The following is a 69,798-nucleotide window of genomic DNA, read 5'->3' on the forward strand; positions in this document are numbered from 1 at the left end:
CAGCGCCGACGCCTTCCCCGGAGCAAGCCCCTGATCTCTTCTGCCACACAGCAGAGCCTTCACCTTGAAGGCCATGTGCTCCACGGCATGAGTTACCTCCTCGGCAGATGGACCCCTGATGAGGGGAATCTCCCAAGTGCTCATCCGTTTGTCCCCGTACTGCCTCCATCAACAGGGGCATTGGGGAATTTCTCCAGTTCCCCCCTCCTCTTCATGCTGCCTTTCTTCCCACCTAAGGTGGGAGCTCTGGGCAATGCTGCTTGCAGGGCTCAGTGAGCCAACTCACTGTTCCGGACAGGTGATCTTGAGGACATTTGGTTAGTTCCCTGGGCCATCCTGCTGTGCTGCAGGCTGTCTTCCAGAAGGGCACAGCCTTCCCGTTCCGTCTGTGTGTTACGTAGCAGCCCCTCAGTACTAAGGCCATGGAAATGCTGCTGGCAGGGTGTATGCAAGCACCTGTGATGAGCCCCCTGCGTCCCTGGCTGGGAGGGGAGGGCTGAGCTGAGACAATGTGAGGAGTTTGGAGATGGGCACTTGGGAACTGCATTCACCCCATTGTCCATTTTCTTCTCAGGGGGGTCTGGGTGCAATCGCCCTCCAGCTCAAGGAGGTGACAGCCTAGGGTAACTGAGACCGGGTCTGACGGACAGACTGTCAGTCTGCACAAAGGGACAGTCCCTTTGCCACACAGGACCCACAAGGTTTCTCTCAGCGACAAGCAGAAGTGCCACTTGGGGGATCCTCAGCCAGCTCCCACCCGAATTCACTAAATGGACCAGCAAAAGGTCTTTCTGAAAGGAAAAAGGTGATTTGGGGGGTTTCCATGAGAACTGGAAGAAATACTTCTCTGAGATGTCTACCCTAACTTGTCACTACTTCTTCCTCCTTTGACAGGTCCCAATGCGCAGAGACAGCAAATGTCCAATGACAGCTCCATCACTGAGTTCCTCCTCCTGGCATTCGCAGACACACGGGAGCTGCAGCTCTTGCACTTCGGGCTCTTCCTGGGCATCTACCTGGCTGCCCTCCTGGGAAACGGCCTCATCATCACTGCCATAGCCTGTGACCACCACCTCCACACCCCCATGTACTTCTTCCTCCTCAACCTCTCCCTCCTCGACCTGGGATCCATCTCCACCACTCTCCCCAAAGCCATGGCCAATTCCCTCTGGGACACCAGGGTCATTTCCTACCGAGGATGTGCTGCACAGGTCTTCCTGTTTGCCTTCTTGCTTGGAGCAGAGTATTCTCTTCTCACTGTCATGGCCTATGACCGCTACGTTGCCATCTGCAAACCCCTGCACTACGGGACCCTCCTGGGCAGCAGAGCTTGTGCCCACATGGCAGCAGCTGCCTGGGGCAGTGGGTTTCTCACTGCTCTGCTGCACACGGCCAATACATTTTCCCTACCCCTCTGCCACGGCAATGCTGTGGACCAGTTCTTCTGTGAAATCCCCCAGATCCTCAAGCTCTCCTGCTCAGATGCCTACCTCAGGGAAGTTGGCCTTCTTGTGGTTAGTGTCTGTTTAGGATTTGGGTGTTTTGTTTTCATTGTGGTGTCCTATGTGCAGATCTTCAGGGCCGTGCTGAGGATCCCCTCTGAGCAGGGACGGCACAAAGCCTTTTCCACATGCCTCCCTCACCTGGCCGTTATCTCAATGTTTCTCAGCACTGCCACGTTTGCTGACCTGAAGCCCCCCTCCATCTGCTCTCCATCCCTGGATCTGGTAATGGCAGTTCTTTACTCAGTGGTGCCTCCAGCCATGAACCCCCTCATCTACAGCATGAGGAACCAGGAGCTCAAGGATGCAGTGTGGCAACTAATGACTGGATGATTTTCAGAAGCAATAAACTCTTCATCATCCTCTGCATATCTCATAGAATCATAGAATCATAGCATGGTTTGGGTTGGAATGGACCTTAAAGATCATCTAGTTCCAACCCCCCTGCTACGGGCAGGGACACCCTCCACTAGACCACGCTGCCCAAAGCCCCATCCAACCTGGTCTTAAACACTTCCAGGGATGGGGCCTCCACAGCCTCTCTGGGCAACCTGTTCCAGTGCCTCACCACTCTACCGGTAAAGAATTTCTTTCTAACATCTAATCTAAATCAACCCTCCTTCAGCTTAAACCCATTACCCCTTGTCCTGTCACTACACTCCCTGATAAACAGTCCCTCACCATCTTTCCTGTCGGCTCCCTTCAGAAACTGGTAAGCTGCAATTAGATCTTTGGAGCCACCTTTTCTCCAGGCTGAACAACCCCAACTCTGTCAGCCTGTCCTCATAGGAGAGGTGCTCCATCCCTCTGATCAGCTTCGTGGCCCTCCTCTGGACTCACTCCAACAGCTCGATGTCTCTCCTGTACTGGGGACCCCAGAGCTGGATGCAGTACTCCAGGTGGGGTCTCACAAGAGCGGAGTAGAGGGGCAGGATCACCTCCCTCGACCTGCTGGTCATCTCTCATAATGTAACTCCTTACAGCCCCAACCTGTCTTCTGAAGTTTTTGTTGCTGTTGTTTTGGGGGGGTTTCATTTTTTCTTCTGTTTTACTGGTGATAATGTGGTCCACAAAGCAATGTCATTATTCATCCCACTTCTTCTGCATCAGGATCTACCTTTCCTGTGTGATCCAGAGAGTGTGTTAATGAGAAGCAAGACTGTCTGTACATTTAAAGAAATCAAAGGACCCTGCAGTGACTGGTTTGTTTGAGATCCTTCCTGAGAGACCTTTCTGGAGCTGCAGGGCAGTGCCTGTGTGCACAGGTGGAGGGGAAAAGAGTCCCAGCACAGGAGCACTGCCAAGCAGCACCAGCGCTTGGTCTTTCCTGAGCTGCTCTCTTTTCACTTCCACACTCTCTTTCTGAGCTCTTGTTTTGGTGCAAGGCCTGAGAGCACTGGCAGCTTGGTCAGAGTCCTGCTGCGTGGCAGTCCTGTGATCATAGGCAGGGACAGGCAATGGGCACTACTATGACAGAGATTGCCCCCATAACAGTGTTTCCGTCAGACAAGGGGACCTCCTGAGGCAGTGCCTGAAGGCGTAGGTCTTCCTTCAAAGTGGCTGTCAAGAACAAGCTCAAGAAAGTGCCCTGGTGAGGAAAACACCAGCGAACAGACCAAGTGTTTGAATGTGCGGGGTGAGGGAACGCAGCAGTGTCCTCGCACAGCCAGTCCTCCTGGGATAGCCTTGAAGGACCAGCAGAGCAGGGTCTGGCCTGTGCCCGTGGTCACTGGACACCCCAAGGAAAGTGCCCCAGGGCAATCATCACAGGCCAGCCCCTTGCAACCACCATTCCCAACACTGGCTTCTCACTCCAGCTCAGAGAGGTGGTTTGTCCCACGTCTGCATTTTACAGACGAGATAGAAGCATGCACATCATGTGCATGTGGGGAGATGAACCTGAGTGAGCATGAATGCCATCAGCTGTTCCTCAGAGGTGCCATGAAGGCTCGAGGGACAGACAGTGTCTTGAGGTCACTTCACTGGGAGAGTAACTTCCCCTGGGAAACCACCTGAATGCAGCACTGGGATGGGCTTCCTTGGACCTAAGTCCCGGTGTCCATTCCTCATGCCGTGGGGCATCTCAGATGAGTGCAGGGCAGGGCGACACACTGCAGGGCTGAGGTGCCTCCCAGCCTCCTCCCGGAGTGGCAACAAGAGGCCAGAGAGACACTGTGACTGCTGCGATGCACTGCCTCTGTGTCTGCAAGGGAAGGACTCGTGGCTCTGAACACCCCTGTGTATATGAGGAGTCAACGAGGCCAACTCAGGTGCGGACATCTCACAGGGCCTTGACGTTTCTATTTGTGACTGCGGGAACAACCCCCAACTTCCCCTTGAGATTCCTCTCAGCCGCCTTGGACAGGCTCATTGCAAATACTCCTGTCTGCTCGCGTCACCCTTTCTGGATTGTGCCCTCAAACGTGTCAGAGCAATCAGAGAGGTTCTGGGATCCTCAGAAAAGGCAGACATCAAACATTTCTTCAAGAAGGGCAAGGAGGAGGACTGGGAGAATTACAGGCTGGTCAACCTCACCTTAGTCCCTGAGAAGGTGATGGGCCAAATACACCTGCAGGGATTCACAGGCACTTGAAAGAGAATGAAGGGACTGCTGAACCCACATGGGTAGGGACAAGAAGGGCATGTTTCGTACCTGGACCTTAGCAAGGGCTTTGACATGGTCTCCATAGTCTCCCTATAGTCGGATTGGGCCAACCCTGTTGAATGTCTTTATTAACTCCCTGTATAATGTGACAGAGGGCATTTTCAGCTCCTTTGTGGATGATGCCAAACTGGGCAGAGCCTCTGAGCGACCTCATCAGGTTAACCCTGCCTTGAGCAGGATAGCCGGACAAGATGAACTTCAGGGCTCTCTTCCAACCTGAGTTATTTGATGATTCCATGAGTCTCTCCCTTGGAGAGCTTTTGGAGACAGAATCGACAGAGGAAGAAGACAAAACAAAGAGGCCGAAGTAGAGATAGAAAATGCAGCAGTAGAAATACAGCAGTTCCTCTGAGGAACATTTCTCCACTCAAATTGTTGGTAGGAAATCTACTGGATAAATTTGATGAAAGCAGCTTACTTTTACCTGCTCAGGTACTGGGCCACAAAGAGGGTGATGGTTGGGTATGGTATGATGTGGTCAATTGTGTATAAGTACCTCATAATCCAGTAGGAAGCAAATGGGGAGGTGAGGTCAGTTCTGCCTCTGGAGGTGATAGGCCAGCAGCAGGAACGTGGCTGAGAAAGGGACTCTGAGGTCACTTCATTCTGAAATAGCTGACAGGCCAGACCTTGGCCCATGGCTGGGATATGTGCTTTAAAGCTCACATCTGCCAGCATCTCTGACAGGCCAGCAGAAGGCACCTGGTTGGCACATTGTCTGTGAGATCCCATCTGCTGAAGGACCTAGGCTTAGTCCAGGAAGGGGGCTTATATCTTGGTTGGCACATTGTCTGTTCTGCCTGAGAACATGATGGGACAGCAGCAGGCACACAGCTTGGTCGTGTCTCTGAGAACCTGAAAGGCTAGCAGCCTTGGGAGATCATGGTGAGGTTACTTCTGTCTGCTCAGCTGAAAGGCCTCAAGAAGACTGGTGGGTTGGGATGCCTGCCTGAAGGGTTGTTTCTCAGATGGTGGAGCTTTCCTTGGAGGTAGGAAACAACAGGAGAGAGAAATGCTGCCACACAGTGCAGCGTGGAAGGTGGAGACTGGACATGAGGAGGAAGAACTGTCACTGCAAGGGTAGTGCTGTGGTACAAGAAGTCATCCCGAAGGAGTATAAGATCAGTCCATCTCTCTGTGTTTCAAGGAACAGAGCGTGAGGGTGGACAGATGTCCATGAATGTATGGAAATGCCAGGGTGAGAGCAAGGTGAGGAAGTGAGATGGGTGTCTACGGTGTGCAGGGAAAAGAAGCAGCTGTGGGACAGCATAGGACAACGTGTGGTGGAGATGGCAAAGGGCGCTGGCAAGGCTGGAAGTCACCAAGAGAACCCAAGTCCGTGTCCCCTTGGCAATCGTCTCTGCCACCAAGGCCTGTGAGGAGACATGTTGTCCTAAGGCACTGGGGGGGCCTCGTTGCCTCCTTGCACACCCCCAGTAAGGCTGGGAACTGCCATCCCGTTGTCCTTCACTCAGCATGACACCCCCCACATCCCACTGCCCCAGGAAGAGCCCTGAGCAAGGCGTGAAGGACAGGATCTGCCTTCCCAGGGGCTGGGGGTCAGGCCTTGGCCCTTCTGCTTCATCAGACAAAAGCAGGGCTTCCTCTGCATCTCAGCTGCCTGCACATTACCTCTGCCTACCTGCAATCATGGCCTCCAATTATCCCTTCTAACGAGTCCTCAGGGAGCCTTTGCTGGTCATGGTGCTCAGTGGGACTCAATGCTTCAAGGTACTCTGGGTTTTTTCCTTTTACACTGAGTCTTTGAGAGGTTTGTGCAATCTCCTCTCAGTACCTGAGGTTCGTTACCTAGCACCAAATACACCATGGGACTCATTAAAATAAAGCAAGTCTTAACGAGCCATCTCTCCCCCTGTGATTTTCTTCAAGTCTTCAAGAGTTGTACACATAATTGGAGCTGTTTCCTAGTGTAGTTGTGGAGAAAGATTTCAAAGAACTTCTAACAAAGAGGAGGTTTTATTTCCAAGAGTGTATTTTACTACTTTTCAGTTTAGAGAAGAGGTGATGGCAGCATTCCCCAGTAGATCTTGGTCCAGGGTCTCTCCTAAGGACGCCTGGACAGGAGGAAAAGCAGTCCCTTGAGGTCTGACACAGCATGGACAGCCTCCACCTCAGCTCCCCAGCCCCACCATTTCTCTCATTGGCCACCGGGGACTTTCCCTTACATCAGACTTCTCCACTGAATTCTGCAGCTGGATGTTACAGCTCCTTTGTACCAACCCGCACTTGCTTTCCTTAGAGAAATGGCTGCACATATTATTTTTTTTGCCTATTTGCAAGCAAAGAAAAGTCAAGCACGATAAAGTTTCATCGACAATAAAACACACTCTGCACCATATGCTTACTACAAGCTGCCTCTAATGATGTTGCATTTCTACAAGGGATAATCATATGAGGAATGTTTTAGACAGGTAGGTGCCAAAAGCTAGCTATAAACACAGCTAAAGAGTTGGCTAAAGAGCAAATTGGACTAGTGTCGTGATTTAATCTGGTCGGCACCTAAAGCAACCCCACAGCTGTTCTCTAACTCCCCTTCCTGGGATGGGGGAGAGGACTGAAAATGGAAAAAAAGTAAATCTCTATGGGTTGAGGTAAAGACACTTTGATAGGACAGAAAGGGATGATGACGATGTTAATAATAACAACAATAATAATAGACTATACAAAACAAGTGATGAACAGCACAATTTCTCACCACCTGAAGTCGATGCTCAGCAAGATCCCAACCTGCCCCGTCTCCTGGCAAGCCCCCAGTTCTATATGGAGAATGATGTCATAAGGTATGGAATATCCCTTTGGTCAGTTTGGGTCAGCTGTCCTGGCTGTCTCCCCTCCCAGCTTCTTGGTGCCCCCCAACTTCTCGTTGGCAGGCCATATGAGTAGATGAAAAGTCCTTGACTGCTTGGCAACAACTAAAACCATCAGTGTGTTATCAACAATACTCTCCAAAACACAGCACTATCCCAACTGCTAGGAAGAAAATTAACTCTATCCCTGCTGAAACCAGGACAGCTACTTAATCACAGGGCAAGCATTTAACTCCCTGATGTCAAAACAGCAGCTTGGGGTGGGTGACAGGAATGTGAAGGAACAAAGAGTAAGGGGAGGCGAAAACTGGAGCATAATGGAAAAGGCCTTTGTCTAGACAGTCTGCTGGAAAGATGACTTTAGAAATGGTTGTTGTTATCAGGAGAGGTGACAATATAGGAAAGATCAGGGAAATTAAAAACTCCATATAATGGGCAGAGTAGTGATGATGAAGGTACAGGGGAAGATCAATATTTCTTTTGAATATGCCTTTTCAAAGTTCACAGGCTTGGTAGAGGTCTCTTGTGAGTGAGGATGTGCAAAAACTGCACCCGTCTTGGAAAGTGGCCAACATTGCAACCCAGGGAACCCCAGGCTGCACCAGCTCACTTTGGTGAGGAGTGTGCCATCAGGTAGAGTCTTCTCAGGTGACATATCTGGGCACCCAGATGAGAAGAACGTGTCCACGAGCCGTCAGCATGGACTTCCCAAGGGTATATCATGCCTCACCAACCTGGTTGCCTTCATGACAAACTAACTGCAGTTATGCATGAGGCGAGAAGAGGGGCCATCGTTTACGTCAGCTTCAGCAAGACACATGGCATGATCTCCCTCACTATTCTTGCTCCCACGTTAGGCCATTACAGTCTGGAGGGGTAGACAAACAGATGGGTAAAACACCAGCTGGATGATCAGGCTGAGAGCGCAGTGGTGAAGGGGTCATACCCTACGTGGAGGCCAGTGAGACATCCTGGGGCATCGTGGGGCAGCACAGGGGATGCTCCTGGGCCCTGTGCAATTTATCACCTGCATCCATGACCTGGAGGAGGCAACTCTCACCACGTGTGTCAATGACACTAAATGGGGGGGGGGGATCGTTCCTGTGCAAAGCCGTTCAGGGGAAACGTGCCAGGCAGAAGGACTGTCCTGTCAGGAACTTCATGACAGAGAAGACAGACAAAGGCCAGGTCCTGCACCTGGGACAGACTGACACCAGCAGTGGCCGGGGCTGAGGAATGCCTGGCTGGGGATCAGCCCTGCCTCAAAGGCCCTGGTGGTGCTGGGGGACAAACGACAACGATCGATCCCACCGTGCGACCTGCTAGCAGGTAGTAGTGGAGTGTGTGAACTGGAGTGTCAGCAGGAGAGTGAGGGAAGCGACTGTGTCCCCCTGCTTATCGCTGGATAAAGCCTTGAGCAACGCTGTCTGACTCCATACCTGATTCTGTTGTGAGCAGGACGCCAGAGCAGAGACCTCCTGAAATCCCAGGTGGTTTCCAGGGCAATGACGGAGAGAAAAAGAGGTCACCGCTGCCTCCTGCAGCATCAGGGACTGAGGAGTGTGCTCCTGCCTCTTGGCTCCTGACAACGGTAAGTGCCTTTTGGCCTGCCCTGAAATGCGGAGATAGTGTGGCAGCACAGACACCGCCAGCAGCAGCTGCAGGCATCTGTCCAGCTTGGCCGGGCTCACTGGAACGGGCTTCCTTCAGCTCTGAGAAATGCCGCCTGTGAGACAGTCACCGTATGAGAAGTTCTCTGGCAGTTTCCCGTCAGCAAAGCTGGCCGGAACTCTGCTCTACCTGTGATCTTGCGAAGCGCTGAGACATCGGAGAGTTACAAAGAATTGGCTGTATGTCTGAGGGCATTTTGAAATGACCAGGAAATGCTGGCATGTGGATAACCTGCATACAAATGGGTGCTTTGAGTTAAAGCCTTAATTTAACATACATGTGGGTATCTCACAGTTTTTTCAGAAAACAAAGGTATTTCTTTTTTTCGGTACACTTACATGAATCAGTAGGTAGATTAGAAAACAATCATGGTGACTTTTCCCTCACACCAACCCCAATGTTGTCTTGGAAACAAAGGTAACAAAGGAACAAACCTCTGTGAGATACATAAAACTCACAGGAAAAAGGCAGGAATGCCTTGGAAAAAGAATCAAACTACTAGGACCACATGTTTTTGTGAATCCAGATTTTTCTCTTGACAAAACCCTTCTGTATTTTTCATTTGGCTAATCTGAATGCTTTAATTACATGTTTTATGACCTGCTGTTCTCCTCAGTAATGCATCAGAGTTTAAGAAGACTTTGCAAAGGGAGTTAGCGATGGCTGGGGAGACACCGCCAGCATCCTCAGTCCTCTGCCTGGAAGAGCATATTCCTTCCCCATGTCAAACTGAGCTTCTTAAACATCTTTCAGCTGAGTCTCTTCTTCATAGGAAGACACCTGCTACTGCAGTGCTGCTTGCTTGGAGCTCACATCCTGCAAGTGCGCCCCGCAAGAAGTCTTGATGCTCTGGGAAGGTGGGAAATGCAAAGGGAAGGCTCAGTTCCCCAGGCAGCAAGAGCATTGCTCTGCTTCTGCGAGGGCTTGCAGGGGAGAGGGAAGCATTGCAGGGCTGGGATCAGAGCGAATGGGCCCTCGGCTGGATTTGTAAGCTGTCAGAAATCCAAGTGACAGAGCAGGAAACTTAGGAAAGCTGAATAATTCAGGACTCATGGAGAAGTTACAAGTGTCTGACCTGTTCAGAAAAAGTGGGTATCGTCAGGACATGACCCAATTTTAATCACCTTCTTCTCTGTATGACTGAAAACTGCATGAAGCCGTTTGATTGCTTGCATAAACGTGTCTTTTAGCACCCTGAAAACTTGTGGTTGATGCAGAGACTGCTGCTCATCTGTCTTGTTAAGAAGTCCCATGGATGCATCAGTATTACTCGATTCCTTGACGGACAGAAGCCTGTTTTAATTTTGATGGGATTCACCCTTCGTCATGTAAAAATGAATGATTCGGATCTAAATATATTCTCCCAGATCTTTTGTGTGGACACAGTATCAAGAGATGAGCTCTTACACATGAGGAAAGCTGGGATTAATGTCTCTCACTAAGGTCTAAGAATCAAGCCATGCCTTGCCTTGCTTTGTTTTGATTGCCTCTCCGTGCCCAGCCCAGCCTTGCTTTCTCTTCCCCTTTTTCATCCCTCTCCTCCTTTTCACCCTATGTCTTCTTAATGTTCTTACATTCAGTGCAGCTCTTACAAGGTCTGGACAAGGAACGTAAGCAAGACTGTTCTTAAAGGGGCTAGTATTGATCCATTCTCTTCCTTTTCTCTCATCTCTCACCAGATATTCTAGGTAATAAAATCACCTCTAAAAAAAGAAAGTCAAGTTTCTCTTATCCATGTGACAAAACCCAGACATTCAGGCTCAAGGATTCTGTTCTCTCCTCCCTTTACAAACCTCCCTGCAGCAAGCAACCCATGTTAGATTGCCAAACGTTCATGCATATCTTGGTCAAGCTTGCCTAACCCTGCAATCATGTGTCTGCTGATGTTTGTAATCTTTCTCCAGGCTTGGAGTGTACGTGATGGTGGACAAGCCATCAGCATCCTCTAAGAGCCTGTGGTTTGGCTTGCTCTGCATAGGGAAAATGCCCCAAAGAAAAGGCTTGGAGAACCACACCGTTGGATCTGGATTCATTCTCCTGGGATTTTCTGAGCACTCCAGCCTGCAGGGCCTGTGCTTCACCATATTCCTGCTCATCTACCTCGTGGCTCTCACAGGGAACAGCCTGATTGCACTCATCACAGTGCTGGACTCAAGCCTCCACAGCCCCATGTATTTCTTCCTGAGGAACCGGTCCTTCCTGGAGATCTGCTCCACGTCAGTCACTCTGCCAAAAATGCTGGTGGGTTTCCTGATGGAAGATGGCAGGATCTCCTTCCTTGGCTGTGCTGCCCAGCTCTATTTCCTGGTTTTGCTGGGCAGCATCGAATGCCTTCTCCTGGCTGCCATGGCCTACGACCGCTACATAGCCATCTGTGACCCCCTGCACTACACCCTCATCATGAGCAGGGGTGTCTGCATCAGACTGCTGGTGGGGTCGTGGGTGGTCGTCGTACCAGTGCAAGTAGGACAGACCTACCAGGTGTTCACTTTGCCCTTCTGTGCATCCCGGGACCTTCGCCACTTTTTCTGGGATGTCCCCCCTCTGCCGGAACTGGCCTGTGCAGACACTTTCTGGAACCAAGTGATGCTGTACACCATCATCCTGGTCTTTGCGATCCTTCCCTTCTCCTTCATAGTTATTTCTTACATGAAAATTATCAGGGCAATTCTGAGAATACCTTCAGTTCTGGGCAGACACAAAGCCTTTTCCACCTGCTCTTCACACCTCGGGGTGGTGACGCTCTTCTATGGCTCAGCCACAATCGTCTACTTAAAGCGACGGTCAAGGGATTCTGTAGACCCTGACAAGTACCTTGCCCTGTTCTACACAATTGTGACCCCCATGTTTAACCCTGTCACCTATAGCCTGAGGAACAAGGAAGTGAGAATTGCCTTGAAGAGACTCCTATGGACAAAGTGATACTACAGAGTATGTAAAATAGCCCCAAATAGTCCCAAATGCCCCACTGGGGTACGTGGTTGTCTGAAAAAAGGCATCCCACATTTGCCCCAAAAAACCCCACATGTCCAGCTTGGCTTCCATCCTCCTCAAGAAGGGGGAAGGTGGCCCGAGGCATTCCTGGTATGTCATGCCCCACCATGATTAATGCAAACAGCTCCTTCAAGCTCTGTCTGACCAATGACTTGACAGAAAGAATAAAAAAAAAGTCACCGGGGGGAAAGTCCAGCACTGGGATAGAGTCCCAGGGACCCGTGGAGTGTCTTTTTGCCATGGTTTAATACCAGTCGGCAACTAAGCACCACACAGCAGCTTGCTCACTCCCCACCCTGGTGGGAAAGGAGAGACTCGGAAGGGTAAAAGTGAGAAAACTGGGGGGCTGAGATAAAGGCAGTTTATTAGGTAAAGCAAAAGCCGTGCACACAAGCAAAGCAAAACAAGGAATTCCTCCATCACTTCCCATCAGCAGGCAGGTGTTCAGCCATCTCCAGGAAAGCAGGGCTCCATCACGCGCAATGGTTACTTGGGAAGACACACACCGTCACTCCCAATGCCCTCTCCTTCCTTCTTTTTCCACCAGCTTTTATGGCTCAACACGATGTCATATGGTATGGAATATCCCTTGGTCAGGTGAGGTCAGCTGTCCCAGCTGTGTCCCCTCCAAACTTCTCGCTGGTGGGATGGTGCGAGAAGCAGAAAAGGCCTTGACATCGTGCAAGCACTGCTCAGCAGTAACTAAACCATCCCTGTGTTATCAACACTGTTTTCAGCACACATCCAAAACGCAGCCCCATGCAAGCTACTATGGAGAAAATTAACTCCGTCCCAGCCAAAACCAGCACACGCATTTATGTGCTGAATCTGCTTTGCCAGTCTGAAACTGTCTCTTTAAAAAATGAGCCAGTGGGGGGTTGTAGCCCAAATGCCTATGCAGCATGAAGTGGGTTTCCCCAAATGGAGCAGCTTTGCACAATGTCTGCTCCACGAGGGGAAATATCTCAGCCTGCAATTACAAATGGCTGATGCTGTGGAGGACAAATGTGTTTCCTGAGACAATATTCGATAAGCAAACAATACAAAAAGATTGGGAAGGTGAATGGGTAGGACAGAAACAGGAAAATTGCCCATCCACTGGAGCTCTGCAGAAGGAGGCTGGAGTGGTGCCCAGCATGAGGTGCTACAGTGGGATCAGCACCTAGACAAGACTTTTGTAGGGAAGGCTTTGCAAAGGAATAGCCTGACCTCACCCACCTGAAAAATAGACCCCGGGCAGCGTATTGAAGTGATGGTGAGATATGTCCCGGGGTAAAAGACCTTTGATGAGAGAAGGCTGGAGAGCTTTGGGTTGCAGAGATTGGAGGTAGTCCTCTGGCAATCTGAGTAGACTAAGCTTTGGAAAGGAGGAAAATAAAGACGCTCTCAAGGACGTTTAAGGAATTAGTGGTCCTGTCACTAATAACACGAACAGCACAGTGCTGTAAGGGAATTCCTTCTTTTTCTTCATTAGGATTAATCAAAGCACTTCAATTTCATTCCCAACATTCATTTCTACTTTACAAAAGAGCCATAAGTTCTCAGCAGTTAGCCTCTGGCATGAAGTTCTTAAAACGCAGTGCTGCTTCTCTCACTGTTACCATTTCAATATTACACTTCTTAGACAGTATTGCCCTTAAATTATCCCTGCTTCATCTCTCTCCTCCCTGTTGTGTGGAGGAGAGGGAGGTGGAAGAGGGGAGCTGTTGCTTTTTTAGCCACAGGCGGCCAAGGGACAGACCCCAGCTTATGCAAAAGCACAAAGGAAGACAACATTTCCACGTGGTGTACGCTAACACAACACCGCTACCTGCATTTCCAGTCTCTGATGCCCTAACTGTGCGGCAGGGAGCCTGGAAGCTCTGAGCTCCCTTCATCTGCCCTGCAATTCAGCATGTAAAATGAAACTAACCTCCTCAAAGAGATTCTTCTGGTTCTCTTCAGAACCTACAGCACCACATTTGCCAGGAGACTGGCCAGGACAGGGAAAGTGGACTCGCATTCCTCTGCACAGAAAGCTTAGGTGTTCCTGGGAATCTCGGGAGGCATGGCATACCGATTCCTGGGTTCAAGGAGCCGCTCAAAGGCTTTGTGTCCATTTCCATAACGGTGGATTCAATGCCTGGCACACGTGCAGCCTCTGTACTGGGATGCTGATGTCTATGGAGCAACCTGCTCCGACCTCCGAGCTGGCCCTGCTTGGAACCAAAGGTAGAACTAGAGACCTCCTGAGTACAGGAGCATTCCACCCTGAATCGTCCTATGACCCCCTGCTGCAGAGACCCCCACCTCCAGCTGAATCCTTTCTCCTGGGGCACACTGCTAGGCACAGGCTTATGGAAAGGTTGTTGGGAAAGGGAGCGCTGGGATCTCTGGTCCAGCCTCCCAGCAAAGGGTGGGGTATCGCCAGTCCCACAGTCAGCTTGGCTGGAAACTGAAGACCTCCAGAGATGGAGATCACAGAGAGTTCTGGGTGTCCTGCTGCCGTCAGCAGCACCCTCTGTTCACTCTTTCTGAAGGCCCAGTGTGAAGGTCCCAGGAGGAAACTTGTGGCTGTTGCCTCTGCCAGGATTCAGCTGCCTTTGAGTGTCCTGCTCCTCACCTTCAGCAGACTAAAGAGACCCAGTTCCTTCTGCCTCTCCACACGGCTCATGCTTTAGGCCCCAACTCTCATCATGACAAACTGCCTCTGGACATTCTCCAGTTTCTCCATCCACCTTTCAAAATGGGAAACCCACTGGCTCATATGGCATCCATCATAACTCCCATGCCCTTCTCCTCAGGACACTCCTCAGCCAGGCACGTCATGGTCCTCATGCATGCGGTTTATTCTGCTCCAGATGCAGACCTTGCCTTTCTGTTGGCCAAAGGCACGAGGGTGTGAAGGTCCCTCTGGCCTGAAACTCCCACATGTCAGCATTCGAGATTTGTGGGTCAATGCCTCCAGCAGCATAGCAATATGGGGATTTCTCTCCTGCCAAGTATCAATAATTGTTCCCTATTCCTCTGCCAGGGCAATGCCCTGGACCTGTTCCGACATGAAATCACCCAGGTCCTCAGGCTCCCCTGCTCAGATGTCCACCTCAGTGAGGCTGGGTTTATTGCCTGTTTAGCATTTGGTGTTTTGTTTTCATTGTGGTGTCCTATGTGCAGATCTTCAGGGCCGTGCTGAGGATCCCCTCTGAGCAGGGACGGCACAAAGCCTTTTCCACGTGCCTCCCTCACCTGGCCGTGGTCTCCCTGTTTAGCAGCAGTACCGTGTTTGCCCACCTGAAGTCCCCCCAATCTCCTCCCCATCTCTGGATCTGGTGGTAGCTGTTCTGTACTCTGTGGTACCTCCAGTAGTGACACACTATTTACAGCATGAGGAACCGGGAGCTCAAGGATGCCCTTGAGAAAATGATTCCAAGGACATTTTGCTGTAGTGACAGAATTACCACCTCTGTCCACAAATGATTCCCAGTGTATCTGATTCCAGCTTTTGTTTGTTTGTTTGTTGTGAGGTTGGGTTTTTTTGGTTTGGTTTCCTTTGGTTTAAACTGTAATTATCATTATTGCTGTTGATATTTTTCATTCATGGTTTTTATGTCTCTTTCTTCACAAATATTTGCATTTACGTCACTGTATCTGAGTCATGTACCAACTTTGCATGTATAAGTGAGCCTGGCTGCCTTTATAAAAGTATGTTCAACACTGCTCAGAGTTAGCGTGACTCGTAGCATCTCGATAATACAGTGGGATCTCCCCGGTGCAGTGCTTTCTGTCCGGGCTCTTTCTCCAAAGAGGCATGAGGAACTGCCCCACTGAAATTCCTCTTCCTCCATGTGTTTGGGAGCAAAAAGCTCAGCGTCTGTTTGTGACCTTTTAGAGACGAGATGTCGGACGGGATTTATGCGTCACCAGTCGGTGTCTGATGACAGGTAAGATGGTGAGTGTAACTGAGGGGTGTGCCCAGGGCTCTCACACAGGTGACATTAAGGACACCCATCGTCTAGGAGAGGAATCTGGAGCTGCCTGGAGGGCGCAGTGGTTCTCCAGGAGCGGCATGTTCCCAGGGTTGAGTGGGTATGGAAGAGGTCGGCAAAGATGGGGTTGAGGCCTAAAGTACAGGACATGTGCAGACCTCCTCGGGGCACTCTCCAGTTCCTCCCCACCTCTCTACAGCAGCAATCCCCACAGAGGGACACACCGGTCCAGATGTCACCACACCACGGCTCACTGCAGGGGGATGAAAACTCAAGATGTCTGGGGTGGCAGAGCTTCTCCTACCACGGCCTCAGATGCAGTTGACCTTGTTCACACTGAGCACGCACCACTGCCTTGTATGGTGTCCCTCGTAGTGCCTACAGCACAGAGGACCCAAATCCTTGCCTGCTAGCCAAATCATTGTATTCCCTTCCCTGCATGCAGTAGTCATGCCACTCTCCTCGAGCTGCATTTCCCTCTAGACACCTATCAGACAACTTAATGCAATTTCTGGTGCAATGATTGTGAGGCTTTTGGGGAGTCAGCAGTCCTAGGATGAAAGCAAGCACACATTCAAAATTCACCAGGATTCACACGATTTTGAAGGCTTTTGGAAGATGCGGGTATGAACATGTATCACAGTTTCTGCAGGGGCTATGGGAAAGCCCATACGTACAGTAGTGATGTCTCCAGGAGCTGATCTTAAACTCTCCATCTATCCAGGAGCTGGCCCTGGGATTCCCTCATCCCTCCAGTTACCCCATGGAGAAACACATACACACAGACAAACACACACACACACACACACAGAGAGTCATGTATTTGGTAGCGGGAGGGCTACAGGGGGTGGATCTGCAAGAAGCTGCTAGAAGCTTCCCCTGTGTCCAATAGAGCTGATGCCAGCCGGCTCCAAGATGGACCCAATGCTGGCCAAGGCCAAGCCTATCAGCAACTGTGGCAGTGCCTCTGTGATAACATATTTAAGAAGGAAGAAAAAGAGAGCGACTGAGACTATTTGAGAGGAACAACTCTGCAGACACCAAGGTCAGTGCAGAAGGAGGGGGAGGAGGTGCTCCAGGCACCAGAGCAGATTCCTTTGCAGTCCATGGAGGTTGATGGTGGAGCAGATATCCACCTGCAGCCCACGGACAACCCCACACTGGGGCAGGTGGAGACACCTGAAGGAGGCTGTGACCCTGTGGGAAGCCAGCGCTGGAGCAGGCTCCTGGCAGGACCTGTGGACCCATGAAGAGAGGAGCCAGCGCTGGAGCGGTTATTCTGTCAGGACTTGTGACTCCGCTGGGGGACCCATGCTGGAGCAGTCTGTTCCTGAAGGATTGTACCTCGTGGAAGGGACCCATGCTGGAGCAGGTCATGAAGAAATGTAGCCTGTGGGAAGGACTCAAGCTGGAGAAGTTCACGGAGGACTGTCTCCTAGGAGAAGGACCTCACGCTGGAGCAGGGGAAGCATGAGGAGTCCTCCGTGAGGAGGAAGGAGGGGCAGAGACAATGTGTGACGAACTGACCACAACCTCCATTCTCCGTCCCCCCGTTCTGCTGAGGGGGAGGAGGTAGAGAAATCGGGAGCGAAGTTGAGCCCGGCAAGAAGGGAGGTGTGGGGGAAAGGTGTTTTGAGATTTCGTTTTATTTCTTATTACTCTGTTTCACTTGGTAATAAATTGGATTATTTTTTTCTAAGTTGCGTCTGTTTTGCCCGTGATGGTAAATGGTGAACAATCTCTCCCTGTCCTTATCTCAACCCACAAGCCTTTTGTTATCTTTTCTCTCCCCTGTGCAGTTGAGGAGGGGGAGTGATAGAGAGGCTTTGGTGGGAACTCGGCATCCAGCTGGGGTCAACCCACCACAACGGCTCTCTCCATTGCCAAATCACAGAACCATTGAGGCTGGAAGGCAGCCAGCTTCCACCTTCTCTGGGCTTCCTCTTCATGCTTGATTTTTGTCAGGAGCTCCTTTCTCACCCAGTCCAGCCTCCTGCAATGTTGCTTGACTTCCTGCATGTCTGGGTGTACTGTTATGAAGCTTGAAGAGGAGATCCTTGTCTAGCAAACAGCTCTTCCCTCTTCTCTGCAGGACCCTAAACCATGGGATTCTTCCAAGCAGGTTCCTCAGCACGCCAAAGCTGTCTCTCCTGAAGTCCTGCTCTTTGCCTTGTTCCCTTCCCTCAGGAACCTCAACTCTACTTTCTCGCGCCCGATATTCCATCCCTGACCAGCTCTTCCTTGTTTCAATGTATGACATCCTGAAGGACCGCCCCCCTCACTGGCCTCTCAGTCACCCTTGTTGGGAAGGCGTTGTCAGTGAACTCCAGAAACCTCCTGGATGGTTTTCACCTTGCTGTGTTGCCCCTTCAGTCAATACTGGGATAGTGCAGGTCTGCCACGAGGACCAGGACCTGCAAATATGAGGCTTCTTCCAGGTGTCTGAAGAAGGCCTCATCTACTTCCTCTGCCTCATCAGGAGGTCCACAGCAGACATCCACCAACCACAGTGTTGCATTAGGGGCATTGCTGCGTCACGGGGCTGCATTAGGAGGAACATGGGCCACCCAAACAACCTGCCTTATCATCCCCCTCAACTCACATTGGTGTGGCCTACACACATGGGTGTGTCCCAGGGTGTGGCTCCCTGTTTTGGAGAAGTAGGGAGAAGTGGGGAGTGTCAAGTGGAGGTCTGCCAAGGTGAGGCTTGGGACCTAGTGCACATGACCTGTGTGGGGTGGTCAAGGGACTGGGCGTTCTTTGGCCCAGCAGTGTGGAGGCTCCAGGCAGTACAGGAGTGGCCTGAGAGTGCTTGAAGAGTTGCTTCAGAGATGACAGAGCTTCCCTTTGTAGTGAGATAGAGCATGAGAAAGAAATAATGCCACAAAGTGCAGCTGAGGAGGCCTAGTCTGGACATGAAGAAATGTCACTCAAAGGGCAGTGCCGTGGTGTATGAAGTCACCCAGAGGGAAACTGGATCAGCCCAAGGCTTTGTGTTTCAAGGAACAGCCAGGGAGGGTGGAGAGATATCAGTAAAGGAAGGGAGATGCTGAGGTGAGAGCAAGGTGTGGTAGCAGGGTGGATGTCTACAGCCTGCAGAGAAAGAGGCACCAGGTACCTCCGTGCCTGGCAAGATCATGGAGCAGATCCTCCTGGATGGATGCCCCATCCCTGGAAGTGTTTAAGACCAGATTGCATGAGGCTTTGGGCAACGTGGTCTAGTGGAGGGTGTCCCTCCCCACAGCAGGGGGGTTGGAACTAGATAATCTTTGAGCTCCTTTCCAACCCAAACCATTCTATGATGATTCGATGATGATGAGGAGGTACAGGTGTGGGACACCATAGGACGATGGCCTGCAGTGAAGAGGACAGAGGGATGACAAAAGTCTGAAAAGCCCCCAACAGAGATGACCTCTTTCTCCCCTTGGCTATGGCTGTTGTCTCTGCCACTGGTGCCTATGAGGGAGCACCTCATCCTTACAGCACTAGAGTCTCATGGCCTCCCCTTCCCCACCCAGGAGACTGGGAGGTGTTGGACCGTGGTCCTGCCCTTGACATTGCCCATCCTCACATCACACTGCCCCAGGAAGAGCCCTGAGCAATGTGTGAGGGACAGGATCTCCCTTCCCAGGGGCTGAGGGTCACAGCTTGTCCCTTTGACTTGATACAAGACATCCAGGATTACTCAGAATCTGTTCCACATTTACATTGCCTTTGTCTACCTGTCATCTCTGCCTCCAGCTTTCTGCTCTAACCAGCCCCTGGGGAGGCTTCGTCAGTAATGGTCCTCGGTGGGACCTGTTAACACTCCAAGAAACTTTGGAGTTTGCATCTGACTTGGAGTTCTGGAGAGGTTTCTTCAATTTCCTCTCAGTGTCTGAGGTTCAGGGACCAATCCCACCAGAGGGGTCATTAAAATGCCTTGGGCTGGTCCTCTGCTGCTGATCTGAGCTGGGCTCCTGGGATGGAGGGAGCTCATGGCAAGCGGGCAGTGCTGCAGAGAGACAGCTCTGTCCAGGAGCAGCTTCTCTGCAAAGCGCAGCAGGGCTGAGGGCACTGCCTGCAGGCAGTGAGGGGAAGAGAAAGGCCAATGGCAGATGGGCCTGGGAGGATGCTGAGAGCTCAAAAGAGGAGAAATCTTCACGGCCCTTGACACAGTAAGTCTCTGGGTGCAGGCCAATGCAGCTTCAGTTCATGGAGGGATCTCCTAAAGCTGGCATAACCCACAGCCTATGGGATCTCTCTCTTCTACAGAGGAGGAGGACGTGCTCCAGAGCAGGGTTTTCCTGCTGCACCATCAGAGGGACAGGGCATGAGAGGGACAGGGACGGCTGCAGGGTGTGAAGGTGGGTGTACAGCCCAGGGGTGCCCAGGACTGTTCTTCAGAGCAGGGTCTCTGTGCCCCAGGGGTCTCATGTGCCATGACAGGGACTCTGCCGCCTGCCAGGGTCAGCACTCAGCCTGACCAGGGAGCTGCCCACGGCGTTACACACCATGGAGAAGGAGTGGGTGGAAGAAGTGACCCCCAACAGGGTAGGAGCCTTCTGATATTGAGAGGGTGCTGTGTAGGCAGGGCTGGTTAGTGCTCCAGATCACCACGAGGAAAATGGCGGAGGCAGCATTTCAAGAGGAAGGTCAAGGCAGGGACTACCTTCTCAGCTGTCTCCTAAGGGAAAGGGGAGAGGAGCTGTCAAGTTTGAAGAAGTCACTGAGACTCCTGAACCCTTACACTGAGGGATCAACACAGCTGCCAGAAGCCTCCTAAGTGCCTTCACCCACTCCTCTACCAGCAGACAGCACCACCATCACCTTTGCTTGCAGCATCAGTGCTTCTCTGACCTACTCCTGCGGAGCTGCTAACAGGGAGATGCCCTGGGCAAAGCCCTGCTGCCAGGAGGTGTCTTCAGGGCAGAGCTGAGCACAGAGCAGGTGGGATGGGGTCTGTGAGCACTGACAGGGAGGAGACTTGGAGACAGAGAAACGGCTCCTGGCAGGGACAACTCCAGGGAGCAGAGAGCCAGGCCACCCCTCGGCATCACTCTCTGCTCTGAAGTGCTTGGAGAAATGGACTTTGAAACTGAATTCTTCCGAGCTCAAAATCATACGGTTTCTTCTTCGAGTATATTGTGCGTGAGATCACCTCTGATGAAGAAAGGTACAATAACCACAGGGCACCCGCGTGGTGACCATCAGGTCACTCGTGGGCAGACCAGCTCTCCTGACTCTGCATTAGGGATCAGGGAGCCCTTTTGTCCCTCAGGGCTCACCAGTGTCCAGGCTGAGAGCAAGGTGAAAGATGAGGATTTCTGCCCCTTCAAGGAAAGTGCCCTCACTCAGCAGCACAAAGGTGAGCTCAGAAAAAGGAATTGAACAAAGTTCCCTCCCAAAAAAGAGAAGCAATTTTGAGGGGATTTTTTTGAGAAACAGCATAGGATTGGCTCAAAGAAGTCTGCCCTGACTTGTCAATGTCCTCTTTCAACAGTTCCCCAAGCCCAGAGTGAACAAATGTCCAACGGCAGCTCCATCACCCAGTTCCTCCTCCTGGCATTTGCAGACACACGGGAGCTGCAGCTCTTGCACTTCGGGCTCTTCCTGGGCATCTACCTGGCTGCCCTCCTGGGAAACAGCCTCATCATCACCGCCATAGCCTGTGACCACCACCTCCACACCCCCATGTACTTCTTCCTCCTCAACCTCTCCCTCCTCGACCTGGGCTCCATCTCCACCATTCTCCCCAAAGCCATGGCCAATTCCCTCTGGGACACCAGGACAATTTCCTTCTCAGGATGTGCTGCACAGCTCTTTCTGTTTTTTTTTTTCATTTCTGCAGAGTATTTTATCCTCACCATCATGGCCTACGACCGCTACGTTGCCATCTGCAAACCCCTGCACTACGGGACCCTCCTGGGCAGCAGAGCTTGTGCCCACATGGCAGCAGCTGCCTGGGGCAGTGGGTTTCTCCATGCCCTGCTGCACACGGCCAATACATTTTCCCTACCCCTCTGCCACGGCAATGCTGTGGACCAGTTCTTCTGTGAAATCCCCCAGATCCTCAAGCTCTCCTGCTCAGATGCCTACCTCAGGGAAGTTGGGCTAATTGTGATTTCTGTTTGGTTAGTCTTTGGGTGTTTTGTTTTCATTGTGGTGTCCTATGTGCAGATCTTCAGGGCCGTGCTGAGGATCCCCTCTGAGCAGGGACGGCACAAAGCCTTTTCCACGTGCCTCCCTCACCTGGCCGTGGTCTCCCTGTTTATCAGCACTGGATCTTTTGTCTACCTGAAGCCCCTGTCTGTCTCCTCCACAACCCTAGATCTCGTGGTGTCACTTCTCTACTCAGTGGTGCCTCCATCCGTGAACCCCCTCATCTACAGCATGAGGAACCAGGAGCTCAAGTATGCAGTGTGGAAACTGAGGACTGGATGCTGTTCAGAAGCAGTAATTTGCCCCTCTTCTGCATAGCAGTTTTTTATGTAACTCATTACAGGCCCAGCCTGTCGTCTGTAATTTTTTGTTGGTGGTTGTCACGTTTTACTCGGAATGATGTTGTCATCCCCTCTCTAATTCAGTCTTTGCTTTGCTTTTCTGACTGAGTGGCTGTGTAAATGAGGAGCTGTGATCTCTGTGTGTTTAAGTAAAATAAAGGGCCTTGCAGCAAGGTGGGGTTTTTTCTGAGATCCTTCCTCCAAGAGCTTTTGGAGCTGCAAGGAAATTTCCTGTGTGCAGAGGTGGCAGGGAAGAGAGTCCTGGCATGGCAGCACTGCCAGGAAGCACTTGATCTCCCAGAGCTGTTCTCTTTTCACTTCCACACTCTCTTTCTGATCCCTTGGCTTTGGTGGAAGGCCTGATTGCTCTGCAGCTCGGTCACAGTCCTGCTGCATGGTCGTCCTGTGACCGCAGGCAGGGACAGGCAACAGGCTCTTCTGTGACAGAGCTGGCCTCCGTAGGAGTGGTTCCATCATGAAAGGGGATCTCCTCAGGGCAGTGCATGAAGGCTTAGGTCTTCCTCCAAAGTCGCTATCATGAACATGCCCAAGAATGGGGCCCACAGAGGAAAACACCAATGAGCAGCTAAAGTGTGTGATTGTGCAGGGTGGGGGCACACAGCAGTGTCCTCGCACAGCCAGTCCTCCTGGGACAGACGTGAAGGCCCAGCAGAGCAGGGTCTGGCCTGTGCCCGTGGTCACTGGACAGCCTGGGGAAGCTGCCTGTGCTGGTCTTGGCTGGGATAGAGTTCATTTTCTTCAGAGTAGCTAGGATGGGGCTGGGTTTTGGATTTGTGCTGAAGACAGTGTTGATGATACAGAGATGGATTTGTTATTGCTGAGCAGGGCTTACATGGAGTCAAGGCCTCTTCTGCTTCTCACACCACCCCACCAGCGAGGAGGCTGGGAGTGCACAAGAAGCTGGGAGGGGACGTGGCTGGGACAGCTGACCCCACCTGACCAAAGGGATATTCCATGCCATATGACATCATACACAGCATATAAAGCTGGGGGAAGAAAGAGGAAGGGAGAGACTTTTGGAGAGATAGTGTTTGTCTTCCCAAGTAACCCTTACATATGATGGAGCCCTGCTTTCCTGGAGACGGTCGAACACCTGCCTGCTGATGGGAAGTGGTGAATTAATTCCTTGGTTTGCTTTATTTGCGTGCACAGATTTTGCTTTACCTGTTAAACTGTCTTTATCTCGATCCATGAGGTTTCTCACTTTTACCTTTCCAATTTCTCCCCAGTCATGAATTGGTGGCAGATTCCGATCTTACCCCAGGATCCGTGCCCATATGGCTGTTAATAACAAGCTCTTTCTGGTTTGTTTACCCTGAATCTGGGAATTAAGGTTCTGATTAAACGTCTCCATCCAGAATCATGGGGGGGTTCCTCATGGAGTGGGGAAGAGGTGGAGGGTCAGATCTACGCATGCGGCAGGGGCTGCGTTAACGCCCCTGCCTCCCTCTACACAAATGACGGCAGGCAGAGGTGCTGTGAAACAAACACCAAACCTTTAATGAATTAAGAAACAGAGAGATGGGAGAGGGCTGGGGCTGGAGTGGGCAGGTGCAGGTCGCATGTCGCAGGGATCCGTGCTCCACACCTTCTCTATAACCTATCAACAGCAGTCGGGGGGGTGTGGGGAACTTTGCCCCCCCTGACGTCCCCCAGGGTTCTGGCTCGCTTGGTGGGCACATTGTCATCATCAGATGCCCAGGGCCATGTGGGGTGGATGAGGCTGGAGGGAGCCGGGGGGGCTTAGCAGATGACCTCCAGAAGACCCCTGAGGGCACTCCCTGGAAGACCCTCTGGATGACCCTTCAAGGCACTCTCCACAGCAGTCTCCATGGGACTCACTGGCAGCCAGGTGGGGAGGATCGCTGCCACCCTGCCCTGCTTCCCCTTGGCATCCTGCAAGAGGGATGCCACCACCCCCGAGAAGCTGCTGGTCCCCCCAGCAGGTTGTTTTCAGGACACCCACCATTCCCGCCCCAGTGCCTGGGGGCCGAGACCCCTACTCCCTCCAGTAGCTGCACTGAGACCCCCCACCCACTCCACGGGCTTTCTGTGCTGCAGCATGACAAGTAAGAAACACCGGGGTAAGTTTGGCAGAGAAGTGAAGAGAAATTGATGATTTGGTGCTAAAATGAGAATGTCCTGTAGTTCGGAAACTTTGAATCTCTCCGCTTGGATATTAAACGCTGTTTTTACTCTGCTGTTGTGTTTACATGAGGGGGAAGGTGTATTGTAGTCACAGATGCTCAGTTCCATGAAGAGGGGTCTTTGCCTTCTGAGTGGAGCTTCCTTGGTTTTACATGAAAAGTGCCTCAAGTAGTACAATTTCTGATGGCAGTGACAGAATAAAATCTACATGCTAATCAAGGTGGTATCTCCCACAGGCACTCACCAGCTGGAGGGATGCCCCATCTCCCCATCTTCTCGGTGGCCATCCCCAGCCCAACTCAGGTACCCGTGGGGTGGGCAGGGGCTGCATTAACCCCCCGTCCCCCCTTCCCACTGCGCAAATGACTGCAGGCAGAGAGGCGCTGCAAAGTGAACAGCCAATCGTGACCATGAAATGGTGGAGTTCAAGATCCTCAGGGCGGCGAGGAGGGCGCACAGCCAGCTCACTCCCCTGGACTTCAGGAGAGCAGACTTTGGCCTCTTCAGGGACCTGCTTGGTAGAGTGCCATGGGACAAAGCCCTGGAGGGAAGAGGGGCCCAGGAGAGCTGGCTAGTATTCAAGGGTCACCTCCTCCAAGCTCAGGAGCGATGCATCCCAACAAAGAGGAAGTCAGGCAAAAAAGCCCAAGAGGCCTGCATGGAGGAACATGGAGCTCCTGGGCAAAGTGAAACACAAAAAGGAAGCCTACAGAGGGTGGAAGCAAGGGCAGGTAGCCTGGGAGGAATACAGAGAAACAGGAGGAATACAGAGAATACAGGTTAGGAAACATAAAGCCCTGGTAGAATTAAATCTGGCCAAGGACATCAAGGACAACAAGAAAACTTGCTGTAGGTACATTAGCGATAAAAGGAAGACGAGGGAAAATGTGGGCCCCTTCCAGAATGAAACAGGAGGCCTGGTTAGCCAGGATATGGAGAAGGCTGAGGTACTCAACAAATTTTTTGCCTCAGTCTTCACCAGCAAGGGCTCGAGCCATGCTGGCCAGGTCACACAAGGCAAAGGCAGGGACTGGGAGAATGAAGAACTGCCCACTGTAGGAGAACATCAGGTTCGAGAATATCTAAGGAACATGAAGGTGCACAAGTCCATAGGACCTGATGAGATGCATCCATGGGTCCTGAGGGAACTGGCAGATTAAATGGCTAAGCCACTCTCCATCATATTTGAGAAGTCCGGTGCAGTTCCCACTGGCTGGAAAAGGGGAAACATAACCCCCATTTTTAAAAAGGCAAAAAAGGAAGACCCAGGGAACTACAGGCCAGTCAGTCTCATCTCTGTGCCTGGCAAGATCATGGAGCAGATCCTCCTGGAGACAATGCTCAGGCACATGGAAAAGAAGGAGGTGATTGGTGACAGCCAACATGGCTTTACTAAGGGCGAATCGTGCCTGACAAATTTGGTGACCTTGTATGATGGGGTTACAGCATTGGTGGATAAGGGAAGAGAGAGTGACGTCATCTACGTGGATATGTGCAAAGCATTTGACACTGTCCTGCACGACATCCTTGTCTCTAAATTGGAGAGATGTGGATTCGATGGTTGGACTACTCAGTGGATAAGGAATTGGCTGGACGATCACACTCAAAGAGTTGTGGTCAATGGCTCAATGTCCAAGTGGAGATCAGTGACGAGTGGCGTTCCTCAGGGGTCGGTACTGGGACCAACACTGTTTAACATCTTTGTCGGTGACATGGACAGTGGGATCGAGTGCAGCCTCAGCAAGTTTGCCGATGACACCAAGCTGTGTGGTGTGGTCGACACGCTGGAGGGAAGGGATGCCATCTAGATGGACCTTGACAGGCAGGAGAGATGGGCCCATGTGAACCGCATGAAGTTCAACGAGGCCAAGTGCAAGGTCCTGCACGTGGGTCAGTGCAATCCCAACCACAGCTGCAGGCTGGGCAGAGAATGGGTTGAGAGCAGCCCTGAGGGGAAGGACTTGGGGGTGTTGATTGATGAGAAGCTCAACATGAGCTGGCAATGTGCGCTTGCGACAGAGAAAGCAACCGTGTCCTGGGCTGCATCAAAATATAGCGTGGCCAGCAGGAGGTGATTCTGCCCTTCTACTCCGCTCTTGTGAGACCCCACCTGGAGTACTGCATTCATCTCTGGGGTCCTCAGGACAAGAAAGACATGGAGCTGTTGGAGAGAGTCCAGAGGAGGTCCATGAAGATGATCAGAGGGCTGGAGCACCTGTCCTATGAGGACAGGCTGAGAGAGTTGGGCTTGTTCAGCCTGGAGAAGAGAAGGCTCCAGGGAGACCTAATTGTGGCCTTTCAGTACCCAAAGGAGCCTACAGGAAAGCTGGAGAGGGACTGTTTATCAGGGAGTGTAGTGACAGGACAAGGGGCAATGGGTTTAAACTAAAAGAGGGGAGATTTAGATTAGATATTAGGAAGAAACTCTTTACTGTGAAGGTAGTGAGGCACTGGACCAGGCTGCCCAGAAAAGTTGTGGAGGCCCCCTCCCTGGAAGTGTTCAAGACAAGGTTGGATGAGGCTTTGGGCAACCTGGTCTAGTGGAGGGTGTCCCTGCCCATGGCAGGGGGGTTGGAACTAGATGACCTTTGAGGTCTTCTCTCAGCCTGTCTTCACAGGAGAGGTCCTCCAGCCCTCTGATCATCTTTGTGGCCCTCCTCTGGACTTGCTCCAACAGCTCCGTGTCTTTCCTGTACTTGGGACCCCAGAGCTGGACACAGTACTCCAGGCGGGGTCTCACCAGAGCTGAGTAAAGGGGGACAATCACCTCCCTCAACCTGATCAGAAGGAGAAGATCCCTTCTCTTTGGAAAAGTTCTTGAGGTTTTTGTTGGTCAAATCCCAGAGTTTCTCAAGGTCCATTTGGAGTGAAGCTTCATTGTTTCTGCAGTTACTGTGTGCGTGCAGATGGCTCACCTGACTTGTGGTACCTCTGAGAAGATCACAGCAAGAAGAATTAAAGGACATGACAGATAATGAATAAAGAGGAGAGACTAATTAAATGAAATTGCAGTGGGAAAGCTTGGAGCTCTGCCTTGGGATTGATGATGAGCCTGTTGAGAGTTTGTGGGTGAGGATTAGCCAGGCAGAGCAACTGCCTTGGTTTCGGCAGGGATGGAGTTAATTTTCTTCCTAGCAGCTGGGATAGTGCTGTGTTATGGATTTAGGATGAGAACAATGTTGGTAACACACGGATGGTTTTAGTTGCCGCCAAGCAGTCAAGGACTTCTCAGCTTCTTATACTGGCCTGACAATGAGAAGGTGGGGGGGACACAGCCAGGACAGCTGACCCAAACTGACCAAAGGGATATTCCGTACCCTATGACATCATGCTCCGTATCAAACTGGAGGGTTGTCCGGGAGGTGGGGAACTTGCTGAGCATCTGCTTCAGCTGGTGAGAAATTGTGCTGTTCATCACTTGTTTTTTATATTCTTTATTATTATTATTATTATTATTACTACTACTACTATTACTGCTACTACTACTATTATTTTCCTTTTCTGTCCTATTAAACTGTCTTTATCTCAATCCACAAGCTTTACTTTTCTTTCCTTTTCAATTCTGTTCCCCATCCTACTCGGGGAGGGCGACGGAGTGTGTGGTTGTTTTAGCTGCCGTCCGGGTTAAACCACAACACCGACATGGATGATCTTTTTGTGCATATCTGTTATTGACTGCTTGATCAGGAAGCCGTGGATGAGACCTTCTTCAGGCCACTGGAAGAAGTCTCATGTTCTCACACCCTGGTCCTCCTGGTCTTGGAATTGAACCACCATGGTAGCTGCCTGAGGGGCAATATAGCAGGGCACAAACCATCCAGAAGGCTTCTGGAGGACATCAGTGAGAACTTCCCAAGCGTGCAGAGATGGGGTTAGGAAAGCCAAAGCCCAGTTTGAATCTGGCTAGTGACTTGAAGGACAACAAAAATTGTGTCTACATCTGCATAAAGAGCAAAAGGAAGACTAAGGAAAATGTACATGGTAAATATTCCAGGATATGGAAAAGCCTGAGCTAGCCAATGTCTTCCTCAGCTCAGTCCTTACTGCTAGGACTGGCTTCAGGCACCTCAGGACCCTGAGACCAGAGGGAAGGCGGGAGCATGGAGGACCTACCCTTGATGCAGGAGTCTCAAGTTAGGAAACATTTAAACAAGCGGGACATAGCTAAGTCTATGGGAACTGAGGGCTTGCACCCACGAGAGCTGAGGGAGCTGGCTGATGTCACTGCAAGGCCACTCTGGATTGTCTTGTAAAGGTCATGGTTACTGGGAGAGGTTTCTGAGGACTGGAAGGAAGCCAATGTCAGTCCTGTCTCAAAGAAGGGCAAGAAGGAGGATCTGGGGTGCTTTCAGCCTGTCTCCTCTAGCATCCTCCTAAACACGCCGATGAAGTATAGGTTAGATAAGTGGAAAGAGAAGTGGATTGAGAACTGATTGAACAGCCAAGCTCAGGGGGTTGTGACCAGTGGCACAAAGCCCAGCAGGAGGTACCACGAACTGTGGCACTTCGGGAAGCTCAGCCCTCAGTCTGGGAGTTGCCAACAGGCAGTGCCAGTGGCTGCAGCCCTGAAGAGACCCCTGACCCCACGAGAAGCAGTGAGTGTTGCCCTGACTGTGGAGAGCTGTTCTGGCTGCAGGGGAGCTGCCAGGAGCACTGGGTGCCAACCTTCAGGAGGGACGATGGCACTAGGAGATGGCAAGTGGTGGACAGCAATCCTTCTCCAAAAACTTCCCAGGCTTGGTGGAGCACCAACACAGGAAGACTCATGCCTCTGCACCATGAGCATGCTTTAGAGTACCCTCAGTCTGGGAATCGTCTTGAATTAGCTGAACGCTGGCATTTTTCTCTCCAAAGGCAAGTTGCAGCCCTGGTTAGCTCCTGTCTGATTTCTCTCCATCCTCTCTCCTCTGAGACGGCCTGGTGCTCCTGACCCCTTCCATGTGCTCCTCACAGGGCCCCAAGCTGGCAGTGGTGCTCTGCAGAGCAAGTCAGCTCTGGGATCATGGTGTGACTCCACCCTGTCTGTGCTGGTCAGGAGGGAAAGCAGATACAGCTGGATGGGCAGCACTGCCCCGGAGCTCCTTCCCAGGGGTTGAAGGCTGTGGAAGGAGCTCATGGCATTTCTCATGGCTCAAGATGTTTTCCAGTGTGCACGTTGAACCATCCATGGGCTTTTACTGAAGGAGATGTGAATCACCTTCCAGTCTCCTTTTCATGACTTGCTGTGTCCCCACAGCCTCCCCTGGGTTGGCAGAGCCCTTGTTCAATTGTGGATACTTAAATATCTTGTATGAACATGAACATCACAGATGAAAAGCAAATAAACCACGAGCCTTCCCTGAGAAAAGCTAGGAACAGCCTGTGAGGAAATTTGGTCAGCTTACTGCGTCTGAAGGTGAACCCATTGAATCACTCTCCTCAGGGCATTCTTGAGCTCCTGGTTCCTCATGCTGTAGATGAGGGGGTTCACGGTTGGAGACACCACTGAGTACAGAACTGCCACCACCAGATCAAGGGATGGGGAGGAGATGGAATGGGGCTTCAGGTAGGCAAATGTGGCAGTGCTCAAAAACAGAGAGACCACGGCCAGGTGAGGGAGGCACGTGGAAAAGGCTTTGTGCCGTCCCTGCTCAGAGGGGATCCTCAGCACAGCCCTGAAGATCTGCACATAGGACACCACAATGAAAACAAAACACCCAAATGCTAAACAGGCACTAACCACAAGAAGCCCAACTTCCCTGAGGTAGGCATCTGAGCAGGAGAGCTTGAGGATCTGGGGGATTTCACAGAAGAACTGGTCCACAGCATTGCCGTGGCAGAGGGGTAGGGAAAATGTATTGGCCGTGTGCAGCAGAGCAGTGAGAAACCCACTGCCCCAGGCAGCTGCTGCCATGTGGGCACAAGCTCTGCTGCCCAGGAGGGTCCCGTAGTGCAGGGGTTTGCAGATGGCAACGTAGCGGTCGTAGGCCATGATGGTGAGAAGACAATACTTCCCTACAATAAAGAAGAGAAAGAAAAAGACCTGTGTAGCACACCCCAAGTAGGAGATGCTTCTGTTGTCCCAGAGGGAATTGGCCATGACTTTGGGGAGAGTGGTGGAGATGGATCCCAGGTCGAGGAGGGAGAGGTTGAGGAGGAAGAAGTACATGGGGGTGTGGAGGTGGTGGTCGCAGGCTATGGCAGTGATGATGAGGCCGTTTCCCAGGAGGGCAGCCAGGTAGATGCCCAGGAAGAGCCCGAAGTGCAAGAGCTGCAGCTCCCGTGTGTCTGCGAATGCCAGGAGGAGGAACTCTTTGATGGAGCTATGGTTGAACATTTGCTTCCTCTGGGTGTCATTACCTGTAGAGGAGGAGAAGGCAGTAGTGAGGTAGGCTGGACTGCTCCAAGCAAAAGATATTACAAGTCTCATTGCAACCCCACATTATGACTCTTTCTTTTTCTGGAAGACCTCTCTGCAGCTCTCTTACTTGAGCTCTGGCTTTTGCTGGCTGAGGGTGCCATTGGGAGCAAGGACTCTGCAATGGGCTCCCGAGGAGTCCTTCCTGCCGTGCAGCGAGAGGGAACTAGGAATGCAGGGGGATGTCCAATTAAATGCACTCATGATATATCAAAAAGCTTTTCAGCATTGTGGTTTGCAATTTGCCCAAGTGCAGAAGAGGGCTGAGGGGATTTGGGGTTGTTTCTCTTCTTCTAGTTGCAAGTGGAGTGGTTTGGGATGGAGGAAATCCCTGACATTTCTAAGGCACTCCAAGTGAAATCTTGTGGGTCCTGCGAGGCAAAGGGACTTTCCCCCACAGTGCTGAGAGAGGAGAGCTGCTCTGCCCATCAGTCCTGTTCTCAGCTGCCCTGTGCTGGCAGCTTGGAGCTGGAGGATGATCACCCCAGGTGTTCCTCTGAAAAGAAACAGGGTGCTGCTGAGAGCAAAGAAATCCAGGTTCACCAAGCAGATTGAGAGAGTCCTCACCTCTTCTCAGGGTACCTGAGGAGGATCTCATCTCTCCCCTTCCAAACAGGAACACACAGAGATCATTCCATCTGCCCACGTACAGCTGCCCAGAAGCATTTCTACAGCCTTAGCACTGAGGTGTCTTCTCCATGGGGATCCTTGCGAGCACAGAGATACTATGGGAGAGCTGTGCCCTTCTGGAGGGCACCCTGCAGCCCAGCAGGACACCCCAGGGAAACAGCTGAAGGTCCTGAGGTTGCCCGGAGGAGACTTGGGCACTTTGCTGCCATAGACACATCTGCATAGCAGGACCCAAAGGGTCGGTGTCCCAAGAGGAGATGAACCTGCCACCGCAGCCCCCACCCCCTTCCGCACCGAGAAGGCAAATCCAAGGGTGAGCAGAAGGGCAGCACAGGCAGGAGGGGTGGGCAGTGACATGCCACCATGCTGCTGCCAAGGGAGGAGGGACACACCAAGACTGCTGGACATCAGGGGTTTGTCCTTCTCTGGGCTCTGGCTGCTCCAGAGGCAATGCACGCCCGAGAGCCCATGGGCTTGAGGGCAGAGACTCTGCTGAGGCTGGGAAAGGAGACCAGGGAGGAGTTGCTCAGGGGAAGGTGTCTGCAGTGCAGGGACAGCAGGGAGGTGCCCACATCCCCCTCCCCAGCGTTTCGGGCAGCAGCTCCCTCTCACTCCCTGCCCGTGTCTCTGCTGCTTGGAGCTGCTCCTGCCAGGAGCCGTCACCTCCCTGTCCCCAGCCCAACTCCCTGTCAGTGCTCACAAACCCCATCCCTCCTGCTGTGTGCTCACCTCTGCCTGCAAACACCTCCCAGGGGCAGGGCACTGCCCAGGGGCCTCTCTGCCTCTGCAGGGGCTAAAGACCAGATCTCAGAAACCTGATGGGGCTGCGAAGGGCAAGTTGTTGCTGCTGCGTTGGCTGGAGGCAGCTGGGAACAGCGCTTTGAGGTGCTTCTCCCAGACTTACTTGTCTCTCAGGCTAAGAGTCTAGGAGTCGCAAAGCCTTCTTCTAAGCAGAAACAGGAAGTTTGATCTCCAGTGCCAACCCCAGACAACCAGACAAAGATTCAGGAAAGCCCTTCTCTTTCCAGGAGCCACTAACCTGATGGGCTTCTTGAGAAGTCCCCTTAGAAATGTCCCGAGGGAGAGCTGAAGCTCTCAGAAGCCCTGACCCATGCAGCACTCTCTCGACAGCAGAAGGACCGTACCCTGCCCTGCCATGCTGGGGCTTTCTCCTTCCACCCACAGCTTTCCCTTTCCCTTTCCCTTTCCCTTTCCCTTTCCCTTTCCCTTTCCCTTTCCCTTTCCCTTTCCCTTTCCCTTTCCCTTTCCCTGGCAGGCAGCAGAGTCCCTGCGCCAGCACACAGTCCCCGGGGGTGCAGGGACCCTGCTCGGAAGGACAGACCTGGACAACCCTGGTTGCACGCCCACCTTCACAGCCCTGCAGCCATCGTCAAGACAAGGGAGCTGTCTTGCCTTGTGCCTCTGATGGTGCAGCAGGGAAGCCCTGCTCTGGAGCACGTCCTCCTTTTCCTCCACACCTGAGAAAAGCAAGGAGAGCCATCCTGACAGATCCTATGAGAGGTGGCATGGGCCAGGTCTGGTACAGGCTTCCAGGCACTCATCTGCATTGCCCTGCAGCCAGAGACTTACCGTGTCAAGGGCTGGGAAGATTTCTTTCCCCGGTGAGCTCCCACACCAGAAGTCTTTCACCTTCTCTCGTTCCTCTTGTCTGCTCTCAGTGCCTGCAGGCAGTGCCCTCAGCCCTGCTGCGCTTTGCAGAGGAGCTGCTCCTGGGCAGAGCTGTCTCTCTGCAGTGCTGCCCGCTTGCCATGAGCTCCCTCCATCCCAGGAGCCCTGCCCAGCTCAGCAGCAGAGGACCAGCCCAAGGCAGCACTTTCTCTGCCCCCTCCCCGGCTCCCTCAGAGAATGTCCCTGGGGCTCCAGAGGAACCTGCTGTGAAAAAACCTGAAGTCATTACCGATATTTCTGCTCTGAGCTGGGGAAGAGACAGAGTTAGGTCAAAGAATCCCCTCTTCTTGTCCCACTATGGACAGAATACCCAGACACTCAAAGGGAGACATTTCCTGTCCCTCCTGTACCCATGGAAACCAGAGGTGACATCTGGGCTACCAGAGGGTGTGCAAGACATGTGCAGGTAACTCTGAGCTCTGATGGAGCGATTCAGAAGGACAGGGCGGCATCTTGGTTCATTGTTTGGAGGCTGGTGGGACTTTCCTTTGGCCAGCTGAAGTGACAGTAGATGCCCACATTTAGAATAATGAAGCCTGTCCCTGCTCAGTATGGCCAGGACAGCTTATAGAGGTATTCCTCTGAGCAAACGGAGTCATTGCCATTGGGAGAGCTAAGGCTCTCTCCCTTCTCCACCAGACCTTCATTGACAGTTATGGCAGGCTTAGGTGAGGAGCCATCAAGAGCTGACTCCATGTCGGAGAGAGCCACTCTCAGCTGCCCCAAAATGGACCAGCCACTGCCCAAAGCTGAGCCAATAAGCCGTTGCAGTGGCATCTCTGTGATAACCTCTTGCAGAAAGGATAAAACCCAGTGTGCAGCAGCTGTAAGAGAGAAAGAACCCTGGAGGCACCAAGGAGAGTGAAGAATGAGGTGGGGATGAGAGAGAGAGGCTGGGTGGGCACCTGGTGGCCAAAAGTCAACCCACCACCCCCTGACATTCACAGGACAGCACTGTGCAAATGCTGCTTTTGGTGTCTGGAGGTTCTTTGCATCGGCTTTTCAGCACAGCTGCCAGATGTGCCAAGAAACGTGATGCTCACCTGGATCTGAAAAGCTGTGTCATCCTTGTCAGCCTTGGCTCTCATAGCTAAGAAATGCTGGAGTCTCAGCTCCCAAGGGGAGTGAGGAAGGAGAGGAGCAGAGCGCAGATGCCAGGTCGCAGAGTGGCAGAGTTTGGCCCGTTCCGGGAACGTTCAGTGGGCAGTATCACTCAAGGGGAGCAGCATTCAGTGCAACGGCTTTTCAGGGGCAGCATCCTCTAAGCACATAAAGCGTCCATGCCGATAGTCCAGCAAACAAGTGGACGTCTCAGGACAGCAGCTTGGCTAAACAGGCACCTTGTCGGGATGCTCCATCGAAAAAGGGAAGCACGGAGGGTGTGGATAGAGGACCTCACTTCAAAGGAGGAATTTAGAAACAGGGAGGGCTTTAGGAAAGACAAGGCTCCTGTGGAGTTGATACTTGCTTGGATGTCCAAGGGCGTCAAGATGAGCTGTTAGTATTGAAGTTACAGTTCAAGGAGAATCAACAAAATTAATGTGTGGGCACTGCTGAATTTTGCCAGAGAAGATGCAGAACTGTCTGAGGTACTCTTTGTCCTCTTTGCCTCTGTCTTCACCAACAAGGTCTCCAAGGACTTTGTGCCTTGAAGCAGGACTCTGGAGGAGAAAGACCAGCAGTGGATGTGGACCAAGCCAGGGGTTACTTGATCAAGTATTAACAGTCCACAGAACTGGCAGGGCTGTATCCAAGGGTGTTGAGGGAGCCAGCTGATATCATAGTGAGGTCAGCCTGTGTTGTCTGTGTGGCACAGAGCGTGCCTTTGGATTTGGTTTCTGTGTATCTGAAAGAGAGGGTGACTGGATGAACCCAGGGCAGATCACGCTTGACTGTCCTCATTCCTTGCTAAGATGAAAGGACTGCATTTCTTGATACGGGAGCAGCAGCGGGGTTCATTTACCTGGAGTTCCTTAGGGCTTTCAACACCATTTCCCACCATATCCTTGTCTCCATGTTAGGACATTTCTGATTGCCCGATCCTCTATCAAAACAGCAATGTGAGCAATTGCATGACACTACAGGTGATGAAAGGGGGCACTTATTTCATGGATTTGCTGCCCAAGGAAGAAAATACCCCAGCAACCATCTCAGGAACTCCACAGAGAGTACAAAATAAGCAAAGGGCTGCATCACAGGAACCCCACACAGCCCTGATGACATCCTTTTCCTCAGCACACCTGCTAATCCTTTCCCCATTGGCCGTGATTTTCTTATTTTGGACCCTCCTGTGGTGGGTCGAGGATCGGGCATCTGCCCACATACCAAAACAGCTTGTGCCTTTCACTGTTGCCCAAGTAGAAAGGATTCAGCTGAAGCTGAGGGTGAGAATTCACTCATGGGCACCCAGGAATTTCAACTTTATTAACTTCCTGTCTTCTAAAAGCCTGAACAAGTGGTCAGAAGAGAAAGATGAAATGAGAGAGGATACTCACTGTTTTTTCAGTCCATACACAGCTGGATTTTGTCTTCATAGATAAGGTTTAATTCAGGTTATTTTTGCTACCAAGTGTGGTTTTTGAAAGTGTTCTGATATTGTGTGATTCCCTTTTTAGGTGCTAAAGACTGTCTAGAAAAGCACCGTCAAACATAAATAGCTGTACGGAGTGCTTTCCCTAATGTTGACAACATGAAGGGGAAGGGACAAAAGTTCCATTCAGGCTGGAAGTGGCCTTGCAAGATGTCTATAGACCAACATTGTGCTCAAAGCAGGGTCACACCAGGTTGCTCGTGGCTTTATCCAGATGTCTCTTTGAAACTTCCAGGGATGGAGGCAGTCTACACTCTCTTCAAAAGGTCTTCCCAGGTCTGATTTGCCTCATGTGTCAAAAATTTCTCCCTATATCGAGCCTGAGCCTCTCTTGTTGCCCATTGCCTCTTGTCCTTGTGCCTTGCACCGCGATGTCTTCTTGGAAACTGCACCGAGGCAGTGCAAGGCTGTTCCATCCTCCCCCAAAAGCCCTCCGTTCTCCAGTCTGAACAAGTCCAGCTCCCTCAGCCCCTCCTAACAGGGCAGGTGCTCTAGCCATGACCATCTTTCTGGCCCTCCACTGAACTGGCTCCAGTTGGCCAATGTCTCTCTGGCATTACAGTGCATCAAAACATGCTAAAGTGTTCTGGATGCGGTCTAACGTGTGCTGAGTAAAGGAAGATGATAATCACTGCCACTGACTGTGCTCCTGCTCATACAGCCCAGGGTGCTGTTGGCCTTTGCTGAACGGCTCATGGTTTGCCTACTGTAACCCAAAGACCACCACAGCCTTTCCTGCAGAGCTGCTTCCTATACCTCGGCAGTCACAGGCCTCTGGCTTTGCAGGGGCTCAGTCCACCTCACGAGCAGGACTTTGGATTTGTCCTGACTGCATATCGCGAGGTTACCTCTGTGCCTCCAGCCTGTCTAGGTCCCTTGGGACGGCAGCCCTGTCCCCCAGTGTAGTGTCTGCTCTCCTCAAAGCGCTCTGTCATCTAGAAATCATATGAAAAAATACTCTCTCATCTTCTCTGCATCATTAAAAAGGCATTAAATGGGACAGATTGCAGGACAGACACCTGCAGGACCCTGTTAGATAGACACATCCAGGCACAGTAGCACGCCTTGACCACACCCATCCAAGCCTGAAAGTCCAACTGTCTTTTTGACCATCTACCTGTTCATCTATGTAGACCATAATGACCTTACTGGGACACCAGAACAGCGTGGGGAATGATGCTGAAAGCCTTGCTGACTTTGAGGTAAGGGGCAAGCGCTGCTCTCCCCGCATCCACCAATCCTGTCCTTCCATCACAGAAAGCAAAAAAGATGGGCATGCACAGTCTACCATGGGTAAATCCAGTCACCTTCTCTTAATGCTCCCCAGAAATGGGATCCAAGTGCACGTGCTCTGGGGACAGCCTTTAGTTCCCCTGCTCATCCTTTGGGTCTTTTCCAGAAAGTACATGCAGCATTTGGGTGCTGCCGGTTGGCAGGGACTTCCCCCAGTCTCCATGTCCTTTCCAAGATGATGGAGAGTGGCCTCCCTGTGGCATCGGCCTGCGCTCTCAGCTCCCTGGGATGCTGCCCCTTCACTCCCACAGACTGGTAAGGATTGAGCTTCCTCAGGTAACTCCTGACTTAATCCAAATTCGCCAACAGTTGTTCTCCTCCAGAGTCCTGCTCCAGGTAGAAAAGCCTCAGAGACCTTTCTGGAGGAGACGAAGGCAAGAAGGACACAGAGAACTCAGATCTATCAACACCTGCTCTTACTAAATTCAGCAGTGGCCACTCATTCTCTTTGTTTCTTAACTGTTCCTGAAGCAGCAGCAGCAGCAGCTCCTTTTGGTGTCCCTGTAGCCCTTGCAAGGGTCTACACTGGGAAGCTTTAGCTTCCAGGAAACCATCCCTACTTCTAAATCCCTCCTTGAGTCCCAGCATCCACCTCTTGGATGCTTTCTTTTTTCTATGGAGCTTCTTCATGAGGTCCCTTTTTAGCCAAGTTTCTGTCCTGAGATACCCGGTTGTTTTCCTGTGTGTTAATGCGGACAGTTGTTTTGTGTGGAATGTGGTGTCCTGAAAGACCAGAAGTTCAGTGCAGCTCTGCTGCCCTTGAGTGCTGCTGCTGCTGCTGTGGGATTGCCCCCAAAAGTCCCCTGAGGAGGCTAAAATCGTCTCCTCTAGAGACCCAGCATCTCTACTTTGCTGCAGTCCTTTCTCATTCCCCTTGTGAGCTGAGATTTCATGGTCACTACAGCCCAGGCTCACACTCATTTTCACAGCCCTGATCAGCCCTCCCTCTGCAGGGACTGGATTCGGGTCAGCATCACCTTGGTTGGCCTACCTTGGACCTGTACAAAGAAGTTGTCCCAGGAGACCCAGAAGCCTGCTGGACAATATGCACCCTGCTGTGCACCCCTTCCAGTGAGCGCCAGAGTCATTCAAGTCCCCAGTAAGACCTGGCATCATTCATCTGGAGACTTCCTTGGGTTGCTTAATTAATGAAGGCGTAGTCCACTTCCTTACCCTGGTTGCAGGTTCTTCATCTCCCACCAGGATGCCACACTAAGTGGCCTGTCCTCTCACCCTCACCCACAAGGCTCACACAACCTGTTGCACATCCCGTAGAGGAGCACCATACGTATAACAAGCTCCTTCAGACGGAGGTCATCCCCCACCCCTTCTTCCCGGCCTGCCTCTCCTGAAAAGCCCATACGCACCATGGCAGCACCACTGTGAGCTGTCCCACCACCCCTCACCATTTACTCCATCAATGCCAAGAGTCTATAGTGGCACTTGGGACTCCAGCTCTCCAGCGGTCTGTGCCCCAGGCTGAGGCCACTGATGCACGTTTGGGCTGCAGCACCTCAGCCGTGGCACCAGGGAGAAGCTCAGACTTGTCACAGGCAAACCCAGGACCAAGTACCCAAGACCCATGCTTTGCATGAGACCAGAGACGTGCTGGAGGAGATGGCAGATGTCAGCGTGAAGGCATAGAAAGAGGCAAATCTTCTCTCCCCGAGGCCAGAGGCAAGCAGGGCTGGTCTCTGCTGTCCTGGCAGGAGAGGGCTTTGCTCTCCGTGGTGTCTCTGCAGCCCCTGAGAGCCTGTGGTGGAGGTGAAGCTGATCTCAAGGAAGGACAGATGCTGCTGAAAATGTCTTTGGGTGTGGACATCCTGTGATCCAGGAAAACTCTGAAAATCCTTGGGCGGTTCCTTGCTTGTATCATCAAGTGAGTGAATAAGAGGTCGTCTTTAAGAAGAACCAGCAGACTTTGGGAGCAGGCAAATGAGTGGAGATCCCAGTGGGATGTGCTTCCTGTGCATGAACTTCTGCATCAACTGGATGGAGCTGGGTCAGACCCCGTCTCATTGCAGTGGTGGGATTCAGTAGCTGGCCAACAGAAACTGATGCAATCGGACATGCCATCTGGAGTGTCTGTCTCACACCCACTCTGGACGCAGATGCCTTTCCTGTAGGTCCCGTGCGGTCCCTGCCAGCCACATGCACTTGTGCTGGAGGGCCCCGGCATCTCACATCATAGCACTGCAGGCCTGTGTTTGGCTGTTGAGTAGCTGCCCTGAATTGGCTTGGGCAACGTAGGGATGTCCATGAGACATCTGCCATTACAGTCAAAGGTGATCTAGTATCTACAGCTGATGCAGAAGATGGCTGATGGCTATGGCAAAGACTCCTTCTGGCCCCCTGACTACCTCAGTAGGCTGCCCTGGACGTAAGGAGTAGGGAAAAGTTCAGTTGTCCAAAATGTGGGCATCTGCTGTTGGCCAAAGGTATTCCCCTCTAAGCTCCAAGACCATGCCTCCAGATACTGCCCTGTCTCTATGAACGGCTCCATTGGAGCTTGCAGCTCCCTGCACATATCTTGGACCACGCCTGACACCTCAGATGTCACCAGGTGTTTGAGTCTGAACAGGTGACTCCTGGCCTCCATCTCCAGTAATTCCCATGGGAACTGAGACAAGCAGCTCCCAGGCAGCAGGTGCCTATTTGGTGCCCACCTGACCTGAGGCAAGAAGAATCCCACCTCCTGAGGCTTTGTGGGAGCCATAGGTGAGAGCTGAGTCCCCTTCCAGCCCCAGGACTGCAAACCAAGGATGAGATGCCTCAACTGAGTCAGCTGAGTCCCTTCCCTCAGCAGGGGTAAAGGAGAGCCCTCGCTGTCCCTACCTGGGTGTCCCGTCTAATGCCGACACAAGGAAAGGAGATTCTTATGCCCAACGCTTTTTTTTATTAGGAGGAAAGACTCTGCCGGAAAGTGTTTCTCCCCAGCTGTGGGAGGGAACATCAGTGATTCCTTCAGCCTGTTTCACAGCAGGTTCCTCTGGAGACCCAGGGACATTCTCTGAGGGAGCCGGGGAGGGGGCAGAGAAAGTGCTGCCTTGGGCTGGTCCTCTGCTGCTGAGCTGGGCTGGGCTCCTGGGATGGAGGGAGCTCATGGCAAGCGGGCAGCGCTGCAGAGAGACAGCTCTGCCCAGGAGCAGCCCCTCTGCAAAGCGCAGCAGGGCTGAGGGCACTGCCTGCAGGCACTGAGAGCAGACAAGAGGAGTGAGAGAAGGTGAAAGACTTCTGGTGTGGGAGCTCACCGGGGAAAGAAATCTTCCCAGCCCTTGACACGGTAAGTCTCTGGCTGCAGGGCAATGCAGACGAGTGCCTGGAAGTGTCTCCTAGACCTGGCCCATGCCACAACTGATAGGACCTGTCAGGATGGCTCTCCTGGCTTTTCTGGTGTGGAGGAGAAGGATCTGCTCCAGAGCAGGGCTTCCCTGCTGCATCCTCAGAGGGACAGGGCATGATGGGTCCCTCCTCCCAGCGATGGCTGCAGGGGTGCCAGGCTGGGTGTGGGGCTGCCCTGGGCTCCAGGCAGGGTCCTTGCAGCCCAAGGGGGCTCTGTGCCAGGACAGGGACTGTGCTGCCTGCGAGGAGCAGCACTCAGGTTTTCTGGGGAGCTCCCCACGGTGCTGTGGGGAGAAGGTCTGGGTGCAAGGAGCGACACCCGGCAGGGCATGACAGGGCAGGGTCCTTCTGCTGTTCAGAGGCTGCTGCATGGATCAGGGCCGCTCACAGCTCCAGATCCTCCCAGGGCTGGAGGGTCCAGGCAGGGGCTATCTGGAAACAAAGGTGCTTCCCTCAGGCTTCAATTTCATGCTTTGGGGGTGTGAAGGGAAACGGAGCTGCTCACATTTGAGAAGTGACTGAGATTCTTAACCATTACGTGGCATGATCAGAAGGTCTTCTAGGAACCTCAGAAAATGCCTTCGCCTACCCCTCAGCCTGCAGGCATCACCAGCATCACCTTGGCTGGCAACATCACGGTTCGTCTGACCTGCTCTTTACCCGTCGGAAGCAGGGAGATGTCTCTAGGCGGTGCGCTCCCGGGGAGAGTTTTCTGTAGGGCAACACTGAGTGCACCAACGGTGGGATGGGGTCTCTCAGAATTTCCTGTGAGGAAAACATTGTGGGGCAAAGCAGCAGGTTGAAAAGGACCAGGAAGCCGAGGGGTGGGCAGGGAAGAAGATGAAACTGAGAAGGCAATGTCATGGGAAGGAGAATTGGGAAAGTTCCCTGTCACCCCCTCCAGTGCAGACCCCTTCCTCTGAGCAAGCCCCCTTGCCTCCTGTCTGACCCAGCAAAGTCTCTGCCCTCGTGGCCGTGGGGCACAAGGCATCAGCTGCCCCCTCTGCAGCCAGAGCTCCAGCAGAGCAGCGGTGCCTCTCTCCAGCCCTGTGCCCATTTTTCTCTGCGCAGCACAGGGGCTGAGCGTGACTGCCTTGCAGCATCGCTGTCTGGGAGGCTGCCTGCACGGCTGGTGAAGGTGACGACTGTCTTAAGTGCCTTTCCTTCTGTTTGTGGTGCTGCTCCTCCTCTTCCCGCCTGTCTGTGCTGCTCCTGCTCCTGCTCGTGGGCTCTGTGGGGTTGGGGGAGTTTCAGACAGTGACCCTTGAAGCCCTGCTAGGCAGGGGTCTGCATGGGAGTGAGGTGCCCCAGCCCCCTTCGAACCCACGGGGGCAGATGCGTCCCCCAGAGCGACTCCGGGATCACTTCAGCACTTGTCTGAGCTGCTCCTTAGCCCCTGCACACACAGAGATTTCTCTGGCCGGTGCCCTGCTGCCAGGAGGGGTCTGTAGGGAAGAGCCGAGCACACAGCGGGTGGGATGAGAGCTGTGAGCACTGGCAGGGAGGAGACTTGGGGGCAGAGAAACGGGTCCCAGCAGGGACAGCTCCAGGCAGTGGTGACATGGGCAGGGAGTGAGAGGGAGCTGCTCCCAGAAATGCCACGGAGGGGGCATTTGGCATCTCCCTGCCATGCCCTGCAGTGCAGACACTTTCCCCAGAGCAACTCCCTGGTCTCCTCTCCCACCCAGCAGATATTCCCACCCTTAATGTCACAGGGACTTGATCATGCGTTTCCTTCCCAGCGGCCCAACCACCGAAGAGGAGAAACACTCAAGCGTCCAGCTGTGTCTCCCTCTCCTGACTCCCTTGGCAGGAGTACTTTGGCATTTTCCCCTCTTGTCCCTGCCGCCCTTGTTCTTCCCCGTTAATCGCTGGTGTGAGGGGCGAGGACTAGGGTGCAGCTCAGACACCAGTGCTGCATGTTGTCTCATGCAGATGGATCCATGGAGGAAAAGCATCCGCGTCCTCTCCTAATGTTTGGGGCTCTGGGCACTGCGGTGTATGGGGCCAGGAGTGAGCTTACTCTTCCTGCAGGACCCCTCATATTTATGACATTCAGGTATTTTCTTGGGGGGAATGGGTGGGAGTGGGTCCTGCTTGGCTGCAGGCTGCCCTCCAAAAGGGCCTAGCTCTCCCAGGGCATCTCTGTGTCACCTAGCAGTCCCATGGAGAAGACAGGCAGCTGCAATGAGCCCTCTGTGTCCCTGCCTAGGAGGGGAGAGCTGAGATCCTCCAGTGTCCAGTTTCTTCTCAGAGGAACATCTGGGTGCAATCGTCCTCCAGCTCAAAGAGGTGCCAGCGCAGGCCAGCCAAGACCAGGGCTGATGGACAGATCGACTCTCTTCACTCTGTATTGAGGAGCAGTTCCTTTGTCTCTCAGAACCCACAAGGTTTCCCCTGGAGCGCAGAAGAAATGCCAAGGGTTTATGCCTTTAAAAAATCCCTCGGGTGTGGATAGGCAAACAGAACAAAGTAAGCAAACGGAAATGCCCACAGCTCTACTCTGCAGTCGGGTGTACTGGGACCAACAATCAATTACGAGTGGACTTAACCTGATATCACCCTATGTTCCTGTTTAGCTCTTGCTGTAAGCGGGACAAAGTCCTCCAGAGCCCCCAGAAGAGCTCCCTGCTCCTATGGCACCCACAAGCAGCACCAACCTGAATGTAGCAAAGACACCTGCCAAAGGTCTTCCTGAAAGGGGTAAAGCACTTTGGGAGGTTTCTATGAGAAATGGAGTAGGTTAAGCTCTACTCTAACTCTTCACTGTCTTTTCCTCCATGCACAGACCTCTGTGAGCAGCAGCCGCAGATGGCCAACGGCAGCTCCATCACCCAGTTCCTCCTCCTGGCATTCGCAGACACATGGGAGCTGCAGCTCTTGCACTTCGGGCTCTTCCTGGGCATCTACCTGGCTGCCCTCCTGGGAAACGGCCTCATCATCACTGCCATAGCCTGTGACCACCACCTCCACACCCCCATGTACTTCTTCCTCCTCAACCTCTCCCTCCTCGACCTGGGATCCATCTCCACCACTCTCCCCAAAGCCATGGCCAATTCCCTCTGGGACACCAGGGCAATTTCCTATGCAGGATGTGCTGCACAGCTCTTTCTGTTTCTTTTTTTCATTTCAGCAGAGTATTCTCTTCTCACTGTCATGGCCTACGACCGCTACGTTGCCATCTGCAAACCCCTGCACTACGGGACCCTCCTGGGCAGCAGAGCTTGTGCCCACATGGCAGCAGCTGCCTGGGGCAGTGGGTTTCTCTATGCTCTGCTGCACACGGCCAATACATTTTCCCTACCCCTCTGCCACGGCAATGCTGTGGACCAGTTCTTCTGTGAAATCCCCCAGATCCTCAAGCTCTCCTGCTCAGATGCCTACCTCAGGGAAGTTGGGCTTCTTGTGGTTAGTGTCTGTTTAGGATTTGGGTGTTTTGTTTTCATTGTGGTGTCCTATGTGCAGATCTTCAGGGCTGTGCTGAGGATCCCCTCTGAGCAGGGACGGCACAAAGTCTTTTCCACGTGCCTCCCTCACCTGGCTGTGGTCTCCTTGTTTATCAGCACTGCCATGTTTGCCTACCTGAAGCCCCCCTCCATCTCCTCCCCATCTCTGGACCTGGTGGTGGCTGTTCTGTACTCAGCGGTGCCTCCAGCCATGAACCCCCTCATCTACAGCATGAGGAACAATGAGATCAAGTATGCCCTCAGGAAACTAATGACTGGATGCTTTCCAGAAACAATAAACTGCCTGTTTACTTCTTCAGAATATTCATAATATATCTCATTACAGGCCCAGCCAGTCTTCTGGAAGTTTTTTTAATGATCATTTTGGTCTTGGGGGAAGGGGGTTTGTGGGGGGGCGTGTGAAGTTTGGGTTATTTGTTTCTTTGTGTTACTTATCTGAATGCTTTCCACAAAGAAATGTCTTTATTTGACCCATTTCTAATTCACAATCTATCCAGCTTTTGTGTGACCTGGAGGCTGTGCAAATGAGGAGTCATACCCTCTGGGTGTTTAAACAAAATAAAGTGCCCTGCATTGACTCTTTTTTCTGAGGTCCTTCCTCCAAGATCTGCTCTGCAGCTGAAGGGAGCCTGTGTGCAGAGGGGAAGAAGAAAAGAGCGTCAGCACAGCCGCACTGCCAGGGAGCACCAGCACTTGGTCTTTCCCAAGCTTTTCTCCTTCCATTTCCATGCTCTCCTGAGCCCTTTTTTGGTGGAAGGCCTGGGTGCTCATGAAGCTTGGTTACAGTCGTGCTGTGTGGCGGTCCTGTGACCGCAGGCAGGGAGAGGCAACGGGCACTTCTGATACAGAGCTGGCCTCCATAGCAGCATTTCCATCATACAAGGGGGTCTTTTCAGGGCAGTGCCCGAAGGCTTAGGTGTTCAGAAGCTGGTCTCAAGAACATGCCCAAAGAATAGACTCTGCAGAGAGGCTTGTTGCTTTGCTTGTTTCTCTGTGGGCTCCGTAGGATGAGATCAAGGTCCCAGTGTGGTCTGCTAGGGACTGAGGTCTGGTACCGGTGTTGCTTGTTGGTGGCCAACACCCATGCGGATGGGGAATGGTTCCCAACTCACCTGCCTGGGGCTCTACAGCAGTTCACAGGGCTGCTGGCAAGTGAATGTTTTTCTGGAGGGACTCAGGAGCTGCCAGAAGAGCACAGGGGATCTGCAGGGACAGCGTGTGCCGGGGAGTCAGCGGTGGATGGAGCCCCACTGAGCGTGAGCCTGTCCAAGGTGGAGACCAGAGGTAAAGTGCCAAATCTGGGTGTGAACAGGAAAGTCCGAGCTCTGCAACGCGGGGGACACAACGGGCACAAGGAAAGCAGTCTGGTGAGTGATGCGTTATCACCCTCAGTGAAATGTCATAGGCTGGATGCATTGCAGCACCAAAATGCATCTCATGGCCTTGGAAGTGAGGCAGGGTACCTCTGCGCACCCTCCATGGCCTCAGAAGAACTTGTGTGGGAGGCAGTCAATGGCAGTGACAGCCCTGAGCTAGGTCTGCCACGCAGCCCGACCGGCACCGGCCCTGCAGAGTCAGCCTGTGGCGCCGGGCACCGCAGCCCACGCGCTCTGCAGAGCAGCACCACCAGCTCAGGGGCTGCGGGGAGCATGAGGAGAGGGTGCGGGAATGGCCGGCCAGGCCAACACAGACATGCTCACCTGGGGAAAGGCTCTGTGGGGAAATGGAATGTCCTGGGAGAAGAGCAGGGCACCACGTGTGTGCAAGGCAAGAGAAATCCTTCGACCGGGCAGGCTGCCCTATCCTTAGGGCCGCAGGAGCTGCCTGAGGAGCCGCAGGGCCAGGACTCTGTGCTGTCCTGGGGAGTGGGACTGGCACGGGGGGCTGCAGGCTGTCTGGGGTGGGGATCTTGTCAGCATGCCAGCCAGAGACACAGTCATCGACCTCCATTTCCTGCTGTGGGGCCAGTCCCAACCTGGGCTGCTGTGCTGGGCTGTGCTGGGGCAAGGGCAGGCAGATGGGGAGAGCTGGGGAGGGGCTGGGATGGGAAGTGCCAGGGAGAGGAAAACACCAGTGATCAGCTACAGTGCGTGAGTGCGGAGGTTGGGGGCACAGGGCAGTGTCCTTGCACAGCCAGGCCTCCTGAGAGAGAGAAGGAGGACCGGCAGAGCAGAGTCTGCTCTGGGCCCTTATTCGCTGGACATGCCGGGGAAGTTGCCCCAGGGCAGCCATCACAGAGCAGCCAATAACAAGCACCATTTCCAGCACTGGCCTCTCAGCCCAGCTCAGAGAGGCTGTTCTTCCCTCCCCAGAGGGACATTGAATGACAAGGTCAGAAGTCCAAGTTTGCATGCTTCAGATGAGACATAAGCATGCACAGTGTGTGCGTGTGGGGAGATGAACCCAAGTGAGCACAAATGCCATCAGCTATTCCAATGGCCTCACCATCACCACCATAGCCTGCAACCAGTGCCTTCAGACCCCCATGTACTTCTTCCTCCTCGGCCTGGGCTCTGTCTCCACTGCTCTTCCATCATGGCATCATCGATCCATGGCCAATTACCTCTGAGACAAGAGTGCAATTTCTTTCTTGGGATGCGCTGCTCAAATATTTTGGTTTCTCTTTTTAGTTGTAGCGGTGTTTTCTTCTCACTGTCATGGCCTATGACCGCTACATTGCCATCTGCAAACCCCTGCACTACGGGACCCTCCTGGGCAGCAGAGCTTGTGCCCACATGGCAGCAGCTGCCTGGGGCAGTGGGTTTCTCTATGCCAGTGTGCACACTGCCAATACATTTTTAATACCTCTCTGCCAAGGATATACCCTGGACCAGTTCTTCTGTGAAATCCCCCAGATCCTCAAGCTCTCCTGCTCAGATGCCTACCTCAGGGAAGCTGGCCTTCTTGTGGTTAGTGGTTTTCTTGTTTGGGGATGTTTTGTTTTCATTGTGGTGTCCTATGTGCAGATCTTCAGGGCCGTGCTGAGGATCCCCTCTGAGCAGGGATGGCACAAAGCCTTTTCCACGTGCCTCCCTCACCAGGCCGTGGTCTCCCTGTTTATCAACACTATGATGATGGCCTACCTGCAGCCCCATTCCATCTCCTCCCCATTCCTGTATCTGGCGATGGCAGTTCTGTTCATGGTTCTACATCCAACAGTGAACCCCCTCATCTACAGCATGAGGAACCTGGAGCTCAAGGATGCCCTGAGGAAACTGATTAGATGGTATTTAACAGCCAGAGACTGTGTACCTTCCTCTGCAAATCACTCCCAATATATACCTTGACAGTCTAAGCCTGTCTTTCCTTCTCTTCGTTTATTCTTTTTTATTTTCTCTTTTTTTCCTTTTCCACTTTTGATGATGCTGTCTGCAAAGAAATGTCTTTATTCATCCCCTCCATCCTAGGTATCCACCTGTCTTGTGTGACCCACAGTGTCTGTGTAAATGAGGAGCCAGACTCTCTCTGCATTTAAGCAAAATAAATTAACCAGCAGCATCTTTTTGTCTGAAGTCAACCCTTAGGGGGGCAGGAATGAATGAGAAATCAAAGCACTTTTGTGCCGGGGTTTAATCCCAAGCAGCAACCAAGCCCTACACAGCTGTTCGCTCACTCCAACCACGGCAGCATGGGGGAGAAAATCATAAGGGTAAAAGTGCAAAGACTTGTGGGTTGAGATAAAGACAGTTTAATAGGTAAAAGTCGTGCATGCAAGCAAAGTAAAATAAGGAACTCCTTCACCATTTCCCATCAGCAGGCAGGTGTTCAGCCATCTGCAGGAAAGCAGAGCTCCATCACGTGTAAGGGTTACTTGGGAAGACAAATGCCATCACTCTGAACGTCCCCTTCTACCTTTTAAAGTAAAGTGTTAATTCCAGGCATTCACAGGAAAACGAGGACTCTGCGATCACAGGAGAGGCAGCGGGAGCCCCGCTGGCACAGGGAAGGGAGACTGGAGAGCTGTTAGCTGAGGAGCTCCAGCGCCAGGATTGCCATGCTGTCCTGGAGAGTGGGGCTGGTGGGGGCAGAGAAGGGGGCAAATGCAGTCAGCATGGAGGGTCACCTACAGTAGGAACAGAGGAGAGACAGAGGGTGAGTGGCCTCTGTTTCCTCATGCCCTTGCGGCCAGGTCAAGCCCTGGGACCGATGGGGAGCCGGAACCCCCTGCTCTGCCCCCCAGGACCTGCTGTGCCCTTCAGAGGGGCTGGGGCTGTGGGCTGAGTGCCCAGAGCTCTGCAGCACCCTGCCGTGGGCACTGCCGTGGGCCAGCCCAGACTTGGCCACTGTACTGGGAAGAGGCGAGGAGAATTAGGGATTGCTGGGGAGGGGTTGGGCTGGGTCGAAATGTGCCCAGGAGAGAACAAACACAGCGTAGAGCTAAGCTGTGTGAGTGTGCAGGGTGGGGGCACGCGGCAGGGTGCAGATCACGGTGCAGAGCCAAGGGTCATGGTGAAGGAAGCAAGGAGCAAAGGTGCAGAAGAGAGGGGCCCAGTCTGTGCCTTTTTCCCTGGACGCCCTAGGGACGCTGCCCCGGCAGGGCAATTTTCCCTGGCTGCCCCACACACTGGCCATTTCCATCTCTGGCCATACACCTCAGTCCTGAGGAGGGACCTTTGCTGCATGGCCGCCTCTGTCCTCCTCCGGGCCTTCATGATACCCAACTCCACTGCCATTATTAATAAAAAGAAAACGAGTTTCCTACTGACACTCATTACAATCCAAGTCCCATAGCTCTTGCCACAGCTGGTCTCTCAGCCAAGCCCATTCTCAGGCAGGTCCAGCTAGATCAGGGGTTCATGGTCTTGTCTCAAGAGATATTGAAAAAAATCCATTGTTTGAGATCCCACCAACTGGCCTGGGTCTTTCTTCTAGTGTTTGACTCCGAGGGAGTTCTCAAAAAAAACCCCAACTCTTTCCACTTTTCCTTGTCCATGATGGTCTCCAGGCCCCAACCATCCTTCTTGCCTTTGCAGGACTTGCTCCAATCTGTCAAGGTCTTTCTTGTGCTGGGGAGCTGCAAACTGGACACAGCACTCCTGATGTGGTGGTTCTGCAGTGGCTTAGCCTTGGCCAGCAGCCAGACACCCACTCAGATGCTCATTCACAGCCCCAACTCAAAAAGACAAAGGGAGACAATAAGATAGATTAGCTCACAGGTCAAGATAAAGACCGGAAGATCACTTACTAATTACTGTCATTGGCAAAGAAGAGCTGACTTGGGGAAAATCAATTTAATTTATTGTTAATTAAAACAGACTTTTGATATGACAAAAATATGAAAGACCATTCCCCCTTCATTCCCAATTCTTCTACCTGCCCCAACCCTGAGAGGTGAAGGGGGATGGTGAATGAGGGGTTACAGTCAGCACAGAACCTCTCTGCCACTCCTTCTTCGTCACACTTTTTCACAGAGATGTGATGTCAATGGAAGAAGAGCCGAGGTGGGGATGGACACCTCCCAGGGCTTTTGTGGTAGGTGGAGATAGAACATATTTAGGAGAGACCAGCAGGGAAGATGAGAAGTGGGGGATGCCCTGTGTGATGTCAGGGCAGCTCAGATAAATGGACATTCTCTATGGAACACGCAACAGGTTAAATGGAGGCGTGGGGGGGGGTGTGCGTCAGCTTCTAAATGGGCCATCCAGTCTTCTGCTCACCTGGATGGGGTACTCCCAAAAGAGGAAGAACTGGTCAGGGCTGTGAAGACCAGTGTCAGCCTGGTCTGCAGTGACCATGTGGTCTCCCACATCCCCAGGGACGAGGGGAAGGAGATTAGCAGAGCACAGGCCCTGCACATGAGGGAATGAGACTTTGGCCTCCTGCGGGCACTGGCAGGTGGGATGCCACGGGGGCAGTGTCAGGGCCCTGAGAGCATCCATCGGCCTTCATGGCCCTGACCAGCATAACCTGCAGCCTCCACCTGCATCCCTGTCCATGGGCCCAGGAGCCCATTGAAGCCCACTTTCAGCCCCAGCTTGATCTGCACTGCAGGTGTATGGGTCTCCAGTCACAGCCATAGACACAGCCTGGGCTGTCCATGGACCTTGTCGATTCAGACTTGCAGAGTCACTTCCTAGCTGGATTCTTTGTGGGGTGTACAATGAAATGACACCATCACCCTCCAGCTGCCACACCACAGCTGATTCATGGAGGCCTAGGGCCTTTCTGCTGCCTTTCTTCTCATCACTTGGTCAGGTTTTGGCAGGAGAGCAAGGAAAAGCAGGTGAGGAAAAGCAGGGTGCCAACGATTGAAAGCAGAGAGCAGAGCCTTCACATGTGAAATGATCTAAAGGCTATACCAGTTCAAAAGTGTTTTCTTCAGCTCCTTCCTATGAGGCATTGAATCTGTAGCAGGAACGTGGAAGCTCTGAGATGCCTCCATATCCCTCTCTTTGAGCAATGAGGTTGATAGTACCCAAGTCAGAGGCTTTCTTTCAATTCTGTTTATAGTCTAAAGCACTCCATGGTCTGGAGATATGCCAGGGAACTTGCATAAGGAACCCACTCCTTGGAAAAGAAGGTGCATGTTCCCAGGAATCTCAGGAGGCATGGCCTACCGATAGCGGTGTTCAGGGAGCTGGTGAGATGCCTCGTCTCCAGTTCTGTGATGGTGACCTGGTTTGTGTGTAAATTCTCTCTGTGGATGCTGACATTTCCTGAACAACCCGGTCTGATCTCAGAGCTGGCCCTGCTTTGAGCTGGGCATTGCACTTGAGACCTCCAGAGCTCCCTTCCACCCTGAATTATCCTATGATGTAGAGAGCCTCACCTCCAGCTTAATCTCTTCCTGTACAGCACGTGCCAAGGAACAAGCTCTTGGAAGGCTTCGCAGGAAGAGACTGCTGGGGGACTCTAGTCCATCCTCCACGTAGCTGTGACTTTGCAGAGCTGAAACCTGAAGAGCTCCAAAGGTGGAGGTCACAGCAGTGCTCCTTCTAGTCCATGTTATTTTTTCTAAGGCTCAGCCCAAAACTCCCAAGAGGCACTTTGTGGCTGTTTCCTCTGTCAGTTCATTGGCCACTGCAGAAGAGAGCTCGGCTCCCTCATCTCTCAAGGTAGGTAGGTGCAGGCTCTTATGAGGTTGCCCAATGCCTTCCCTTCAGCCAGCTAGAGAGGCCCAGTTCCCTCAGACTCTCCTACAGCTCAGGCTTTAGGCTCCTCACTCCATTTTGGCAGACCTCCCCCGGACACTCTCCATTTTCTCCATTTTCCTTTTGGAATGCAAAGCCCACTGGCTCCTACGGCAGCCATCATGACTCACAGGCCCTTCTCCTCCAGGCACTCCTTAGCCTGCGTGGTCACTGCCCATGCTGCTGCACGGAGTTGTTCTGCAGCTTTTCCTTCTAAATCTTCAAGTTTCGGCTGGCCAAATCCCCAGGTGTGTCAAGGTCCCTCTGGAATGAACCTCCAACATTGAAAGTACCTGTGCTGATGTTCATCCTGAGCCATGGTGCCTCTAACAAGGTGATAACTCAGGTAGCTACAGGACACTACAGATGAGAAAAAGAGTACTAGTGTAGTGTAGTTGCTAATCAAGGCAGAAAGCAACGTTTAACCACCTCAGAAACACCAAATAAGGGTTCAAACGGAGCACGTGCAGGGCCTGTGAGGAAATGGATAAAAGGGGTTGTCTTTTTGCATGGGAGGGGATAAGGAGTAGGACTGGAGATGTGGGAAGGGAGTGACAAGGGAATGAATGGTGAAGCAAAGGAAATGGTCAGGACAGTTTGGGGATACCTGTCAAGCAGGCCTGCACCTGAGCAGCAGTGCCTGGAGCAAGGCATGACAGCTGCAGCTGCTCTGACTAAACTAAGAACCTGACTTACTTCCATGGTCACAGGGAACCTGAGAACATTCCCTGCTGTCATCAAATGCAGACCTTGAGGACAAGAAACTGCTGCATCTTTTTGGTTTCGACTTTCTTAAATGGGATTTCAGGAGGTGTCTGTTCTGGCCTTCTGCTCGCAGCAGAATCAGATGTGGAGTCAGGCCACATTGCTCGAGGCTTTATCCATTGGGGGATGGAAAACACCCAAGGGCAGAGACAGCACAACGTCTGTGTGAAACCTGTTCCAATGCTTGGATGTCCTCATGGAGAAAAAGATTTTCCTTATCCCTGTGCTGAACCTTCCTTATTTCATCATCTAACTATTGTCTATTATACAATGACCCTTTCTAAAGTCATCTTTTCAGCAGACTGTCTAGACAAAGGCCCTTTCCATTGCGCTCCAGTTTTCTCCTCTCCCTGCTCTTTGTTCACTCACATTCCTGTCACCCACCCAAAGCTGCTGCTTTGACATCAGGGAATTAAAAGCTTGCCCTGTCATTAAGTAGTCTAATTGTCTCTTTAGCCAACTCTTTAGTTATGTTTATATCTATATATCTATATCACCTATCTATCTATATATCTACTGACCTACCTACCTGTCTAAAATATTTCTCATAAGATTATCCCTTGTAGAAAGGCAACATCATTAGAGGCAGCTTGTAGTAAGCATATGGTGCAGAGTGTGTTTTATTGTCGATGAAACTTTATCATGCTTGACTTCTGTGCTTGCAAATTAGATGAAAAATATACGTGCAGCCATTTCTCTAAGGAAAGCAAGTGCGGGTTGGTACAAAGGAGCTGTAACATCCAGCTGCAGAATTCAGTGGAGAAGTCTGATGTAAGGGAAAGTCCCTGGTGGCCAATGAGAGAAATGGTGGGGCTGGGGAGCTGAGGTGAAGGCTGTCCATACTGTGTCAGACCTCAAGGGAGTGCTTTTCCTCCTGTCCAGACGTCCTTAGGAGAGACCCTGGAGCAAGATCTACTGGGGAATGCTGCCATCACCTCTTCTCTAAACTGAAAAGTAGTAAAATACACCCTTGGAAATAAAACCTCCTCTTTGTTAGAAGTTCTTTGAAATCTTTCTCCACAACTACACTGGGAAACAGCTCCAATTATCTGTACAACTCTTGAAGACTTGAAGAAAATCACAGGGGGAGAGATGGCTCGTTAAGACTTGCTTTATTTTAATGAGTCCCATGGTGTATTTGGTGCTGAGTAACAAACCTCAGGTACTGAGAGGAGATTGCACAAACCTCTCAAAGACTCAGTGTAAAAAGAAAAAACCCAAAGTACCTTGAAGCATTGAGTCCCACTGAGCACCATGACCAGCAAAGGCTCCCCGAGGACTCGTTAGAAGGGATAATTGGAGGCCATGATTGCAGGCAGGCAAAGGTAATGTACAGGCAGCTGAGATGCAGAGGAAGCCCTGCTTTTGTTTGATGAAGCAGAAGGGCCAAGGCCTGAGCCCCAGCCCCTGGGAAGGCAGATCCTGTCCTTCACGCCTTGCTCAGGGCTCTTCCTGGGGCAGTGGGATGTGGGGGGTGTCATGCTGAGTGAAGGACAACGGGATGGCAGTTCCCAGCCTTACTGGGGGTGTGCAAGGAGGCAACGAGGCCCCCCCAGTGCCTTAGGACAACATGTCTCCTCACAGGCCTTGGTGGCAGAGACGATTGCCAAGGGGACACGGACTTGGGTTCTCTTGGCGACTTCCAGCCTTGCCAGCGCCCTTTGCCATCTCCACCACACGTTGTCCTACGCTGTCCCACAGCTGCTTCTTTTCCCTGCACACTGTAGACACCCATCTCACTTCCTCACCTTGCTCTCACCCTGGCAGGTCCATACATTCACGGACGTCTGTCCACCCTCACGCTCTGTTCCTTGAAACACAAAGAGATGGACTGATCTCATACTCCTTCTGGATGACTTCTTGTACCACAGCACTACCCTTGGAGTGACAGTTCTTCCTCCTCATGTCCAGTCTCCACCTTCCACGCTGCACTGTGTGGCAGCGTTTCTCTCTCCTGTTGTTTCCTACCTCCAAGGAAAGCTCCACCATCTGAGAAACAACCCTTCAGGCAGGCATCCCAACCCACCAGTCTTCTTGAGGCCTTTCACCTGAACAGACAGAAGTAACCTCACCATGATCTCCCAAGGCTGCTAGCCTTTCAGCTTCTCAGATGATAGACACGACCAAGCCCTGTGCCTGCTGCTGTCCCATCATGTTCTCAGGCAGAACAGACATGACCACCAAGATATAAGCCCCCTTCCTGGAGGGAGCCTAGATCCTTCTTCAGATGGGATCTCACAGACAATGTGCCAACCAGGTGCCTTCTGCTGGCCTGTCAGAGATGCTGGCAGATGTGAGCTTTAAAGCACATATCCCAGCCATGGGCCAAGGTCTGGCCTATCAGCTATTTCAGAATGAAGTGACCTCAGAGTCCCTTTCTCAGCCACATTCCTGCTGCTGGCCTATCACCTCCAGAGGCAGAACTGACCTCACCTCCCCATTTGCTTCCTACTGGATTATGAGGTACTTATACACAATTGACCACATCATACCATACCCAACCATCACCCTCTTTGTGGCCCAGTACCTGAGCAGGTAAAAGTAAGCTGCTTTCATCAAATTTATCCAGTAGATTTCCTACCAACAATTTGAGTGGAGAAATGTTCCTCAGAGGAACTGCTGTATTTCTACTGCTGCATTTTCTATCTCTACTTCGGCCTCTTTGTTTTGTCTTCTTCCTCTGTCGATTCTGTCTCCAAAAGCTCTCCAAGGGAGAGACTCATGGAATCATCAAATAACTCAGGTTGGAAGAGAGCCCTGAAGTTCCTCTTGTCCGGCTATCCTGCTCAAGGCAGGGTTAACCTGATGAGGTCGCTCAGAGGCTCTGCCCAGTTTGGCATCATCCACAAAGGAGCTGAAAATGCCCTCTGTCACATTGTACAGGGAGTTAATAAAGACATTCAACAGGGTTGGCCCAATCCGACTATAGGGAGACTATGGAGACCATGTCAAAGCCCTTGCTAAGGTCTAGGTACGAAACATGCCCTTCTTGCCCCTACCCATATGGGTTTGGCAGTCCCTTCCTTCTCCTTCAAGTGCCTGTAAATCCCTGCAGGTGTATTTGGCCCATCACCTTCTGAGGGACTAAGGTGAGGTTGACCAGCCTGTAATTCTCCCAGTCCTCCTCCTTGCCCTTCTTGAAGAAATGTTTGATGTCTGCCTTTTCTGAGGATCCCAAAACCTCTCTGATTGCTCTGACACGTTTGAGGGCACAATCCAGAAAGGGTGATGCGAGCAGACAGGAGTATTTGCAATGAGCCTGTCCAAGGCGGCTGAGAGGAATCTCAAGGGGAAGTTGGGGGTTGTTCCCGCAGTCACAAATAGAAACGTCAAGGCCCTGTGAGATGTCCGCACCTGAGTTGGCCTCATTGACTCCTCATATACACAGGGGTCTTCAGAGCCACGAGTCCTTCCCTTGCAGACACAGAGGCAGTGCATCACAGCAGTCACAGTGTCTCTCTGGCCTCTTGTTGCCACTCCGGGAGGAGGCTGGGAGGCACCTCAGCCCTGCAGTGTGTCGCCCTGCCCTGCACTCATCTGAGATGCCCCACGGCATGAGGAATGGACACCGGGACTTAGGTCCAAGGAGGCCCATCCCAGTGCTGCATTCAGGTGGTTTCCCAGGGGAAGTTACTCTCCCAGTGAAGTGACCTCAAGACACTGTCTGTCCCACAAGCCTTCATGGCACCTCTGAGGAACAGCTGATGGCATTCATGCTCACTCAGGTTCATCTCCCCACATGCACATGATGTGCATGCTTCTATCTCGTCTGTAAAACGTAGACGTGGACTTCTGACCTAGTCATGCAGTGTCCTCCTTCTGAACAGGAGGGACAAACGACCTCTCTGAGCTGGAGTGAGAAGCCAGTGTTGGGAATGGTGGTTGCAAGGGGCTGGCCTGTGATGATTGCCCTGGGGCACTTTCCTTGGGGTGTCCAGTGACCACAGGCACAGACTAGACCCTGCTCTGCTGGTCCTTCAAGGCTATCCCAGGAGGACTGGCTGTGCGAGGACACTGCTGCGTTCCCCCACCCTGCACATTCAAACACTTGGTCTGTTCACTGGTGTTTTCCTCACCAGGGGACTTTCTTGAGCTTGTTCTTGACAGCCACTTTGAAGGAAGACCTACGCCTTCAGGCACTGCCTCAGGAGGTCCCCTTGTCTGACGGAAACACTGTTATGGGGGCAAACTTTGTCATAGTAGTGCCCATTGCCTGTCCCTGCCTATGATCACAGGACTGCCACGCAGCAGGACTCTGACCAAGCTGCCAGTGCTCTCAGGCCTTGCACCAAAACAAGAGCTCAGAAAGAGAGTGTGGAAGTGAAAAGAGAGCAGCTCAGGAAAGACCAAGCGCTGGTGCTGCTTGGCAGTGCTCCTGTGCTGGGACTCTTTTCCCCTCCACCTGTGCACACAGGCACTGCCCTGCAGCTCCAGAAAGGTCTCTCAGGAAGGATCTCAAACAAACCAGTCACTGCAGGGTCCTTTGATTTCTTTAAATGTACAGACAGTCTTGCTTCTCATTAACACACTCTCTGGATCACACAGGAAAGGTAGATCCTGATGCAGAAGAGGGATGAATAATGACATTGCTTTGTGGACCACATTGTCATCAGTAAAACAAAAGAAAAAATGAAATTCCCCCCCCAAAACAACAGCAACAGAAACTTCAGAAGACAGGTTGGGGCTGCAATGAGTTATATTATGAGTGATATGCAGATGATGATGAACAGTTTATTGCTTCTGAAAATCATCCAGTCCTCAGTTTCCACAGTGCATCCTTGAGCTCCTGGTTCTTCATGCTGTAGATGAGAGGATTCATGGCTGGAGGCACCACCGAGTACAGAACTGACACCACCAGATCCAGGGTTGTGGAGGAGACAGACAGGGGCTTCAGGTAGACAAACATGCCAGTGCTGATAAACAGGGAGACCACGGCCAGGTGAGGGAGGCACGTGGAAAAGGCTTTGTGCCGTCCCTGCTCAGAGGGGATCCTCAGCACGGCCCTGAAGATCTGCACATAGGACACCACAATGAAAACAAAACACCCAAAGGCTAAACAGACACTAACCACAATTAGCCCAGCTTCCCTGAGGTAGGCATCTGAGCAGGAGAGCTTGAGGATCTGGGGGATTTCACAGAAGAACTGGTCCACAGCATTGCCGTGGCAGAGGCGTAGGGAAAATGTATTGGCCGTGTGCAGCAGAGCAGTGAGAAACCCACTGCCCCAGGCAGCTGCTGCCATGTGGGCACAAGCTCTGCTGCCCAGGAGGGTCCCGTAGTGCAGGGGTTTGCAGATGGCAATGTAGCGGTCATAGGCCATGACAGTGAGAAGACAATACTCCCCTATAATAAAGAAGAGAAAGAAAAAGAGCTGGGCAGCACATCCTGCGTAGGAGATGTCCCTGGTGTCCCAGAGGGAATTGGCCGTGGCTTTGGGGAAAGTGGTGGAGATGGATGCCAGGTCAAGGAGGGAGAGGTTGAGGAGGAAGAAGTACATGGGGGTGTGGAGGTGGTGGTCACAGGCTATGGCAGTGATGATGAGGCCGTTTCCCAGGAGCGCAGCCAGGTAGATGCCCAGGAAGAGCCCGAAGTGCAAGAGCTGCAGCTCCCGTGTGTCTGCGAATGCCAGGAGGAGGAACTGGGTGATGGAGCTGTCATTGGACATTTGTTCACTCTGGGCTTGGGGGGCTGTTGAAAGACAGCAAGACATTGACAAGTTAGGGCAGACGACTTTAAGCCTGTCCTATGCTCTTTCCCTAAGATTCCCTTCAAATTTACTTCTCTTTCCTGTCAGGGGGGGAACTTTATTTAAATCATCTTTATGAGCTCACCTTTGTGCTGCTGAGTGAGGGCACTTTCTCTGAAGGGGCAGAAATCCTCATCTTTCACCTTGCTCTCAGCCTGGACACTGGTGAGCCCTGAGGGACAAAAGGGCTCCCTGATCCCTAATGCAGAGTCAGGAGAGCTGGTCTGACTATGAGTGACCTGATGGTCACCACAGAGGTGCCCTGTGGTTATTGCACCTTTCTTCATCAGAGGTGATCTCACGCACAATATACTCGAAGAAGAAACTGGATGTTTTTGAGCTCGGAAGAATTCAGTTTCAAAGTCCATTTCTCCAAGCTCTTCTCTCTTTCTCTAAGCAGCTGAGCAGAGAGTGATGCCGAGGGGTGGCCTGGCTCTCTGCTCCCTGGAGTTGTCCCTGCCGGGAGCCGTTTCTCTGTCTCCAAGTCTCCTCCCTGTCAGTGCTCACAGACCACATCCCACCTGCTCTGTGCTCAGCTCTGCCCTGAAGACACCTCCTGGCAGCAGGGCTTTGCCCAGGGCATCTCCCTGTTAGCAGCTCCGCAGGAGTAGGTCAGAGAAGCACTGATACTGCAAGCAAAGGTGATGGTGGTGCTGTCTGCTGGTAGAGGAGTGGGTGAAGGCACTTAGGAGGCTTCTGGCAGCTGTGTTGATCCCTCAGTGTAAGGGTTCAGGAGTCTCAGTGACTTCTTCAAACTTGACAGCTCCTCTCCCCTGTCCCTTAGAAGAAAGCTGAGAAGGTAGTACCTGTCTTGGCCTTCCTCTTGAAATGCTGCCTCCGCCATTTTCCTCGTGGTGATCTGGAGCACTAACCAGCCCTGCCTACACAGCACCCTCTCAATCAATATCAGAAGGCTCCTACCCTGTTGGGGGTCACTTCTTCCACCCACTCCTTCTCCATGGTGTGTAATGCCGTGGGGAGCTCCCTGGTCAGGCTGAGTGCTGACCCTGGCAGGCGGCAGAGTCCCTGTCATGGCACATGAGACCCCTGGGGCACAGAGACCCTGCTCTGAAGAACAGTCCTGGGCACCCCTGGGCTGTACACCCACCTTCACACCCTGCAGCCATCCCTGTCCCTCTCATGCCCTGTCCCTCTGATGGTGCAGCAGGAAAACCCTGCTCTGGAGCTCGTCCTCCTCCTCTATAGAAGAGAGAGATCCCATAGGCTGTGGGTTATGCCAGCTTTAGGAGATCCCTCCACGAACTGCAGCTGCATTGGCCTGCACCCAGAGACTTACTGTGTCAAGGGCCGTGAAGATTTCTCCTCTTTTGAGCTCTCAGCATCCTCCCAGGCCCATCTGCCGTTGGCCGTTCTCTTCCCCTCGCTGCCGGCAGGCAGTGCCCTCAGCCCTGCTGCGCTTTGCAGAGGAGCTGCTCCTGGGCAGAGCTGTCTCTCTGCAGCGCTGCCCGCTTGCCATGAGCTCCCTCCATCCCAGGAGCCCAGCTCAGATCAGCAGCAGAGGACCAGCCCAAGGCACTTTAATGACCCCTCTGAGGGTGGGTTTGGTCCCTGAACCTCAGACACTGAGAGGAAATTGAAGAAACCTCTCCAGAAGTCCAAGTCAGATGCAAACTCCAAAGTTTCTTGGAGTGTTAACAGGTCCCACCGAGGACCATTACTGACGAAGCCTCCCCAGGGGCTGGTTAGAGCAGAAAGCTGGAGGCAGAGATGACAGGTAGACAAAGGCAATGTAAAAGTGGAACAGATTCTGAGTAATCCTGGATGTCTGTATCAAGTCAAAGGGACAAGCTGTGACCCCCAGCCCCTGGGAAGGGAGATCCTGTCCCTCACACATTGCTCAGGGCTCTTCCTGGGGCAGTCTGATGTGAGGATGGGCAATGTCAAGGGCAGGACCAGGGTCCAACACCTCCCAGTCTCCCGGGTGGGGAAGGGGAGGCCATGAGACTCTAGTGCTGTAAGGATGAGGTGCTCCCCCATAGGCATCAGTGGCAGAGACAACACCCATAGCCAAGGGGAGAAAGAGTTCATCTCTGTTGGGGGCTTTTCAGACTTTCGTCATCCCTCTATCCTCTCCACTGCAGGCCATCGTCCTGTGGTGTCTCACACCTGTACCTGATCATCATCATTGAATCATCATAGAATGGTTTGGGTTGGAAGGGATCTCAAAGATTATCTAGTTCCAACCCCCCTGCTGCGGGCAGGGACACCCTCCACTAGACCACATTGCCCAAAGCCTCATGCAACCTGGCCTTAAACACTTCCAGGGATGGGGCCTCCACAACCTCTCTGGGCAACCTCTTCCAGTGCCTCAGCACTCTAACAGTAAAGAATTTCTTACTAACATCTAATCTAAATCGACCCTCCTTCAGCTTAAACCCATTACCCCTTGTCCTGTCACTACACTCCCTCATAAACAGTCCCTCACCATCTTTCCTGTAGCCCCTTTAGGGACTGGAATGCTGCTATTAGGTCTCCCCAGAGCCTTCTCTTCTCCAGGCTCAACAGCCCCAAGTCTCTCAGTGTGTCTGCATAGCAGAGGTGCTCCAGCCCTTTGATCATCTTCGTGGCCTCCTCTCGACTTGCTTCAACAGCTCCATGTCCTTGTCCTGGGGACCCCAGAGCTGGACGTGGTACTGCAGGGGGGGTCTCACGAGAGCAGAGTGTGTGGGGGGGGTGTCTCCTCCCTCGACCTGCTGGTCATGCTGCTGTTGATGCAGCCCAGGACACGGTTGGCTTTCTGGGCTGTGAGTGCACACAGCTGGCTCATGTTGAGCTTCTCATCCACCAACACGCCCAAGTCCTTCTCCTCAGGGCTGCTCTCAATCCATCCTTCGCCCAGCCTTGGCGTCCTTTGCCAGATTCAATCCTATCAGGGCTTTAGCTTTCCTAACCTGATGCCTGGCTGCTCAGACAATTTCACAACAAATCTGATGCTGCAGGGTAGAATTTCATTCTTGCTTCAAAGGAAGATCATTTGGAAATACCGTGCCATCTCAAAGATAAACAAGGTGTACAACCTGCAGCTGGATGTGGCCCACTTGGCCCCGCACCCCTCTGCCAGCCCGTTCGCACCGTCACCCTCCTCACCAGTACGACCCCCCCCAGAACCTCCCAAATCCCCTAAATTCACCCCAAAACATGCCCTTTCACATGACCTGTGAACTCTCACAGCGATGCGGGATGTGCCCTGGCCACCCTGTGCCCATCCCTCTGCTGCTGCTCAGCAAGGTAAGAGAGGTGTCCCTAGGCAGGTCCCTGCCACCCTGGGGGGTTTCCCCAGTGATGTCACCTCACTGCCACCCTGTCCTCAAGGTGGTGGCCTGGTCCATGGGGTACAACCACCTGGGGCTGGACCACGTGGTGGTCACACAGGTCACAGGCCACCCCCTGTCCCTGTCCCTGTCCCCATCACTGTCCTGTCCCTGTCCCCACAGGTGTCCTGGCCCCATCCCTGACCCTCTCCCTCAGCCCAGTGTCATCCCTGTAGGTTCCTGCATGTCCCCATCCCTCTCCTGTCCCCCCACTGTCCCTGTCCCTGTTCCCATCACTGTCGCCATCCCTGTCCCTGCCCCTGCAGGTGCCTTGTCCCCACCCTTGTCCCTGTGACTCTCCCTAAAGGTGTCCTGTCCCCATCCCTGTCCCCATCCCCATCCCCGTCCCTGTCCCTGTCCCCACAGGTGTCCTGTGCCTGTCCCTGTCCCCACTGTCACCCCCACAGGTGCCCCATCCCCATCCCTTTCCCCACAGGTGCCCTGTCCCCACTGGGGCCCTGTCCTCACCCCTGGCCCAACCCCTGGCCCTCGTCCCCGTCTCTGTCCCCGGTGTCCCCACATGGCAGGTCCCCTGCCCGCCCTGCCCTCGCTTCATCTGCTGCGGCCTCAACACCTCGCTGGTGCTGACTGGGCTGCGGCTGCCGGGCCATCGGCGTCCTGCCAGGGTGGCCCTGCGTCACAGTGAGACTCCCCGGGGACCCCACTGGGGACTCCACTGGCACCCGAGGGGACCCCCCAGTCAGCCCCTCACCCTTCCCCAGGTCCCTCGCTGGGTCAGTGTTAAAGGCATAGCTGCTGCCCGAGCATTCACACACCATTCATGGTGTTGCACACACACACACACACACGCGCGCACACAGAGTTATTCTTGGGCGCGCTTCCTCCTTCTTCAGGCTCGACCCTAGGTTTCCTGCAGCAGGGTCTCAGGCATCAGATTTTATGAAAGAATTGATTTAATTGAAAGGTGCAGCAGCAGGGTCAGCCCGGGCTGGGCTGAGAGACCCAGAACCAAGAAATCCTGGGGTAATTACACCTTGGGACCCATACTCCCGCCCCTCACGCGCCCTTCACCCGCTGTCCACACATCCTTTAGTCCAATGGTGATTTGACATGACAGCCAACATGGCTTCACTAAGGGCAAATTGTGCCTGACCAATTTGGTGATCCTTTATAATGGTATGATGGGGTTACAGCATTGGTGGATAAGGGAAGAGAGAGTGACGTCATCTACCTGGATATGTGCAAAGCATTTGACACTGTCTCACACGACATCCTTGTCTCTAAATTGGAGAGACATGGATTTGACAGACGGACCACTTGGTGGATAAGGAATTGGCCCTTGCTGGTGGACCATGGAGAACAGAAGAGTCCCAGGCTTGGGAAAAACACTACCAAGACATTAGTGTGATATCAAAATACTTTCCCATACTCAAAGACTCAACACAGCACTGCACTACCTGTTAGGAAAACTACTAGGAAAATTACTGAGAAAAAAGACTTCTATCACGGCCTACACGCTTCAGCAAATCTAGGTACTCGTGCTAAGTAAAGCTAAGCACACAGCACAATTCCCACCCTATTAGAATCCTAAGCAGTTTATTCTAATTAAAACTTCCTTATTTAGGTTGAACAACTAATATCCCTCCACAGTCAGCGGCCTCAGCACCTCCTGCCATTGCCTCTTCCTCCGCTGCAGCCACGACATTGAGGGGCCGCGGTTCTACCGGTGGGCACAGCGGGGGCGGGAGCAGCAGCGATGGTGCCGGTGCTGGTGGATGCGCCAGACGTGCCTCCGGCATCCACAGTCATCCCGCCCTCTGTCCGCAGGTCTCCCTGGGCCACTGCCATGAGGATTCCAAGGGCATCTTTTCTCTTTCAGAATGGGACAGCTACCTCTGGTTAGGGGACAGGGAGAAAGAGGATCCGCCTTGGGGACAGAGCCCAGAGATGCAGTTTCCGCAGAACTCCAGCTTTATCTTTTTTCCTCAGCTCCAGTGTTGTAATGCCTGACCAGTGCTTTGTGCTTCCTGCATTGCTCAGTGCGCATGTTTACTGCATCGCATCACGGGAGAGACCCTCTCTTCTCCACCCATCCCAGCAAGATCTCTCGCATTTGCAGGAGGAAAACATACTCTGTAAATGCAACCTTATTTGGTGAGCTCATTAGGGAAGGAAAAAAAAAAAAAAAACAAACACAGCAAATAAGGGCTCAGTCCCCTTTGTACAGGCTCGTCTCCCACAGGAATTCACTTGTTCACCACTTAATTCATGAGGTTTCTAACTCACAATTCTCTAATTCATAACTCCCAACTTGTCGCTCCTGAACCTGTGTCCTGTTTTTGGCTGGGATAAATTTCCTCCGAGTGCTGGGATGGGGCTGTGGTTTGGATTTGTGCTGAAAACGCTGTTGGTGACACAGGGATGCGTTAGTTACTGCTGAGCAGTGCTCGCACAGCGTCAAGGGCTTCTCTGCTCCTCGCGCTGCCCCGCCAGCGAGTAGGTTCTGGTCCACAGCATTGCCGTGGCAGAGGGTTATCACAGACTCAGAGAATGGTCGGGGTTGGAAGGGACCTCTGGAGATCAGCTAGTCCAACCCAACTGCTAAAGCAGGATCACCTAGAGCAGGTGTCACAGAATCGTGTCCAAGTGGGTTCTGAATCTCTCCAGAGAAGGAGACTCCACAACCTCTCTGGGCAGCCTGTTCCAGTGCTCGGTCACCCTCAGCGTGAAGATGTTTTTCCTCATATTGAGATGGAAAATGACAAGGGTAATTGTGCCAGTTGGCCGCCATTCCAGGGAACGGTCCTGGGCACATGCACTTTCTTGCTGTAGAGAGAGTTTTTGGATAGTTCGGTGAAAGGCAATGGGAAAATGTGAGTGCATGCTTAGTGAGACCTGGGGAAAGTTCCTTATCTTTGGTGTCTCATCATTACTCGAGTTGGTGACTCAACAATACAGCAAGCGTAATGCTTCCCTTTCTCTCACATGGTGGCTGTTGTGTGAGACATTTGGGCCACAGACTGGCTCCCTCTCTCTAGGTGAGACTCCGTTAAACAGGGCCCCTGCATTGCTTCCAAGGCACTCCCCCAAAACCAGACAATTAGTCTCCATGATGATGCAGAGCAACCACTGTTCTGAGTGGAAAAGCCGCGTCATGAGCAATGCAGTGCCAGGGTTCATTGCTTTCACTTCTTGTCGTTCTCCGAGATCCTGAGGTGGGTGCAGGAAAGCTGGAGGCAGGAAACTGTCAACATCAAGCAGCCCCACTCGCTCCAGTAGCTGCACTGAGACCCCCCACTCGCTCCAGCAGCTGAGCTGGGAGCCACTCCAGTAGCTGGCACCACAAGCCAGGGGTGCCCACACCCCCTGGTTGACTCCAGGAGCTGGCACCCAGTCCACCCACGCCAGCCCCCCAGTAGCTGGCACATCGTCCTTTCAGTTCACAGACACACAGGGCAGAGAGTGAGAGACAGAGGAGAAAAGATTTAATAAGAAGGTATTGGAAGACAGGACAGACATCATCTCTGTCCTGATACCAATCACTTCTCTCTGGAGACTGGTGTCAGCAGGTTGTCCATCATCTGAAGCTTCTTCAGCAAGATGTGAGGGGACCAAGTTGGGCAGTGGGTGCTCACGTAACAGGAGCCCTCTTCATCTGCAGCCACTTGAGCCTGAAGCTCCTCAGCAGCCTTCTGTCAGAAGTCATCCTGCTCAGCCCGTGCCAGCAAAGCTCCAGCAGGCTCTCCCATTTCTCCAGCTCTCTGCTGAGGGAACGACGTCCTACACAGTTCCTCAGGGGAGCTTTAGATGTGCAGTGGCACTCGAGCATTGATCAGCTGATGGATGCTCTGCAGTTTCCTGGCTCGCTCTTGCAGCTGCTTGCTAAGGAGATGCAGCTTAGCGCTCTTCTGCTGGAGCTTCTCCACCTCCTCCCGCACTTCAGGAGAGCTTCCCTTCCTCAGAAGACAGTTCTCCTCTTGAAGGGCACGGCACCGCCTCTGCAGGTCTTTCAGGGCGCTCTGGAGGCAGGCGTTCTGCTCCAGCAGCCTGCTGTGACTGCTCCCAAGCAGCCAGTCCTCCTGATTCTCGTCGGTCTGAACGCCCACCTCTGCCACAGACCGCCCGCTGCCGGCACTTCCTTGTGGCGGGGAGTGCAAGCTGTGCGGCACCAAGTCTTGCCCCGCAGCCTTGAGCAAAACCTCCACGCCGCTTCCTTCCTCCTGGAGGTCAGCATGGCAGGAGGGAGATGCCGTGAGGCTCTCCAAAGAGCAGGGCCCGATGGTCCCAGTGCCCAGGAGGGTCTGCAGGCGCTGCCAGGCCGTAGCCTTGGCCCTGGCCTCCTTGCAGGAAGCAGGCTGCTGGTCCTTGAACCGCTCCAAGATGTAATTTTGGAAGAGTCTCCTCTGTTGTAGCAGTTCGTCTTGCAGGCGGAGGATGCGGGCAGCCTGCTCGCCATTGGTGTCCCAGCGCAGCTTGCCGAGGACGTCCTGGAGCTTCCCGCGGGCCTGGCTGCTGCTCCAGGCTCTTCTCACCACCTCCTTGGCCAGCTGCTGCTGCAGGTCCCGTGCCTGACGGATGGCGTCGCCACGCTGCTGCTGCAGCATCCCCTGCACCTCGCGCAGCTCAGCCTCCTTTGAGCGCAGCAGCTGGCGGATCTGCGCCGCCCGCTGCCGCTGGTTCAGCTCCCGCAGCCGCTGGAGCTCCCGTGCCTGCTGCTGCTCCCATTTGGAGTGCAGCCGTTCGGCCAGGAGCCGCTGCTCCTGCTCTGCCGCCTCCTTCAGCTGGCGAGTTTCAGCGGCGAAGCGCTGGCGCAGCTCTTGGGAGCGGAGTCGCTCAGCCTCCAGCTCAGCCCGCAGCCTCTCCCGCTGCTGCTTCTGCTCGTCCTTCTGCACCGGGCCCCGGCAGGGTGAGGGGCGGCTGCGCGCCACGGGCCCCCGTCCCGCACCGTCCCGGCTCATGGCTGCAGGGATGGCAACCAAACACGGCCACCAACAGCCACCAACGTCGTGCGTCACTCCCTCTCAGCAGCTGCTGCCTCCCTTGACCATGCAGGTGCGCAGTCAGCGTCTGCAATGAGCCAAGGGTGGGCGCATATGGCCTGATATGCGTGTCCTGGCGCTGACCTCACAAAGGAGGGGTGGGGCTGTGGGGCCTTATAAGGTGTGTCCTGGTGTTGACCTCACCAAGGAGGGGTGGGTCCACATGGCCTTATAAGGTGTGTCCTGGTGCTGACCTCATCAAAGAGCGATTAAGCCACTCGGTTTTGTTGCTTCTTATCTTACTCCCGATAAGACAGGTAGACTCCTTTCCATAAGAAGGGAGTTGTCATGTTCTGTCCCTGACGGTGAAGCAGGGAGTCCCTGCTCTGGATCATCTCCTCCTCCTCCTCTACTCTGGAGAAAGATCCCGTAGGTTGTTGCCTGCATGGATGAGCAAGCAGCTGCAGGAAAAACTCAAAGGGAAGAAAGAAATTTAGAGTATGCTCAGCAGTGACTCAATCATCCCTGGGTGATCAGCGCTGTTTCCAGCACAAATCCAACACACAGCCCCATACTCGCTACTATGACAAAAGTCAACTCTGCCCCAGCCAAAGCCAGCACAGCTCCCCAGCACAAGAGAGGATTTTGATGCCAGGACCAATGAGGGCTTGCCAGCTTGGCAGAGCACGGCTGCCTTTTCGCGTCCTCAGGTGTCCTGGCAGGGGCAGGCTGGGCTAAAGCTTCTCCCCTCCTCCCCTCCGCGTGTTGTGGTCTGGCAGGGCAGCTGGGGCTTTGTTGCAAGCACACCCTGGGTCGAGGCGTGCTGTCCTGCAGGCAGCAGCAGAGACCAGGCATGACGCTGTCTGCTTGGCACACTCGGGGGGGTCCCCATGGGAAGGACAGCATGGGACTGGGCTTTTTGTTCCAGCTTTACTAATAAAAAAGAGAAAAATCTATTCAAATGTGGCCGTGTTCAAGAGAACAACTTCATCTCTGCAGGGCTTGGCAGGGCCAGCAGCGCAGCGACCGCAGGCTCCATCGTGCTGTTGGCACCTCACTTGACAGGATGAAGACGGTCTGAGTTGTCAGACAGCTGACCGAGGGATCGGTGTCTTTCGCCAAGGGCAGGAGGGCTGCAACAAAAGGAAACAGAGCAGGCATGAACCCCCACTGCCTGCCTCTGGAGACCCCCAGGAGTCCCCTCCAGAGCATGCCAGCCCCAGCCATCTCTTGCCCTGGCCAGGAGGAGCAGGGGAGGCAACCGGAGCAGCTGGAAGCTGCTGCTCAGGAATGCTTAAGTACTTAAGGACTTGTCTGAGAAGTGAGAATGCCTGGGAAGTTTCTGACTGTCCCGGGTTCGGCTAGGATAGAGTTAATTGTCACCAGAAGCTGGGATGGGACACAGCCAGGACAGGTGACCCAAGCTAGCCAAAGGAGTATTCCCTACCATGTGACATCATGCTCAGTATAAAAGGGGAGCTAGTCGGGGAGGGGCAGTGCGGCTCCAGGGCGCGTGGCTCAGGGACGGTCCGGTTTTGGGACCAGTCGGAGCGTGCGGTCTGAGTTGTACGGTCGTTGGGTGAGAAACTGCATTGTGTATCACCAGTTTTGTGTATTCTGTTAAGTACTGTTGTTGTTATTTCCCTCTCCCTTTGCTGTCCCAATTAACTCTCCTTATCTCAACCCATGAGGTTTTGCCTTTGCCCATTCTCCTCCCCATCCCACCCACTTCTCACTATTTGTGAAGCCTTCTGTAAGACTCTAGTATGAAGAGCTGTCACAGCGTCTGTAGGGGCTATGGGAAAGTGTTTTCAAGACCCTTCTCCTCAGGGTCACTGCTAAGCCGGTCAGGACCCATCCTGCTCTGATATATGGGGTTATTCTCCCCCCTGATGCACGACTGACCACTTCTCCTTGAAAAACTTTACTAGCTCCTGTTGGCCAAATCCCAGAGTTTCTCAAAGTCCCCCTGGACTGCAACTCCTTTTTGCCAGCTGTTCCTGTTTGTGTGCCAATGGCTGGCCCTGATTGTGGTGAGCCATCAACACAAGACCTCAGCATCAGAAACTGCAGGACACTACAGCTAATGAAAGGAGTTCCTAGTTTGTACAGACCAATGTGGGAATCAGCACGACAACCATCTTAGAAACATCCAAGGAGGGTACAAAGCCAGAAACGCCAGGGCCGGTGGGGAAAGGGCAGAGTTGGGCTGTTTGTAGAGGAAGGTATGAAGATGATCAAAGAGGAGAACTTGGGAGGGAGAAGAAGGGAAAAGAAAACCAAAGGTTAAGCTCAGGTATGATGAGGCCTGCTTGGGGTTACCTGCCTAGCAGCCCTGCGTCAATGACTTCAGTGGGACAAAAAAGCCACAGCTGATCACTGTGGACTTATGTCTGCTCACTTCCACGATCATGGGGAACCTGAGTGCTCTGCCTGCTGCCATCAAGGGAAGACCTGTGGTGGAAGGAAATGCACAATCACTCACCCTGGAAGGGATCGCGGGAGGTCTCTAGGCCAAGCCAGACCACTGCCAGTGGAGAAAGGAGAAGCGAGGGTTGGGCTGTTTGTGTGCTAGGCTGTTAATGGAAAACATCGGCCTGTATAGACATGCATACTGTAGTGATGTCTCCAGGAGCTGCTCTTAGACTCGCCATCTATGCAGGAGCTGGCCCTGGGATCCCCTCACCCCTCCAGTTCCAAAACACACACACACACACACGCACAGAGCTGTCTCCATCACAGAATCACAGAACCACTGAGGCTGGAAGGCAGCCAGCTTCCACCTTCTCTGTGCTTCCTCTTCATGCTGGATTTTTGTCAGGGGCTCCTTTCTCATCCAGTCCAGCCTCCTGCAATGTTGCTTGACTTCCTGCATGTCTGGGTGTACTGTTCCGAAGCTTGAAGAGGAGATCCTTGTCTAGCAAACAGCTCTTCCCTCTTCTCTGCAGGACCCTAAACCATGGGATTCTTCCAAGCAGGTTCCTCAGCACGCCAAAGCTGTCTCTCCTCAAGTCCTGCTCTTTGCCTTGTTCCCTTCTCTCAGGAACCTCAACTCTACTTTCCCACCCCTGGCTGTTCCATCCCTGACCAGCTCTTCCTTGTTTTGACGTATGACGTCCTGCAGGACAGCGCCCTCTCACTGGCTCCTCGGACACCCTTGTCAGGAAGGTGTTGTCAATGAACTCCAGAAACCTCCTGGATGGCTTTCACCTTGCTGTGCCCCTTCAGCCAATATTGGGAAAGTTTAGGTCAGCCATGAGGACCAGGGCCTGCTGAATTCAGCCTTCCCTTTGGGTGAATATAACACATCCAGGATTACTCAGAATCTGTTCCACCTTTACATTGCCTTTGTCTACCTGTCATCTCTGCCTCCAGCTTTCTGCTCTAACCAGCCCCTGGGGAGGCTTCGTCAGTAATGGTCCTCAGTGGGACCTGTTAACACTCCAAGAAACTTTGGAGTTTGCATCTGACTTGGACTTCTGGAGAGGTTTCTTCAATTTCCTCTCAGTGTCTGAGGTTCAGGGACCAATCCCACCCTCAGAGGGGTCATTAAAATGCCTTGGGCTGGTCCTCTGCTGCTGATCTGAGCTGGGCTCCTGGGATGGAGGGAGCTCATGGCAAGCGGGCAGCGCTGCAGAGAGACAGCTCTGCCCAGGAGCAGCTCCTCTGCAAAGCGCAGCAGGGCTGAGGGCACTGCCTGCAGGCAGCGAGGGGAAGAGAACGGCTAAAGGCAGATGGGCCTGGGAGGATGCTGAGAGGTCAAAAGAGGAGAAATCTTCACAGCCCTTGACACAGTAAGTCTCTGGGTGCAGGCCAATGCAGCTGCAGTTCATGGAGGGATCTCCTAAAGCTGGCATAACCCACAGCCTATGGGATCTCTCTCTTCTACAGAGCAGGAGGACGTGCTCCAGAGCAGGGTTTTCCTGCTGCACCATCAGAGGGACAGGGCATGACAGGGTGACAGGGACAACTGCAGAGGTGTGAAGGTGAGTGTGCAGCCAGGGCTTCCAGGATTGTCCTGGACCAGACTACGGCTGTGTGCCGGGGCAGGGACTCTGCCACCTGCCAGGGTCAGCACTCAACCTGCCTGGGGAGCTCCCCATGACGGTGCAGGGAGAAGCTGGGAGTTAAGAAGTGAACCTTGGCAGGCCAGGGTCCTGGTGTTGAGAGGGTGCTGCATGAGTCATGGTTCTTCACAGCT

The 69,798-nt window shown here is 52.9% G+C and overlaps 4 protein-coding genes across 4 annotated transcripts; 2 read left to right on the top strand and 2 right to left on the bottom strand.

Annotated features, from left to right (window-relative positions):
• Window positions 1–917: 917 nt before the first annotated feature.
• Window positions 918–11,588, top strand: LOC129200579 (olfactory receptor 5T3-like). The gene is made up of 2 exons (XM_054811896.1): window positions 918–1,831; window positions 10,571–11,588. The coding sequence occupies exons 1-2, from the start codon at window positions 918–920 to the stop codon at window positions 11,586–11,588; spliced, it is 1,932 nt and encodes a 643-aa protein (XP_054667871.1).
• Window positions 11,589–29,656: 18,068 nt separating this feature from the next.
• LOC129200580 (olfactory receptor 14A16-like) lies at window positions 29,657–30,592 on the bottom strand. The gene has a single exon (XM_054811897.1). The coding sequence runs from the start codon at window positions 30,590–30,592 to the stop codon at window positions 29,657–29,659; it is 936 nt and encodes a 311-aa protein (XP_054667872.1).
• Window positions 30,593–43,028: 12,436 nt separating this feature from the next.
• Window positions 43,029–46,846, top strand: LOC129200576 (olfactory receptor 14C36-like). The gene is made up of 2 exons (XM_054811893.1): window positions 43,029–43,936; window positions 46,822–46,846. Exons 1-2 carry the CDS (start codon window positions 43,029–43,031, stop codon window positions 46,844–46,846), a joined length of 933 nt encoding a protein of 310 aa, XP_054667868.1.
• A 9,510-nt stretch (window positions 46,847–56,356) lies between these two features.
• On the bottom strand, window positions 56,357–57,076 carry LOC129200574 (olfactory receptor 14A16-like; the record flags this gene model as incomplete). Its single annotated transcript, XM_054811891.1, has 1 exon — window positions 56,357–57,076. A coding segment is annotated over one exon (720 nt), but the record flags the coding sequence as incomplete, so codon positions are not given.
• Between the last annotated feature and the right edge of the window lie 12,722 nt (window positions 57,077–69,798).

This window comes from Grus americana, unplaced genomic scaffold (genome assembly GCF_028858705.1).
Source record: "Grus americana isolate bGruAme1 unplaced genomic scaffold, bGruAme1.mat scaffold_324, whole genome shotgun sequence".
Classification (NCBI taxonomy): Eukaryota; Metazoa; Chordata; class Aves; order Gruiformes; family Gruidae; genus Grus; species Grus americana.

Coding starts and splice junctions, on each gene's coding strand:
- LOC129200576 (XM_054811893.1), top strand. CDS start 43,029: ATGGCCAACGGCAGCTCCATCACCCAGTTCCTCCTCCTGGCATTCGCA. Junction 43,937..46,821: donor TATGCCCTCAGGAAACTAAT/GACTGGATGCTT, acceptor ATGGCAGTTCTG/TTCATGGTTCTACATCCAAC.
- LOC129200579 (XM_054811896.1), top strand. CDS start 918: ATGTCCAATGACAGCTCCATCACTGAGTTCCTCCTCCTGGCATTCGCA. Junction 1,832..10,570: donor GTGTGGCAACTAATGACTGG/ATGATTTTCAGA, acceptor ATCTTTCTCCAG/GCTTGGAGTGTACGTGATGG.
- LOC129200580 (XM_054811897.1), bottom strand. CDS start 30,592: ATGTTCAACCATAGCTCCATCAAAGAGTTCCTCCTCCTGGCATTCGCA.